This window comes from Melozone crissalis, unplaced genomic scaffold (assembly GCF_028551555.1).
Source record: "Melozone crissalis strain CALT ecotype California unplaced genomic scaffold, PUWL_Pcris_2 ptg000068l_1, whole genome shotgun sequence".
In the NCBI taxonomy this organism is placed as follows: Eukaryota; Metazoa; Chordata; class Aves; order Passeriformes; family Passerellidae; genus Melozone; species Melozone crissalis.
The window spans coordinates 17429603-17496637 of record NW_026535846.1 but is presented as its reverse complement, the minus strand read 5'-3'; the positions used below and the strand labels follow the sequence as shown (position 1 = coordinate 17496637).

General features: G+C 55.1%; 1 protein-coding gene across 2 annotated transcripts; it reads left to right on the top strand.

Annotated features, from left to right (window-relative positions):
* Nucleotides 1–7608: 7608 nt before the first annotated feature.
* EFNB1 (ephrin B1) lies at nucleotides 7609–51638 on the top strand. 2 transcript variants are annotated; one of them, XM_054289410.1, is made up of 5 exons: nucleotides 7609–7737; nucleotides 35922–36199; nucleotides 48364–48456; nucleotides 49402–49530; nucleotides 50440–51638. In XM_054289410.1, exons 1-5 carry the CDS (start codon nucleotides 7622–7624, stop codon nucleotides 50826–50828), a joined length of 1005 nt encoding a protein of 334 aa, XP_054145385.1. In that variant the 5' UTR covers nucleotides 7609–7621; the 3' UTR covers nucleotides 50829–51638. The 2 variants fall into 2 exon arrangements, with proteins under 2 accessions (XP_054145385.1, XP_054145386.1); XM_054289411.1 differs by lacking the exon at nucleotides 7609–7737 and adding an exon at nucleotides 20123–20145.
* Nucleotides 51639–67035: the final 15397 nt, after the last annotated feature.

Sequence of the window (67035 nt, the reverse complement as noted above, 5' to 3'; positions counted from 1 at the left end):
CCCGGCACATCCCCGGGCTCCCGGCGCTGCCCCTGGGGCAGGACACAGCCCCGGGTCACCTCCTGCTCCTCCGCCACCTCCACCGCTTTTCCTTTGGTGTCGGAACCCTGCGGGAGCTTTGTCTGCCGCTGCCACTTCCCCCGGCCGCTGCCGCTCCAAAGAAAACAGATCCGTGTGTTTGAAAATCTCAGCTTACACAGCATTCCTCCAGCTTCTGCTCCTTTTTGGGGCTTCTCCTTCTTTCCCTGCCTCGCTGACCTGAAAATGCACTTTGTGCTTTCCCTGGGAGAGGTGGATGAGGAGAGCTCCGGCATAGCTGCATATTAAACCCCTCGGATTTTCCCGAGGTGCCGCCGCCGCTCTCCCGCTCCAACAACTTTTTAATCACTCGCCCCAGATAGACCCGATTACATTTATTTTTTTTCCCCCCTCCAACAAAACCATGGCGTTTCCTGCGCTCCTTTCTGGCTGTTTAGGCCCCTTTCATGTCTCCCCTGGCTGTGGAAGGACGACCGGGATAGCGGCGGGAATTTCAGCGGGAATTCCAGCGACAAGCTGCTTATCTTCGCTGCCAGGTCATTAACGAGCTGTGGTGCCTTTTGCAGGTCATTAAGAGAGATGTTGAGGAGTGACCTCGGCGGTGTCCCCTTGGATATTCCTGCCCCCTCCAGCAAGCTTTGCATAAATGGATATATTGCTACATCATATATATACATATATATACCTCATATATCCATACATATATATATATATATATGAATATATATGTATATACCTCATATATATATATCTCTCATATATATATGAATATATATGTGTATACCACATATATATATCTCATATATATATATGAATATATATGTATACACCTCATATATATATCTCTCATATATATATATGAATAGATATGTGTATACCTCATATATACATATAAATTTTTATAAACATGCATAAATTTACATATATAATCTATTAAAATGCAAAAATTCCTTTATCATGTATAAATAGATAAAATCTAGCTATACCTACATATAAATATATACTATATATATATATACACACATATAATACATATGTACCCACATAATTGCATATATATATACATCTACAGATATATATTAATGTATATATACATATACATTTATAAAATATATACACACATTAATATATATCTATAGATGTTTCTTTTCCCACCATATTTCTCCTGTAATCTCCCACTGTGCCATTCAGGGCTCCTCCTTCTCCAGCCAATTTGAGGCATTTTCCTGATATTTTCAACAATAATGGTCAAAGAGCTAAAGGCAGCTCCCTGGCACGTCTCACTCCTCACCTTTGTTCTTACAAGAGTGAGTTGATTCATTTCTGGTGGGGTTTTTGGGATGCACTGCTTGATTTTCTGGGGATATCTGGATGCTCAGAACCCCTCTGTTTCCCTCTGTCCATGCTCAGGGTGGCACCAGCTTTCTGCCAGGGATTTTTCTTGTGTTTTCTATTGTTCCTTCCCTCTCCCTTTGTCTTTACCAGGGCACAGCCCAAGCCACGGATTTGCTGGAGATGGGGAATGATGAGTCCTGTCCCAGAGAGCAGCAGGAAGGCAGAGCCAGGAGGCAATTCAGCCTCTCTCACCCATTTCTGTGGCCTCATTCATTGAAGCCAATATTCCTCCCTTCCCAGAGCTCCGGAGGAAAGGGAGCTGCTCCAGTGAGGATGTTTAGGATTAAACCTCTACTCCAGTTCCATTAAAGCTCATGATTAAAATGCTGGACTCCAGACAATGCTTCCCTGACTTCCCAGCTGCTCCCCCAGCTCCCACTTTCCATCTCCAGCCCAACCCCTTTTCAGCCACCTTTGAATTCTCCCCTTTCTTGCAGGGTTTTATTCTTTCCCTTTAATTTTTTTTTTTCAAACCCCAAATCCATGAGTGGCCACTTCTGCAAGCGATAAAAATCTTATTCCCTGCCTTTGGATTTTTTTTTTTTTCCAGGCAATTGTAGCTTGCAACACCTTAATTATCGCGGCTCTGAAAACCGGTTAAAGATTTTAATACTTCCTTCCCCAGCCTATTATGCAGCGACTTCTCAGCCACATAAAATGTTCCTCTGGAGCCCCATGGCCTCGTGCTGCTGCATTTCCCTGCTCCATCCTTTCCCCATGGATTAAACACTCCCAGCTCTCCCCCTGGGGCAGGTGGGAAGCGCCCGCATTTCCAGGTGGAAAATGGGGCTTTTTTTTTTTTTATTTTTAAATTGAAATCCTATGACACAGCCAGCAAAAATGTTGCATCATTTTAATCAGGCAGCACATCTGCAGAAGGTGCAAGATTCCCGGAGCCTGAGCGCGGGAATGATGGGATAAATCACGGGAAAGGCGAATCCTTGACATCACCTTCATTGCTGGTTTTGATGCTGTGATTTCTCAGCTTCCCCCTGGCACCCATCCTGCCTGGCTGGCTGTTATTCCATGGGTGCGAGGCCTTTGGATGTCTCCATGCTTCCCATTAAAAATTTTTTTGGTTTTTGTTTTTTTTTTGTTTTTTTTTTTAAATGGGTGTTTTTGGGTAGTTTTTTTTGGATTTTTGTTCTTTTTTTTTGGGGGGGGGGAGATTTTTAAGTTTTTTGTTCTTTTGTTTTGTTTGTTTTGTTTTGTTCTGTTTTTGCTTTTTGTTTTATAGAAATTTGGGTTAATCACGAATTTTGGTCTCATCTCTGCAGGGCTCCTTGGAAAATCACTTTCCAGGGAGAGGGGCTGTGCCTCTGCCAGGGTGTTTGGGATCCACGTGCCAGCCCGGTGGGATCTCATCCCTTTCATCCCAAAAAACACTTAGGGGGAATATCTCCCTGGTCCCCCGGTGCCTGTGGGATGAGAGAAGTTTATTCCCCACCGATGTTTTATTTAGGTGAGTTTTAAATAACTCCAGCGCTTTCCTGGGGGAACCATCCATCCCCCGGATTTCTGCACTAAGCACTTTTTCCTGGTGTTCAGCCGAATTTCTCTTTTTCTTTTTCTTTCTTTTTTTTTTTTTTTTCCCTCTGTTTTATCCCATTTCTCTTTTTATTTTTTTTTTCTTTCGGCTCAGAAATTTCTCAGGTAATTTAAATGTGAAGTGGATGTGGAATACATTGGGCTGCAGCTCATCACTTGATGAGGGGCTGATTGGGCTCGGAGAGACTCTGCCAGCAGGGAGGGAGGTGGCAGAGCCGGGAATTTTGGGAATGATGCCGGGTGTCAGCGGTCCAGTCCTTTTAGAATGGAGCAGGTAGGAGAAAATCACCCAGATTATACCCAAAAATGTTTTAATGAGGTTTTTAGGTGAAGAGAGAGGAGAGGGAAGCCAAGAGTCCAGAATCCATAGGATGTGGGGAGGGCACAGCAGGGATTGCAGGAAGGGGGCATGGATTGGGGACAAAGCAGCTCCTGGGCCCCAAAAAGGTGAAGGATTTGGGAATTCAACAATGTCCTTTCTCGTCCCTCACCATTTGCAGGTGAGGACCCTGGGGAGCACCAGGTCTGTGGGTGGCTCTTGGATCCCTCATGGAATGGGAGCCTGGAGCAGCACCCCAGGATGGAGCTGTGTGGGAGCTGAGTGCCCCAAAACTTGTGACATCCACATGGGAATGTCCATGGCAGCCCCAGGAAAAGGGAAGGGACATGGAAATCCCGGTAATTCCTTGTGGAAGTGCAGGGATCACCACCCTGCCCGGGATTTTGGGCATGGATGGGGTTTGTGGTGCCCTGGACCTGCTCAAAGCCCCTAGGATATGGATCCCTTTCTTCTCCCAGCTGGAGCCCAGCCCAGATCCCAGTGTCGTGGGTGCACCTGAGGCAGGGAACCGCTTCCCATTTAATTTATTGGGTTTTTTATCCCTGAACCATCCAAGGAATTGCCCTGGTTGGTCACCACCGATTCCTTCCCATGTCTGGGTGGGAAAACCAGGTGCTCTGCTTCCCTGGGCAGGTGTTTCCTGCTGGGACAGCACCAGGAGGGCTGGGAAGGAGCTTTCCCACTCTCCCACCCCTCCAAGGTGTCCCACTGCCCTGGCTGAGCCCTGCTCCCGTTCCACGGGGCCTCTCCCACCTTGAAGTGTTTGGTTTGGTGTCCCTGGCACATTCCAGGCAGGGCAGAGGCCACAATCCGGGTTTTTCCTGGCGTGCCAGGTGTGGCTATGCCAGGTGTGGAGCTCTCCATGCGGAGGTGACCTTTGGAATCTCCTGCCTGCCTCACCTGCTCCCTCCCCCATCCCGAGGATCCACGTCCCCCACGGGGTCTGATCCCAAAGTGTTCCCAAAGGGATCCTGTGCCCTCCTGGCCGGGAGGGGCGGGGTTGGGCATCCTCCTCCTCCTCCTCCTCCTCCTTTCCAAAGGATTCCCGCGCTCCCGAGCCCCACCTGAGCCGGAGCCGGAGAGCGGCATCGCCATGGCAACGGGGCTGATGGCAGCCGGGGATGGAGGGGCAGGAGAGCGGGAACGGGAACGGGAACGGGAATGGGGCAGGGAACGGGCAGGGAGAGCGGGAACGGGCAGGGAATGGGGCAGGGAATGGGCAGGGAGAGCGGGAACGGGAACGGGAACGGGCAGGGAACGGGGAAAGAGCAGGGAACGGGCAGGAGAGCGGGCGGGGAATGGGCAGGGAATGGGCAGGGAGAGCAGGAATGAGCAGGGAATGAGGAGGGAACAGGGAACGGGCAGGGAACAGGCAGGGAATGGGCAGGGAATGGGCAGGGAGAGACGGGAACAGGCAGGAAAAGAGGGAATGGGCAGGGAATGGGCATGGAACAGGAAGGAAGAGAGGGAATGGGCAGGGAATGAGCAGGGAACAGGGAACAGGCAGGGAACGGGCAAGAAGAGCCAGGAACAGGCAGGGAGAGAGGGAATGGGCAGGGAATGTGGAGGCAGAGCCAGAAATGGGCAGGAGGAGAAGGAATGGGCAGGGAGAGAGGGAATGGGGAGGGAATGGGCACGGAACGGGCAGAGAGGGTGGGAACGGGCACGGAACAGGCAGGGAGAGCAGGAATGGGCAGGGAACGGGCAGAGAGAGCAGGAATGGGCAGGGAGAGAAAGAATGGGCAAGGAAAGGGCAGAGAATGGGCAGGAAGAGTGGGAATGGGCAGGGAACGGGCAGGGAATGGGCAGGGAATGGGCAGGAGGAGAAGGAACAGGCAGGAAGAGAAGGAATGGGCAGGGAATGTGCAGGGAGAGCCAGAAATGGGCAGGGAACGGGCGGGGAGAGCAGGAACGGGCAGGGAACAGGGAACGGGCAGAGAACGGGGAACGAGCAGGGAACAGGGAGGGACAGAAGGAACGGGCAGGGAGTGGGCAGGGAGCAGACAGGGATCCAAGGCCCCTCTCCCAGGACAAAACCAGGTGCTCAAATATATATATATAAAAAAAAAATCACATTTTTGGATGTTTTTCTCCTCATTCCTCAGGTGTTCCTCATTCCCTCTCCTTTGGATCAGGATGGCTCCAAGAGCCCAAATCCCTGTGCCCCAAGAGCCCCACACCTCACGTGCCACCCCCAGCTTGGGGTTTTCATGGAAAAGATGTAAAAATCACACTTAAAACCTCCAATTTTAATAAATTTCAATAATATGGAGCCAATTTGACCCTGATTGTATAATTCTTTTATTATTTTCTCAATAGAAACGGAACTGACTCTGCCATTTTTTTGAATTTTTGAGCTTTAATTTGAATTATTTTAATAAAAACCAAAGGGACTTGGGGGGGTTTTGGTTTATTTTTGTACTCCAGAGTGACTTTTTTGTTTGTTTTTCAATTTTCTCAACACAAATGAAAGTGACGCCAAAATTTGTTGGTTTATTTTTGTAACAGAGAGGAACTGACTTGAGGGTTTTTTTAAAAATTTCCTTAATAAAAAGTGAACAGACTCAGGAGGGGGTTTTATTTTATTTTGTTTTTATTTTATTAATAGAAATTAAACCAACTCCAAAGGGGTTTATTATTGTTCTTGTAATAGAAAGTGAAGTGACTCCAAAGATTTTCTTAACAGGAAGGAAATTAATTCTGGATTTTGGCTCCTCCCTCCTCATGGCCCAAATAAAAAAAAAAATCAAAAATTATAAAAACTCCAAAAAGTCCAGAACACATTAAAAAATTGCCACAGAAATAAAAACCCACTTTAAATAAAATTTTATTTAAAAGTTTATTGTAACTTCAAAACCCCTCAAAAATAAAAGAAATTTTTAAAAAGCTAAAAATTTAAGAAAGAAAAGTCCAAACAATTCTGGAAATGAAAAAAAAAAGTAAAAAAAAAAGTTCAGAAGACTTAAAAAATCAAGAAACTTGGAAAAAATTTAAAATCTAAAAAAACCCTCTGAAAACCATCTCAAATCTCCCAAATTAAAAAAAAAAAACAAACTAAAAACTCCAAAGAAAAAAAATCAAGAAGGTTTGACAGGCTTTAAAACTGAAGAAGCCTTCAAAAAATAAAAAACCTTCAAAAATTAAAAATGGCAAAAACTTCAAAATACTTTAAAAAATCAGGAAACTGAAAAAGACATAAAAAAGTTTAAAGAATAAAAAATTGAGAAAAAAATTTAAAACCCTGTAAAAAAGTAAAAAACCTCCAAATCTTTAAAAAAGCTGGTAAAAGGCAAAATATTTTTAAATGCTTGAAAAAGTCCAAAAGTTTCAAAAAAACCTTTAAGCATAGTCAACAAAATCAGAAATGACTTTAAAAACCATCAAAAAAGTAAAAAGAATTTAGAAATTTTTAAAAAAAGAGAAAAAAGTTTTAAAAACTGAAAAATGCTCAAAAAATGTAAAATATTTTTAAAAAAACTTTAGGAAAAAGCCCCAAAATATTGACAGATCTTTTAAAAACCGTTTGAATAAAAGTAAAAATATTTTAAATCTTTCAGAGACCCTCCAAAACATCGAAGAAGTTGAAAATATTTTTGAAAAAAATGGGGAAAAATGAACAAAACCTTTGAAAAACCCTGGAAAAAATTAAAATAAAATAAAATTAGAAGAAGTAATTATTTTTTTTAAATTAAAAATTTAAATATCTTCCAATCCGCTGGAAAAGAAGCCCCAAAGCGTTGGAACGCCTTTACTCCGTCCCAACTCGGAATTTTTGGGAATTTTTCAATCCCGCCGCCGCTCCGGGCGCTGCCGGCGGCGTCCGCTGGGGGGCGCTGCAGGATCGCGGCTGAACAGGAGGGCGAGGCCAAGCGCGGCGCGCAGCGGGGGGGCTGCCTGGCTCGGCGGGGATGGGGCCGGGCCGGTGCTGCGCCCATACCGGCGCTCTGCCAGCTCGTCCCCAACGCTGTCGCCTCTTCACCTCCCCCCGGTAACCCGGTAGCAACGGCGGACAAGCGGGGGGGGGGGCGTTAAAAAAGCAAAAACCCTCCGCGCTCCCCTTAAGAACCCACAATGGGCGTGCCCTCCCGCAAGGCCCCCCCCGCTCCGCTCAGCCATTGGCCTCCCGTCCGGGCTGTCCGCGGCGCTGCCTGCGCGGAGGGGTAGAGCGGCTGCCGCGGCGGGCGGCGCCTCAGTCGGTGCGGGGCGGGCGGAGGCGGCGGGTGGGGAGCGGAGCGGGAGGAGGCGGCGGCGGAGCGTGATGGGCGCCTGACGCCCGGCCCGTCCCGCCGCCGAGGGACGATGGCGCGGCCCCGCGGCGGGCGGTGGCTGCTGGGTGTCCTGCTGGCCCTGTGCCGCCTCGCCGCGCCGCTCGCCAAGAGCCTGGAGCCGGTGTCGTGGAGCTCCGCGAACCCCAAGTACGTGCGGCGAGAGAAGGGGGGGGGTCGGGAGGGACGCGCCTCGCACCCCCCGCGGGGGAAAAGGCACCGAACCCGCGTTCTAAATGCGGATTTAATGGAAACAGCGAGGTTTTCAAGGTAAAATCGCGCCTGGAGGCTGCGGGCGGCGGACGGAGCGACCCCCGGCAGAGGACGGACCCGCGGCGCCGCGCTGCTTTTCGTACCGAAAAAAAAAAATCTCCTTCCCTTTTTTCCCCTCCGTTTTTAACTATGCTTTTACTTCTCGCAGCTTTTCCTCTCTTGAAATCCGTTTTTGTTTTTGAAAACCACGTTTTGTTTCTTGATTTTTAATTTTTTTTTTCGTTTTTCACGCCTCGTTTTTTTTTTCTTTTTTCTTCCCCGGATCGCTGCTTCCCTCCAGCGTTTGGATTTATTACCTTTTTTAAATTATTGTTATTGTTTTTTCTGGGTTTTCTCATCCGAAGTCAGCCGCGGAGGAAAGCGAGGGGATTCGTTCCGCCCCCACCTCGGGCTGGGTCCGAACAAAGCGGGCGGTGGGGCTTCTCCGCCTGTAGAGCCACCTAAATTCTATAAATTTAATAGATTTTTATATAAATCTCTGGATATGGACGCGGCTGCCGTGTAGGAGCAATGGGCGAGGAAGAGGAGGAGTGGGGGGTGTTTGGTCACCCCTACGTCGGGGCTGGTGGTCAGGATGGGTCGGTGGCCCTTGCTCAGCTTTATCTTGTAGATCATAGAATGTTTATTTATCTTACTCCTTTCTCTCTTAAAAAAAATTCCTGCTTTTAGCCTGCTATTTTTTTTTCCCCCCACCACACTTCTCAAGGTAAAAAAATGACCCAAAAATAATCCAAAGAGTTTTTGAGGGTTGGAAAGAACCGAAACAATTTGGACAACCTTCCTGCCTGGACACGTATTCCAACCAAATGTTTATTTCCTTGGTTTCTCGGTGGGGAAAAAGGAACTTTGCAGGCACACTTTGCATGTCCCCAGCTCTGGACGTGCCGGGACGGCGGCTCCGTGGCTTCATTCTCCTCGGTGTGTTTTTCCTTTCCTTTCTTTGGGAGTTGTGTCACTTGGCTGAGAGCAGAGAGAGCCTTTTCCCTCAGGAATTGCCCCGCTGGATTCGTGAGCTTGGTGAGGGGCAGGCAAATTGCTTCCAGAAAATAGAGTTTTTATTTGGGAAAAGGCAGCTGGAGGTGGAGGCGGCTCCGGGTTGGTGCTGGAGGGTGCCATGTCACCCCTCTTCCCTTCCTTTTCCCTGGATTTCCTTAAGCTCCTGAGCACTGGGAAGCTAAGAGGAGGCCGTGGTCATTGGCTGGCACATGGGTGACACTCCAGGACTTCCCACTGAGCCCTGGAATGGTGGCCTTGGAGATGGGGTGCCCAGGGAGAGCTTGAGGGGCTCCTTGGTTTTCCCGAACTGGGAGCTTGGTGGTTTTCTGTTCCCGGTTTTTGGGGCTCAACGGTTTCTGCCTTTGGTTCACGCCTAGTTCTGGGCTCAGAGGTTGTCTGGGTTTGGTTTTCCCCCAGTTTGGCTCTCAGTGGTTGCCCACTCTCAGTTCCCCCTGAATTCAGGGATTGGGGTTGTCCACCCTTGGTTTCCCCAGTTCAGAGATCCGAGTTTGTCTGCTTCCAGTTTTCTCCCAGTTTGGAGCTCGTTGTTGCCCACTCCCTGTTCTCCCCAAATTCAGATCTTGGTGTTTGTCTGCCCTTGGTTCTACTCCAGTTTGGAGCTCGGTGCTTTTCCACCCCCAGTTCTCCCCCAGTTTGGAGCTCGGTGCTTTTCCTCCCCCCAGTTTGGTGCTTGGTGCTTTGCCACCCTCAGTTCCACCCCGCTTTGGAGCTCGGTGCTTGCCCGCTCTCCATTCTCCGGGAATTCGGAGTTTGGGGGTTGTCTGCTCTCGGTTGCCTGTGGATTTGGAGCTCAGAGATTGTCTGCCCTGGACCCAGCTTTCTGGGAATGTGCCATCCGGTGTGAGGCTGCTCCTGTGGGTGCTTCCCCATCTCTGTATCCCCACAGGGACAGGAGAGAGTGAGAAGCGCCCGAACGTCGGCGTTTCCACCCAGAAATGGCTCTGCCGGTACATGCACAGGCAAAACCCATGGAAGTGTTTTGCCTCACTGGGGACTTTCGGGGCCTGGCCGTGATCCCACGCAGATCCCTCCAGTCTGTGCCCCTGTGGAGCAGCCCTGGATCCTCGTGTCCGGGATCCTTCTTTGGGATCCGTCGCTTTCTTTCCCGGCTCCGATCTTTGCCGGCTGCGTGGCATCGGGCAGAGCCTCCTCACGGCCGCTCCCAGCAAACCCAGCTGAGGAAACCAGTCTGGGGTTTGTGCTGGGCAAAGTCCGGCTCCAGCTGGAGGAAAACTCTGGCTCTTGGTTGGATTGGGATTATCTTCCAGGTAGATCCATAAAAACCCCTCGCCACTGTACTTGGGCTTCCAAGCCCCTTCCTGGGGCAGCGCCGGGGCTGTGCCAGCCCTCATCCCATTCTGCTGAGCTTTAACTCTTGTTTTTAGAGTAAAGAGAGCTAAAGCCTTTAAAAATAACACAGCTAAGTGGAATTTTCCAACGAATCCGAGGAGCAAGCGTGGGGCTCTGGGCCCGGCCAGCCTCAGCGCGATTGCTGTAAATAAGGAAAATATTTTCCTGCCCTTTCTGGGCAGCTGGGAGCTGTGGGCTCGCTCTCCACCAGCGAGTCTGGGGCTCCTGGTGTTATCAGAGGGATGCTGATAACACATCTGATAGATGGAATGATTTCCTAATTGAGTTAAGTCAGGCTTAAGCTGTGTGCTGGGTTGGGAAGCCCAGGTCGGCTCCTGGGTGTGTGTCCCAAAGCCAGCGGTGAAATCATCACCCACTTCCCACTGTGAGGATGCTGGGGCTTGAAAGAGAAAAAAATAGGCCCAGGAATGGTTTTGTTGGAAAAAGTGATAATTGTCTCAAACCTGTGCTTGGGATGAGCTCACCCTCTGAGTGAGCTTTCCCTGGGATGCCTGTAGAGTTCTTTGGAAGGGGGCTTGGAGAGGCAATATGGCTTTAATTTATTCCATCGTGTCCAAGGGGGGCTTTGGGGAAAGTGCTTCTGGGATTTACTCGTCCCCTTTGCTGCACAGCCGGGGGGCGGTGGGAGCGTGCTCTCCTTGGACAGCCGGGAATTGCCAGAGGAATTCTGGCTAAATCCTTTCTCAACTCCCTCGGCTGTAATTTGGGAGAAATATTGACCCTGGTGGGCTCCTGTACCGGCCGTTAAAGGGAAACATTCCTAATAAAATATGGTTTGGAAAATTCATTTCAGGCTGGAATTTGCCTCCCCAGAAAGTATTTTAATAAGGAGGTGGGGGAAATGGGACACATCATCCACGCCGCTCCGGAGAACGCCTCCTTTCGCCTCTGCTTTTCCCTCTTCCCCTTCCAGAAAGTTTTGCTCAGTTCCAAACTTGTTAAAAACCAAATAAATGCATTTATTTAAGAAAAAAAAAGGTGAGGGAAAGAGGGAAAAAAAACCCCAGACAAAAGTCTAATCCTTCGTGGTACTTTTATTCTGCCTTTAATGACATGATGGTGTCCCATGGAATTCTGTCAGCACTGGGGTTGAAGCCTGGCAGATCTTTGCCTCTTTTAATGCCTTTTTACGAGGGACAAAGTGCTTGTGGGAAGGCTGTTTCCGAGGGGAAAGGCTGGCCTGGAGCTCTGGAGCAGGGGACTTGCACTTGTCGGAGCAGATGGGATGGAATTACGGGAGCCGTGGGCGCGGGAGGCGCTTCGCGATGTCAGGATTTAGGCAATAGGGAAAACTTGCTGCTTATTTTTAATTAAAAGTAATTTCTGACTTGTAGACACTCCCCCTTCCTGAGGCTGAGAGGTGGAGAACGGGTTTAAACTAAAGAGATGGGAAGTTTAGGTTGGATATTGGGAAGAAATGCTTGGCTGTGAGGGTGGGGAGGCTCTGGCATAGGCTGCCCAGAGAAGCTGTGGCTGCCCCATCCCTGGAAGTGTCTGAGGCCAGGTTGGACAGGGCGTGGAGCAACCTGGGCTAGTGGAAGGTGTCACTGCCCATGGCACAGAGTGGGGCTGAATGGGCTTTAAGATCCCCTCCCAACCTAAACCATTCTAGGATTTATGATTCTGTGTTGCCATCCAGAATCCCATATCCTGTATGTGCACCCTGGCCGTTACAGGGCTTTGCTTCATCTCCGAAGGCTGGCATGGGCAGAGCAAGCCTGGACAGCCTGCTTTCCAGTTGGAGTTTCCCTTTGGAAGGGGGGGGACCTTTGCTGGGTGCCAGGCCTTTGGGAGCCCTCCCAGCTCCTGCTCCCCACAAGGCAGAACCCTCCGTGCCCAGCCCACGTTTCACCGGAGGCGTTCTGTTCTCCCTCTGCCTGTGCCAGGGGGAAAGGAGCACCCACGGCTCCTTGCGGGTCGGTTGGGAATGACTTCATTAACTTAAATTAAAAAAAAAGGGAAGGCAGGGCTGCGGCTCTTGCAGTAGCAGGGTAAATACCGCTGGATTCCATAAAATGGATTTAACTGCTTCCTTTAAAAGAAAAAAAGAGCCGTGATGGGGTGGCTGATTGATTGTAAAAGGAGCCGGAGCTTTCTCCGGAGCAAAACAGCTGCTGCAGCTCCTTGGATCTGCCTGGCAGTGGGGCTGGATGGGGCTTCCGTGCCAGTTCTGACTGGGAAGGGCTGGCAGGGGGCTGGCAGAGGCTGCTTTCCTCCACTGCACCTGAGCTCCTGTATTGCTTTGGGGTCTAAGCTGTTCCCTTGAATCCTCATCCCAAACAGGCTGGATGTGGCAGGGTGGGATGTGCCTGTGCCCTCAGTGGTGTGGCCAGGTGGGCTGGGGGTCCCTCTGAGCAGCTTCATGAGGTGTTAAGGGGCTCCCCCAAACAGTTTCACTGGGGGCCCAGGGGTCCCCCCAAGCCCTGTCCATGTTTTTAGAGATCGTGGGGATCACAAAGAGCCGGAGTGCACGAGTAGTCGCTTGCATGACGTCCTTCAGGAGCTTTTTGGATTGTCCCCTGTAAACCAGAGGCTTAGCAGTGGGGATGATCCCTTGTTTCCCTGTAGGATTTGTATGTCCCAGCTTCCCCCCAGCTTTCCCATAGCTTTGTGCTCGCTGCCCCTGTGGCAGGGCACCCTGTCCTTGGCCAGCAGTGGCCGTGCTGCTGGGTAGCCTGTCTGCCCAAGGAGCGCTGGACTCCAGTGGGAAAACATCTTGGAGCGATCAGTAGCACATGCTACTTGGAGTCTGGCAGCTGGAATAGGGTGGGGAGAAACAAAGCTGATTCCGTTCTGTCTCTAATTAATGATTGCTGGGATCAGGGAGCAGGAGCAGGACTCGTTCGGCGCTATCGCGGCGTCACATCTGGGCAGGAATGCGCGGCTGGGGCTGTGGGGCTTTTGTTGTGCAGGGCTGAGGGAGAGCCCAGCTCCTTGCTGCTGTTTCTCAATGCTTTTCCCCTTCTCATCCCTTGCTCTGGGTCGGGTGGTGTGGCAGAGAATCCTGCTCCGGAGAGCAGGAGGGATGGTGGTGCTGGTCCTCCTGTTGTGGAGAGGGTTGGTGCAGTCCTGGCATCCTTTGGGAGGGGTTTTCTTGCCCCTTGTGGGTTGTCTCCTGCTTGATCACCAGCTCAGAGCTTCGGGATCCCATCTGTTGTTGAACTCTGCTGATCTGCTCAGGGCTGTGCTGGAACCTTGGGATCCTGTCTCTGGTTGGAGCAGTGGTGCTGTGCTCGTGGAGTCTCAGGATCCCATCCCTGGCTGGAGCCCCAGTGCTCTGCTCATGGCTGAGCCTTTGAGTCCTGGCACTCCTGGCTTCCCCAGCCTGTCCAGGCTTGGTCCCAGCGGAGTCGGACAAGCCAGGGCTAAATGTCCTGCTCGGTGAGGCTGGGTTTGTGCACGGTGGGGTTTTCCTGGCCCCTGCCCTTCCGTGGAGCAGGTTCTGCTGGAGCTGGAGCAGAGGCTGCGGGCGGTCCCCGGAGCGCGGTTTGGGGGCCTCCAGTCCCTCCTCCCTGGAGGACGAGGGGACAGGTTTGGGGGGTTCCTTGTGGTGTTGCAGTGAGCAGTGGCTTCTCTGTGAGCTCTCCCTGCCGGAGCCCCCGGGCGGGATCCGAGCCGGCTCAGGTGCCGGCGTGGCAGCGCTGCCCCGGCCGAGCTGAGCTGAGCTGAGCAGCTGCACTTCAAAAATGCCAGCTATTTATAACCCTGGCTCGCCTGCTCGGGAATAACCTTTTCCTACCCGCAGCCGGCCCTTCCCAGGTGGGCTGCTTGCCCTTTCTGAGGCCATGGGACTCAGCTTTTCCAGGGGGGCTTTGTGAGGGCAGAGCCGGGGGTTTGGTTGGTGTCCAGCCATGAGCTCCCCTTGGTGTTTTTCAAAGGCTCCATCCCTCTGTGGTGCTGTGCCTGCACAGAGATCCACATGTGTCATGTCTGCTGGGGCTGGGCTGTGGTGAGAAGCCTGAAGTCACCTGGTTTAACAGGGATTGGCCCTTGCTAGTGCCAGCGTGGATGTGCCAGGCTGGGATACTTGGGAGACACTGCACAAGCTGTCCCAGCTCCTTCTGTCCCAGCACCTTCAGGTCGGAGTTTGGGAAGTTCAAAGCCCTGGAGTGGGTGCCCTCCCTATTTGGGGGTCCTGGCTGGTTTTGGTGGCACCCAGGCTTGTGTCACTGCTGTTGATGGGACAAGAACAATCCCACTTCCCAGCAATCCCTTTCCTTGCCCCTGGCATCCTACCAGGATGAGCCCAGCCCTGTGTACCAGCTGCACTGCCTGGCTTTTGCCATTCCACCTCTTCTGAATAGATACTTTGGGAAAAGCAAAGTGCCTTTTCATGGCTTATGAGCTATAAACCCCCTTACACCATTCCCATTGATCCCAGAATGTGTCCATGTTTTCCTTCTCATTAGGCTGGGCAGCGTCTGCGGTTGCTCGCGCAGGGCTGAGGCTCGGCGCCGTCTCCTCTTTGCCACCGATTTTTCCCTTTTAATGGATTTCTGAAACGTGGGAGCACGGCCTGGTGTGCAGGTTGGCAGGCAGGGCTGGCAGCCTAGGGGATGTGGAGGGATGCAGGGATGTGCTGGTGCTGGGCTCCGCTCTCTTTGTCTGGGCTTGCTGTAGTATCGCAGCCAAACGCGAGAGGGAGGGACGCAGCCCCCTACTCCCGCGGGATTTCGGGGGGCAAATTCCAGTGGGTTTGGAAGGGGAATGGGCACAGAGGCACCCCCGTTAAGGCAGGGTGGGCGGCGTTCCTGTGCGGGGGGCCGGGCGGCTCCCGGTGCCGGCAGGGATGCTGTCGTGCCCTGCCTGTGGCCGGCCGGGAGCATATGGAAAGGATCTGGGTGTAATATCCCGGGCTGCTCCGCGGCTTTGCTGAAGAGGCCACTTCAGCAGGGGACGCGGCGTGGTTAGTCCTCCCAGCTGACACATCCCAGGCCTTCCTCCGACTTGAAAGAGCTTGAGTTCGCCTTTGAATCTGAGGATTTATAGCCCTTTTAGGCCTCTCCAATAAAAGCACTGCTCCCTCCTCAGACAGAGCCCACCGTCTCCCTCCTCCGGGCTCATTATCCCGGGGATTTGTGTTGCTTGCTCTCGCTCTGTTGTTCGCTACTGCCGCTTTTTTCAGATGTGTGGCCGAGAACTTCAGAGCAGAAAAGCCGAGCTGGAGTGGCCGCGGGGCCCGGCCTCGCTCCAGGTTGGAGCAAGTGTGGATCCACATCCAGTGTTCCCAGAGAGAACCCTTATCTGCTGAGGATCCCCTGCACTTCCTCTTTGTTCCCTGTGTTCCTCAAGGATTGTGAGCAAACCAGATGAGCTCCCTCTGCATGGAGAGCTTCAAGCGTCTGTTCCATATGTCCATCCCATCTTCCTCATTCTGGCACATGTAGACGTTGAAGCACCCTCAGCCCCACAGATTTCTGCTTTCTAGAGGCCCCTCAAGCCTCAAACTGTTTAAAGGGAGGCTTAGGAAAGAGGCCAGAGAAACGACATAATAATTATTGTATTACAAATTGTTTCCTTTAATGGGCCCTGTCGGATCGCTCAGTCTGCTAAACACATTGTGCCCTCCCCCAGCCCCTTCCCACTGCTCCAGCCTCCTCCCCTTGAAACCCTGGTTTCAGAAAATTCCTCCTGGTGAGGAGCCGGGGTGGTGGGATGAGGGATGGGGCTGCGTGTGCATCCACCTGCTTCCTCAGTTTTCCACTTGTGACGGGAGATGGGGTGGCTCCACTTCAGAGTGGGGATCCTCTCCTTGCAAGTCCCTGCCTATTCCCCATGCTCCAGAGTTTTGTACTACCCTGAATGTTGCATATTACAATGGCTTTTGTCTGGTGGCACCTTCAGCTGCTTCTCAGGGCTCGTGGACGTGGACTCAAAAACGTCTTGCTGTGCAAGGGCTCCCTCCCTCCTGTTCTTTCCTGGCGTTCCGGTGTGTGCTGGCAGAGGCTCCCAGGCAGCTTTTTGGCAGCTCCCAGCCCCGAGGGCTGTGGGGTGTAAGCAGAGGAGCCACCAGCGGTTCTGTGAATTTTTTCCTTGCCCCCCAAAGAATGAACGTGTTGGAATTGGGCAGCAGGTTACGTTTCTTCAAGGCCAGGCAGCAAATATGTTTTAAATTTGGCAGCCGACAGCAGAGAACGGGTGGGAGAAATTTTCCAGGTATTGCATTACACTTTCCCCTGAAAGGGCTCTGCTTTGGGACTGGGGATTAAAGGGAGGAGAGGAGGGGGACCCCCTCCCTTTCACGTACTCACAGCCCCGCTGTGAGGGTGCTGGGGTGTCCTCCCTGGGTGCTGCCTATCCTGGGTGATGCCCGCCCCGGGTGATGCCCATCCCGGCTGAGTCAGGCCCTGCTCAGGGCAGAGCTGTGCTGCAGGGGATGATCAGGATTAATTTTTGGGCTTCCTCCCTCTGGGTGCGATGGGAAATTTCCAGCGTGCTCTGGGCACCGCCCCGGCCTGCCGGGCTCTGCCTGGCCCCCCTCCTCTCTTCTCCTCTCCTGTCCTCCTGTGATGTCTTTAATAAAGGCTTTATGCAAGAGCAGACCTGGGATCCACTCCCAGCACGGACCTGGGGCTCAGCCAATTAGTCAATTATTTCAAAAGAAGAAATTAAAAAAAAAAAAAAAGATGGTATTTTTGTAAGGGAAGGTCTGGCTCATGGCTCAGCCAGCAGCCCCTCTCCTATGGGAAGAGCTGGGGTGGGGGAAGATGGGGAAGCTCTGCATGGCCCCTCCCTCAGTGACCACAGCCTGCAGTTGCTGAATTCCCTGTGTCCCCCTCGTGTCCCCCCATGTCACCAGGACAGGGAGCTGCCCCTCACACCAAGCAAGGGGAGGGTGTCTTGGCAGCTGCCTGTGCCCCCTGCTCCAGGCTGTCCCTCCCAGCCTGTCCCTTGTCCCTGGGCAGTCAGGTGGGTGGTCCTTGAGTGTCCATCCCTGCCGGAGCTGGCACTGGTGCATCCCATTGTTCCCAGCTTCCTTCGCAGCATGTGAGGAGGAGGAGGAGGAGATGCTTCCCCAGGAGGTGGGAAAGGCCGTCCCAGTGCCATTGGGGATGCACAGCCCCCTTCCCTCTCACTGGGCCAAGGAGGCCTGGCTGGACTGGGGTTTCAGGAAGGTGCTTGGAGGTGTGAAGGGCTGGAGGCAGTGGAATTTCCCCTTCAGCTGTGTTTGGGTTTAAGATTTGTATTATTCTTCTTTCACAGAAATTTTGTGAGGCCGAGATCTGGCTGTGCATCCCAGCTGGTTTGTGTCCCTTTTTCCTGCAACCCCCTTTCCCTGTGCCTCCCTTCTCCTGCCCCCCATTAGCAGTGCCTGTGCTCCACTAATTACTGAAATAATTGAGGCAGCAACATCCTGGCAAAGCAGTGGAGGGAGGGGAATGGGAGAGGAGAGTCCCGTGTGCTTCCTGGACCCCCAGCCCTCTCCCACTGCTCCATCCATTGAGCTTCATGCTTGCTGCTCATTTATTGGCAGTAGAAGAGCTTTTCCCTGTTTTCCTTCTTTTTATTTCATTTCCCTGAGCTACAGGAAGACTTGCTGGATGTAGGGGGTGGAGGAAAGCCTGCTTGTGTTGCCCTGGCTTGGCATTCCCTACCTGCAGTGAGTGGTTCTGGGATGCAGGAATTGGTGGGGGGGTCCTACAGGAGTCCATTCCCAGGAGCAACTCCTGATCCTGGTGAGGTTTAATGCTCAATTCTGCTTTTGATCTCTGCTCTGGCTTGGTGAGCACTGGGTGCTGTTCCCTAATTACCCCCTTCATGTGGGGCTGTGCTGGGTATTTGTGCTCACCCAGTCTCTGCAGAAGAAAAACCCACCCTGCGAGGGTGTGTGTGGGGCGGGGGAGCCACGTGCTTTCCCAGACCACGGAGGAATCCTCCGGGCTCTCCGTATAGCCCTGGGTGCTCCCACCCACGGCAGGCAGTTTCATGCTCCCTGCCTGGTTTCATAACATCCAAGAGAGGCACGAAAGTCTTCGTGAGCCGCCTCCCTCTGCTGTGTGTGGAGTTTGTGGGCTCAGGAAGGTGGGTGGGGGTGCCCCTGTTTGGGGTGCTGGGGATTTTCTGGATGTTCCAGCCAGCTGAAAAAGCCCTGGTGCCCATTGAGCAGCCTTTCTTGGCTGGGTTTTCCTTTTGGGATGCAAGCTACATGTTGTCCCTGAGCATGGTGTGGGATGAGGACCATGCCAGGGAGAGTGCAGTGACTACCTAGCCTGGGGAGGGGGTGTTCAGGGTGGTGGGGAAGAGCTGTGGGATCCTCCTGCCTCCTGCTCTCCTAGACAAGGCCTGTTCCTCCTTGTTTTTCCTCTTTGAGGATGGAGGCACGTGGGTTGAGGATGGAAACACATGGTTTGAGGCTGGAGGCGTGTTGGTTTAGGATGGAGCACATGGTTTGGGGATGGAATTGCACGGGGTGCGTTGGAGGCATGGGGACCATCCCACAGAGCTCCCAGAAGTTCATCCATGCCTGTAAAACAGTTGGAGGTTTTTGGGGCATCAAACTCAGAAATATAGTGTTGAAAGTGCTGCAGCATAATACCAGGCACAGGCAAAGGAGGCAAATTGTTGTATTCCTTATCTGAGTGGGCTTCTTCTTGAACATGCCTACAGGTGCCGGTCCCTGCTGTGCCCAGTTGTCCTGTGACCTGGCAGGAGGAACCTTGGCCTCCCTACTCCCCATCAGGAAAGTCTCTGCTGCCTCATTGGGATGAGGGATAAAATCCCTTTTCTGGTTTATGACAGAGAGATTGCTGATACTGGGCATGGTTCCTTACAAAAGGAGTGGGTGACAGATACAAGAGTGCTGGGATAATTGCTTCCAGATGCTGCCTCCCCTTGTCTCCGGGGCTGTGTGTGTTCCAGCGTCCTGCCAGCTCCAGTGAGCGAAACCAGGGAGTCATCCCAAAAACAGGGCTGGCTGGAGCAGTGTCAGACAGCTCGGAATGCAACAGCTCCTGGTGTCACCCGAGCTTCTGGTGGCCAGAGTGATCCTGTGTGGCTGTGGAAGCAGGTTGGCTCGCAGGGGCTCTCCCAGTTCTGCCAGCCCCTGAGCTGGGGCTTCAGGAGGAGTGCCGAGTGCTGAGGGACTGGGATGTGCCCTGGAATTGGCAGCGCCGACTGCATTGTGCACAGCAGGCGGCTCTCCCGGATCCTGCCTCTCCTTGTGCCATAAACACGGCGTTTTTGGCATCTGGGCTTTCTTGCAGAGAGCCTGCTTGCTGCAGCAGCATTAATGATTATTTATTGGCTCTTAATGCCAAATAATGTCAACATCTGGCTGACGCAGCACACGCATCCCTCATTCCGTGAGGCATCTCCGAGTGCTCGGCGTTGGGTTGGCGTTGCATTGGCGTTGGGCTTGTGCGCTTTAGGAATTAGAAGGTAGCAAATGGTGGGGTTGTTTGGATATTCCCCTGAAGGGACAGATTCTTGAAGGGCTTCGCTGCTGACCTTCTCCTTAATTGCTGCTCTGCGGCGCCGGCAAGACCAGCTCAAAGGGAGCAATGAAGCGTCGGCACCGGCGCTCGGCCCAGGGCCCCGCGAGGGGAATGCTGCTCCCTCCCTTCTGCCAGGATGGAGCCTCTCTCCGTGAGATTCCCTGTGCCTGGCAGCTCAGAGCTCCACTCATAACACCTGTGCTAAGGTTAACATTCTAACCTTTATATACACCAGCAGTTGATGCAGGATTTTTCCCAAGGTAAATCCTGCTGATTATAAAGGTACCAGGGAGGAAAAGGGAGGGAAACGGCATTGCCGCGTGTTCTCACTGATGGACACAGGCTTTACCTCCCTGCAGCTTTCCCTGCTTTCAGCCCCAGACAAAGCTTGGAGGGAAAGAGAAAGGAAAATGTGAATGGAGGAAAATTTACTTCTCCTCTGATTCCTGTGTGGCTTCTGAAGGTGAGAGTTGAGTCACTTTGCCTGGAACCAGCTCAGCAATTCCACCTCGTCCCCAGAGAGTGTCTGAAGTCACGCAGGGAGAAATAATGCTGGGGGTTAAAAATAGACGCTGACAATAGGACGGGAGGACTGGAAAAGCTCTGTGTCAGGCAAGGTGGACAGAGCCTGGTAAATGGCATTGGGATTGTGCACTGTTAGTGCTGGGCTTTACTGGGTTAAACTGCACTTAAACCTCATTTGCACTTGGAACCTGGAGCAGATTTCAGTCTTGGGCTTGCGTGTCCATCCGGCAGGCTGGGGAAAGCACTTCTGCTTTTAAGGGTCTTGGAGAAGTGAGGGAAGGATGTGGCACTGCTGGGGCCAGGGTTGGGGAAGGAAACAGCTCAGTAAATCCAAATTGCTGGAGGAGGGCAGGTGGGACAGGGCTGGGGCAGAGCAGAGTCTGGCACTGGCACCTGTGGAAGTGTTCCAGCTCCCCTGGCATTTTAAAGACCCATCTGCAGAGTGAAGCATTTATGCTCGATCCACTTCATTGCCAGCTGGGATGTGCAGTCATGACCAAGCCCAGAGCTCTGTGTTGGGGTTTCCCAGTGGCACCAGTGTCCTTGGTGCTGGGAGCAGGGTGTGCAGTGCTGCTCGGCTGGGGATGGTGGCTCCTGCAGCCCTTGCTCCGGGCTTTTGTTGAAACTCACTGAAACCGTCTGTGGCCACCGGAGCCTGAGCAGAGCCCCGGGTGACAGCGGAGGCCGGGGCAGCGAGTCCCCGTCCCCGCGGAGGGGACACGGCCAGCGCCGTCCCCCGGGGCGGCCGCCAAGCAGCAGGCGGGAGGAGATGGGGTCACAGCTCCCGCTGGAGCGGGACCAGCAGCGATTCCGGCTTCTCTCTTAGTTTCCAGCTCTTTTCTTTCTCTCCTGTTCCCTTCCCGCTGGCAGCGCGCTCGGCCCGCTCCTGGTGCTTCGAGGACAATGGGGCTGCGAGGTGGGGCGGGAGGGGGACGGAGATGAAAGGGGAAAAGTAAAATCGAAGCATGTCTGGAAGGGCATTTTGATGTAAATGGGACTTTTTGATAGACTTTGAGAGACACCGGCAGAAAGGGCACCGGCCCCCTTCGGCGCGCTGAGCTCCGGGCTCAGCTCTTTCATTTCCTCAGGAAAAGGGCATTTTTTCACCTCCTGTTGAGTGCAGCCACGGTCCCTCCTGGTGCTCTCTGTCCCCATCACTGCCCGTGTCCTGGTGCGGAGCCCTGTGTGCGTGCCTTAACTGAACTCCAACAACCGGAGCTCTTGTTCAGATGGTGAGAGCAGCGGCTGAAACTCAGGAAAGGGAGATGGCTGCTTGCAGTCCATGGGCGGCCGGGAGGGCCCGGCTCCATCCCACCTTCCTCCCCCCGGGCAGCTCCCTGAAACCTTCCCCCTCCCCGGGGAGGGCGCGTGTTTGATCCTCTCCCGTGCTTTTGATCCCAGCCTTTGTCCTTGGCACCGTCTCGCAGCTCTCGCGTGTCGGTGGAGATGTGGCCTCACCGTGAGTCATCCCCCTTCCTTTCTGCTGCTGTTTTATTTTTCCCTTTTCCTTCTCCTAAGAGAGCACTTAGTAAAAGGAAGCAGCGCATTCATCCAGGAAACGGGAGCACAACAAACGCCTGCCGTTTATCCTTTCAAAGGCGTCTCCCTTGAGCTGTTGCTGCTGCTGAGACAGGCTGAGGAGAGAGGCAGCTGCTGGTGGGGGCCCGGGGATGCTCCCCAGTGCATCATCCCCGGGGCCCCTGGTCCTGCCTGGCTACGGGGAACCCTCGGGGGGTCCCCTTCCCCTGTGCTGGCAGTGGGGAGCCCTCAGGGTGTCACCTTGCCATGTGCTGGCAGCTCCTGACCCCGCCAAGGTGGGAGGAGGAGAAACGAGGACAGAGCTGCTCCCTGGAGAGAAGTCTGACAGGTTGGGGGGCTGGGAGGGGGGGCCAGGAAGGTCGGTCGGAGCTGGCATCCGTGTTCCATGCTGGCACTGGGGAGCCCAGGAGGAGCTCTGTCACTTCTCATCTCGGCCTTGTCGCCTGAGCCCGGGGCTGGGCTCGTGTCCTCCCCGCACCTCCCTGCTGCTGCCTTCACTTGTCTCACACACCGGGCTGTCAGCAGCCCAAAATTTACTGCTGGCATAAACCCATCAAAAAGCCAAACTGTTGGTCGGTAAAAATGGCAAAGCAATTGCAGGGGAACTTGTTTCTTCCTCTGACAACTTCTGAGTCAGTCCTTTAATCTCTAATCTAGGTTTATGGTCATTTTATTGAAATGCTGGGCTCTGTGGAAAACTGACATGTATGACCATCATAAACCAGGAGTTATGGGAGCCCAGAATTGCCTTGATGGTCTAAGTGTCTGCAGGAAGCATTTTTAAAATCCGTAATTGGGATTTATTGGCCATTGTGGCTCAAACTGTCAGGAGAAAATAAAATAATCAGCCTGGGATTTTTTTTCCTCTTTGGCTTTTGAGTCTTTCCACATATTCTTAAATCTTTCAGTGCTTTGTTTCCGTGCTTAATTCCCTTGTAATGGGGGGATGTGGGTGAGAGGAGGGAGCCCAGCCCTGTGGGTGCCATGGCTCCCATCCTGGCTATGCAGGCTACCCGTGTCCTCCTGCCTCTGTGTCCTGTCCCATGGGGTGGCTGGGATCTCATCAGTGTCCCACGGGATGTGGTGGTCATGGACACATGGGGGATGTGGATGTGGGGATGTGGAGCAACAGGTGAGCCTGGAGGAAGCCTCTTGGCTGGTTCCTCATCTGGGGTGGCTGGTTCAATGGATGAGGAGATTTGTGGGTTGGTGAGGTGTTGCTGGAGATGGAAGTGTGTGGTGGGCTGGCACAGGGAGAAGAGACAACCCTGTGCCCTGCCAGAACCTGTGTCAATCAAAGCACCCATTGCCATGGAGTTAAACATGCCATCACCAGAGATTGAGGCCAGGGGCACATTTTGTACCAGCAGCTCATCTAAGGCAGTGCCTTGGAGGGGGGCTGGGCCATGCTGGAATGGGCCAAGCCCCACTTGGTGTTTGGCAAACCTCAGGAAGGACCTTGGTGTTCCATCTCGTGTTCTTTCTTTTTTGGATATGTGAACTGACTCATCTTTCAGGGTTTTTTTCCCCAGTCTGAGTGACTCCTGTGCTTTGCATTGTGCCTTTCTGTGTCCAGTGGGGCATGGACTCATCCAGGCTATGGATGGCTCTCCTCAGTGCTGCCATTCCCTGGCTTGCTGGTGCAGGATGCGCCCGTCAGAACTCCTGCCCCTTCCCCGTTATCTGCCATTCCCAGTTTTCTCTCCATTAACTTGAGACCGCAAGCAACATCCAGCAGTGCCAGGTCCAGAGTTACCCTGGAATAATCTGCTGGGCTTGATAAATATCTCTGCTTCTGTTTTGTTTAACAAATATCTCCTTTAATGGCACAGCTTTTTGTTAAGCTTCCTCGCATTATCATCCCGCTTAATCATGCAGGGTGACTTCTAAAAGTACTTTTTTAAAAAATGCCACTTTTTATCCAGGTTTTAAAATTGAAACTCATTTTTTATCCAGAGGCAGGATATAAATGAGTCTACTAAAATTAGATTAATCCTAATAAGAATGTCAGTTATCATTTCTGAATACATTAATTTTTTTTTTTTTAATTTTACATGCCTCTTTAGCTATAATTGCTGGTGTAATTTCTTACACAGACATGGTGTGTCCTCATGGTTGACAGAAATACTTAATGCAATGTCGACACCGCACTAAGTTCCAAATTAGTGCGTCGCAGACACTGCCAACGGTTTGAACTTTCTCCTTAATAAGTTAAAAAAAGAGAAAGGCAAAGAAAAAAACACCTTACATGCAAAGAAAGACTTAAATGGATTGAGGGAGTTGGAGTGAAGCGGGATAGTTGGAAGCTAGAGCCCCATGAAGGGGTTTTCTGGGAGAGGGAAGCAGGAGAGGGATGGAGGAGCTGGAGGTCAGGGAGGAGATTTGGGATCCAGCAAGGGGTTTGTGGGTTGAATCCTGCCAGGGACAGAATGGAGGAGCTGAGGGTCAGGGGGGAGATTGGAGTCTGGTGAGGGATTTGTGTGGATGAGTCCTGCCTGGGGCTGCAGGGCAGGACGGGGAGGACCCACAGCAGCACTGGTGCTGCTCACTTGGGGTTTTCCCAAGCCAGGTTAAAGGACCCCCTCTTCTAGGGGGGACCCCAAAACCATCGCTCCAAGGTGGAGGTTGCTCTCTGCTCTCACAGCTCCGTGGGTGTGAGGATTGCTCTGTGATGGGAACTGGGAACTGGGCTGTGCAGGACAGACAGACACCAGCCTTGGAATGAACTCTGGTTGCATTGGTGGCATCAGCCCTCTCGGGCTCCCAGCGTGGTGGCATGGCTGGGATGTGGCCCCAGCCTGGTGGCACACACTGAGTGGGGCGAGGAGCGCTGCTGGGAACGCTGGAGCTAGCGGGATCTTGGGACAGGGCTCTGGGGGGGGATCACATCTGGCAGCAGAGCAGGGGGGCAGGATGTGGCTGGGGGAGACTTTGGTCTCTCCTGCGGCTCTCGCCAGTTTTCTTCCATGAGTGTGGGTGGCAAGGCGGAGGATTTCGTCTCGGGGGGAGGATTGGGAACACTCCCTGTCCGCAGGCAATTGGAAACTGCTGGCGCTGGAGCGGGACAGGCTGGGTGCTCTGCCCTCCTCCTCCTCCTCCCCAGGTCCAAGGGCTGAGTTATTTTTAGGTTTAAACATGAGCTTTGCTTAGTGCCTTGTGAAAGCTCCCTCTGGGACTGGGAGCTGTGTGTCCCGACGGAGTCTGGTGACATCCTTGGAGATGGAAAGGAGCACCAGTCTGAGATCTCTGGCTGGGTTCTGGTTCCTCTCCTCTCCCATTCCCAGCTGAAAGTTGTACATTGGATTGAAATTCAGCTGTACATGTAAATCTGGCCTAAAAATAAAAGCAAGTACAAGCCAGATCTCTTTGTACTGGAGGAGGGATTAAAACCTGACACTCCTGTGCTGTGCTGGCCTCTCTGCTGGCCCCTCCCTCAGCTGCTGCTCTTCCCTTCAGCCTTCCGCTGGATGAACTGGGGGCAGTGGAAGGGCTGCTGAGAGGGAGCACAAGAGTGTCCCAACTCTCCTTCCAGTGGTGAAATCTTTAGGAAGGTCTTTTTGGTGTAAATATGGTGAAAATTTAGGCTGTAGTTCCAGAACAGGACCTCACAGTAAAGAGGGGTGTGGGCAGCGCTGGCAACAGGTTCTGGGGAGAAAGGGGCAGTTTCTGCCCTGCTGAGAGACTGAATCCAGCTTCCCTGCAGAGCTGGCTCTCCAGGCTTTGGTGATGGCTCAGTTATGTGCAGGAGGACAAGAGAGAGAGAACAAATGAACTTTTGAGGTCCTGTGACTCATCTTCAGCTTTTTCTCCCAGACCTAACCCAGTCCCATCCACCCCCGTGGAGCAGGGCCAAAGGTCTGGAGCAGCTGAGTGCAGCCAGCCAGTGGTGGGATTGGTGTGGGAGTGAGGAGCATGGGGTCACCTGGTTCAGCCTGGAGAAGGGAAGGATCCAGGGAAACCTTGGATCCCCTTCCAGTGCTTAAAGGGCCTGTAGGACAGCTGGAGAGGGACTTTGGATGAGAGATAGGACAAGGGAGAATGGCTTCCCACTTGCCATAGGGCAGGATTAGATGGAATTTTGGGAAGAAATTCTTCCCTGTGAGGGTGGAGAGGTGCTGGCACAGGTTGCCCAGAGAAGCTGTGGCTGCCCCTGGGTCCCTGAAAGTGTCCCAGGCCAGGTTGGACAGGGCTTGGAGCAGCCTGGGCTAGTGGAAGGTGTCCCTGCCCATGGCAGGGTTGGAACTGGGTGGTCATCAGGGTCCCTTCTAGCTGGGCAGCTGTGGGCAGATGTGCACATGGCCTGTGTTGGGATGGGGGTTGGGAAGCTCTTAATAACCCCCGGTGCCGGTGGCAGCCGAACAAGTTCCCAGTAATGACGCTGGGGCTGAGGGCTGGTGATTTGCAGCTGCCTGGGAAGATGGCGCTTCCAGACGGAGCCAGGGCTGGAATGCCAGAACTCGTTTGGCCACTCCAGGAGCCGGGGGATCAAAGGGGCCCGGAGTGAGTCAGGGCGGCGCGGTGGGGGTGACGCTGCTCCCCTGGGACCAGGGGCTGGCAGGGCTGGCGAAACCCGGGAGACCTGTCAGGGCAGGGCAGGGCATCCCACAGCTGGGATGGGGAACCCTCTGCAGGGTTTGCTCCTCCCTGCCCGGTTCCTAACATTGGGATTAATCCTTGAAACCGCAGCATTGCATCCCTGGGCTGAGCCAGAGCCCCAGGGACCTGGGTGGGTGCTCTGGAGCTGCTTCCCAGCCCTCAGTGGGATCACCAGGGATGGAAACCCCAGCCCTGGGACATAGTGAGGGGCTTCTGGGAGCAGGGGAAATCCAGGAGACCTTGTGGTTTCTACTGCTCCCCAGGACATGTGTGGGCTTTATTTTTCTGGTATTTCTCAGAAAAATGGGGAGGCTGGTGGCTCCTCTCCCTTGCTTCGGAGGTGGCCAGCGAAATGGGAAGCTGAGGTTTGGGGAACCCTCTTGTACCCCTTGGAATACAGCAGCAGGAGTGCTCAGTTACTGTCCCATGGGATGTTTTGAGTCTCCTGGCTGCAAACTGTGTTTGTGGGGTGCCAGGGTTATGTGGGGTGTCAGGTCCTGGGGTTCAGGAAGGAAGGGGCTCCCTTCTCTCCTAAGGCCCAACTACCAGTTGTAACTTTGCCTCTTGGCTCTTAGCTTTCTGTTCTTTTTTTTCCAACTGAGCTTGAAAAATGAGAGGTGGGAAGAGGGGGGATCTTGGAGAACACTGGGGTTTCTGTCAGGTCTGATGTGCTGAACCCCCCACCCGCCCTTCCCTGTGCCCCCAGCCCTGCTCTGGGGAGGGGGGGCTGCAATTTGCCTCTGTTCTGTCCCGACTGGGGTTGATCTGCATGAGAATGAGCGGGGCTTGGCGGGGAGGGCTTGTCTTGGGTTCCTTGGGCATATTCCTGCTGCTTTCCCTTCCAAGTGGGCGCCCGGCCGCCGCCGCAGCCCCTGCCAAAGTAATTCTTTGCTTTGGACCGGGAGACGAAATCTCCTCCGTTTTATTTCGGAGGGGTCAGGGAAGGAGTGGGAACCCCGCTGATCCAACCGTGTTCCCTTTTAACCTGCCTCTCCCTCTCTCCCCCTCCCGGCCCCCCGTCCTCCGGATGAGCGGGGCTGTAGCCAGGGCACGAGTGGCCAAACCGAAGCCGGAAAACACACGGAGCCGAGTGGGAACATGAGCTGTTTCCGATGGATCATTTAATATCTGCAGCATCCCGGGGCTGGGACTGTGCTGCTCTTGGTGCCGTCAGGGTTTTGTGATGCCTGACGTGTGCTGGGCTCTGTCCTTCTGCCTCCGTGTTCTCCCCGTGGGTTTTAGGTGGTGTTTTTTGGCATGGGGGTCACGGTCACGGTGCCGCCTCCAGCTGCCAACCTCTGTTGGGGTAGGGATTGGGGTGCGGGTAGGAGAAGGTGAGTGCCCACTGCCGCCGCCCAGCCTCATTGTCTCACTTCTCTCTCCATTCCTACGCCAATTAAAGTGCCGTGTTGCCATTCATGGCCCTTATGGTTTTGTTCAGTTGTCTGTCAGCTCTTGTCAAGCCCTGTCCCCTTCCCCTCCCCCGTTTCCAAAAACAAAACCCCTGACAAACCCCCCTTTGAATCCCCTCTTACCTCACTCCCAGCGTGGGGCCCCATTGCCGGGGGATGCCGGCGGCGGCGGCGGGGAGACCGCTCCCCACGCCGCCTTTGTGGGCCGCCGCCGCCCCCCAGCCCTCGGCCTCCCGCTTCTGCCAGCATTAATTAGATAACTCGGCCCCTCTTGATTCCTCCGAGGGGAGAACGGGACGATCTGACTCTAGGGAGAAAATATGACTTTTCTTCCTTTTTAATTTTTGGCCGAGCCCTTGGTTCCGTCGCTGCTGGAGGTGCTTATTGTGCTGGGAAATAACGGGTTTGGGGGGTGGGTGTGTGACGGGGGTGAGCCTGCGGGACTCCCGGTGTTCCTCATTCCCTGTCTGGACCCCAGGCGGGCGTGGGCGGGAGCCCGGGGTCCCCCGAGCCCACGCCAGCGGCTGCGGAGAGTGCTGCAGGTGGCAGCAGCAGCCTGCGCCAGTGCTCTGGCCCTAATTAAATCGACTCCAAAATCCCTCAATTAGCAGCAGGTTTTGTTTTCCCCCCCTCGCTAGGTTTGCACTGAGATATTTCGGGTGCAGCGTCTGAATGCATGGAGTGTGCGCGGACTTGGGAGGATGGAGCAGCACATGGCTGCTCCTGGCAGGCCCGGCTGCTGTGAGGGCTGGGAGCCTTCCCTCTCTTCCTCCTTCTCTTCTTCTTCCTCCTTGGGGCATGAGGGTGGTCAGCAGCTGTTCCTGGAAGCGATGGACTGGCATCAGGATACATCCTGGCCAAGCCCACAATGGGACAAAGGAGAACATTCTTCTTTTGTGGGTGCTGCCTTTGGTGGTGGTGATCTGTCATCCTTCTTGGGGCTGTGGGGGAGTTTGGCGCTTGGATACTCTCCCTGGCCATGCTGTAATTATGGGGATAGCTCAGGGAGAAAGCCCTTCCTGCAGCCCTGCTGTGACACAGGAGGGCTGAGTCACTGGGGCCAGGGATGTCACCAGCTGTGGTGGCAGCTGCTGGCTCTGGGTGCTGAGGTGTGGCTGGCATCTCACAGCATCCATGCCAGCTTTCCTGAAGCCTACTCACCTGTTCTCCCAGCATCCTGATGGCTGGAACCCTCCTCTGCTCTTGGCTGGTGGTAGAACTGGACTGCAGGAGGGGAATGCAGACCTGTCCACAAGCTGCAGTTTTGCAGTTGAAAACAGGATCCTGCTCCTGACTTCCTGCTTGAGAAACCCAGCAGTGGTGGGTATTTTCCTGAAGAAGTGGGCTCTCTGGTGTGTTCTCCAGGTGTTGGACAATGGCTTGGTCTTCAGAGCTATGGCAGTGACTGCAACATGTGAGCAAAGCTTAGGGAGCTGCAGTGAGACATTCCCTGCATCCCCCATTCCCTGAATCTCACCTTCCCTGCTTCCACAACTGCTCAGGGTAAGCAAGGTGCTCTCTCAGCCTTCAGTGTTTGAGGCTGCTTGGGGAGAGTTATGGTCCAGTGTTGAACATGAGGCTCCTGTTTGGCACACCTCTGTGTAAAGCACTGGAGTGGCCTCTTGGCCATTGCCAAAGCCATGGAAATCACCAGAGTCACCAGTTTCCCTGTGGAGAGGTGCTGGGAGCCACGCTGTGACTGGGGCTGGTGTTTGAGCATGGACAGACCACGCTGCCTTGGGCACTAACCCCCTTTCTGGGCAGAGAGGGGCAGTTTGGATTTGTTTTCCCCTGCACTTGGTGTTTCCATCCCTTCCTCTCCATCCCAACCCTGCCTTGACCATGACCCTGAGTCGGTCACAGTGCGGAGCTTTCCGGGGTGTCTGTGCCAGGGGACACTGGCTCGGGCATCTTGTAACATCACCTCAAAAAATGTCACCCCTGGCACCCGGACGTGTGGGGTGGGGGGTTACCAGCTTGCGAGGAGCCTCCCAGCTGGCAGAGAAGCAACAAAAGGGTTTTGGGGAGCAGCAGAGTTGTAAAATGGCATCCCAGAGCTGGGGGGGGGTCGGTGAGCGTTGCCATGGAGACCCGTTTATGCCTCACTGATGCGTCGTGTAAATCCGTTTGGAAACGAGAAGGGCCTTTTGTCTTTGGGAGGGTTGAATGGGCCTCATTAAACCCGAGATGAGGAAAAAAAAGGGCCTTAGAGTGTATCTGGGAGGGGGACTGGATGGGACGGCCCCGGGGGGCTCAGCAGAGGCTGTTCCCTCTCCCAGGGATGGTGAGGAGCTGGGGGGACTGGAAGGTGAAAAATATCTCCTTGAACAGCAGAGACCAAAGGAGTGGAGGAGATATGAGCTGCTTTCAGATACCTGGGATTGCTGGCTCTGTGTGGCCACCTTGGCTCCAAAAGGATAGAGCAGAAATAGAAGAGGGCTGCTGAAGGGCAAGGAAAATAATTATCCATAGATTAGCAGGGGGAAAAAAGATGGCAGGCTCTTCTAAAGGAGACTAATAATAGAGGAGCACATGAAAGAAGTGGGATCTGAGAGCGTGGGGGTTCGTGTGCTCCTATTTACCCTCTTGTGGTGATGAGCGGTGCGATGGACGAGCGAGAAGGCGACAGATACAGAGGGAGGAACCTTTTCATTTCACTTGTAATTAACTTCCTTCCACGGAGTATCTTTGTTCCCAGGAGCTGAATGGGAGTCAAACAGGAGAAAGGGGCTGTGCCTTTGTGTACTGGCACCACTTTGGGGAAGGGCTGTGGATGTTGGTGGTATGCTGGGATCAGGTGGGCCTTTGGGATTAGGTGTAATTCCTCTGGTTTGATTGTCCTCTGCTCTGGAGAGGTGAAGTGAAATGGGTGGGAGCTGCTCTGTCTCACTGATGTCAGGAGGAACACCTGTCCCTATGACAGGGGGTGGCTGATGTTCCCAGCTCAAGCTCCCTGAGTACCATGTGGTTTTCCCTGTCTGGTAATGCTGTTTGACCTGTGACATCCCACGTCACCCAAGTTAGATTCCAGTTTTTACTACTGACCTCTCAATTCTCTTTTTTTGTGAAAATACAGATTTAGACAAAGGCAGAGGTGGCTGGGTGTCACCAAGGGAGCTTTGGATGAGCAGTGCAGGGACTCTCCAATGGCAGGAGTGTGATGTGGCTCTGTGACATTGGGGTCTGGAAAATGGCTCTGGGGACAGGACTGATTCTTCTGGCCGGTGGCAGAGAGTCCCCAGTGCCTGCACATGGCTGCTGTGTCCCAGGGAGGTTTGGACAAATGAGGCAGAGAGGGCAGGACTGGATCTGTGTGTGGCTGGGCACTAGCAAATTGCAGGGTTCAGGAATGTTTTTTCAGGATCCCTCTCCCAGTTTGAATGTGGAACTTTGGCTTCTTTACTGGATCTGGCCCTTTCCCATCCCTTCCTTGAGGAGATTCCCGGTGGGTGGGAGCTGTGATCTGTCTGGAAGGACTCACATGCTCTGTTGGTGTGGAGAGCTGGGCCCATGGGGCTTCAGCTGCCCAGACACCAGGAAACCTCCCAGCTGCTGCAGGTCTCGCTCTGCCGGGCACTGTCAGCCTTCCCTGCCAGACATACACGTCCTCCATGTAAGATCCAGTTATTTTTGGATTTCTTTGAAGCAAACAGCATTTAGCATATGTCATCTTATATGTATGTCAGCATCAGCGTTAGAACATCTTCTCCAAGGAGAAGGTTCTTGGGAAATGTTGTTCTGTTTCTGCCAAGCCTGAAATCAGGTGAGGGGCATTGTATGCTGTGGACATGAGGAAAGGTGATGCTGCCCCAGAGATTTTGTGGTTGATGTGGTGCAAGGAATGCCTGGATCCAGGGGGAGAGCAGTTGGAAAACATGTCAACCTATTATTTAAAAAAATTGTTTTTTTAAGCCATTTTTTGGTCTTCCCTAACAAAGAGGTGAGGGACTGTTGGATTTTAAGGTTCCAGATGCAGGACACTTGTGTCTGTGGAATTGCTGAGAATGTTGGCTCATCCATATGTTCCCACATGGAGGAGAGGTGCATGCATGGGAGGGGGATGTGGAGGACTGGGGTATCATTCCCAGTATAACTCCTGATCTTGCTCTGGCCAGCTTGCTTGGTTTTCCTCCTTAGCTTGTTCTTCCTCCTGTCCCAGCAAACCCTCTCTGGGATGCCTGCAGCACTGGGCCCTGGCTGAGTCCATGGCTCTTCCAGCAGGTCCCACCTGTAACCCCTGGTCACTCAATCAGATCCTGTATTTTGGAACCCCCAAGGAGAAGTGAGGGAGGCTCTGCAAGGGACTGGGGGCCCCACCAGCAGCCCCCCAACTCAGGGCATAGGAGAGGCTGCACTTTAATCCCATCTCCCTGCTCTGGCATCCCGGCATCCTGCTGCCAACAGAGCTCCCGTTGTTTACCCAACTCAGAGGAATCGGTTTACAAGGCTCACAAATCCCCTTTTCACCTTTCCCATCAGAAAACACCTCCCGAAACAATGAGGAAATTGGACGCTGCCACCTGATCGCTCCCAAGGAACCTGCGGGGCTGGGAGCTGGGGGCCTGCAGGCGCTGGGGATGGGGACGCCTGGCTGGGATGGTCCCCTGGCTCTGCAGGTGGCCAGCCACTGATGCCACCCAAAAATCACCTCAGGGACTCTAAGGGATGAAGCTGCCAGCCCTCTCCACCTGCTCAGCTGGCAAAAAAATACTTGTTTTAAGCTTTAGTGGCTGTAGTTAATCATTCCCACCCCCTGGACACCAGGAAAAATGATGCTGGGATGTTAGCTGTGAACTGGGGATGGTGGCAATCACAGGATGCCAGAATGGTTTGGGTTGGAAGGGACCTTAAAGCTCATCCAGTTCCACCCACTGCCATGAGCAGGGACACCTTCCACTATGCCAGGTTGCTCCAAGCCCTATCCAACTTGGCCTCGGACACTTCAGGAATGGGGCAGGAATAAAGCTGGAGCCATTATCCTCCTCCTCCTGCATGGTGAGCAAGGTAGAGGAGAGTGATTCTTAATGCTGAGAGTTGTTCCAGCCTTAAGGTTGAGCTAAGTTTTAGTTTTTCTGTTTTTTTAACCCGTCCCACCTTAAAACAGGGAAATCAAGCTGTGTTTTCCAGAGGAACAGCAGATTCCCCCTTCCCTCCCTGAAATTACAGTGGGTGCTCTGAGGGCACGATGAATTTCCCTGGTAATTTAAGAGTTGCTCTGTTCACTCCTCCGGGTTAAGATAAATCTGAAGACATGTCCTTGTGAAGACAAGTCAAGAGTGTAATTCCTTTTTGTCTTCAACCATCCCTTGGAACTAAAATACCTCGTCTCCAGTACTGGCTGAAATCCTGTGTTCAGGCAGCATGTGACAATTTTTGGACATTTTTTTCCTCTCCTTTTCTTGTGATAAATGTTGCTTTTCACTGTGTATTTTAAAGGAGAATTTCCCAGAGAACCAGCCTCTGGCATAGTGGGAGCTATTGTTGGTCTTCCCTAGGACGATCATCACAAGCTGTTCTTGTGACAAAGCAGAATTTTTGGGGGAAATAAAGGTCTCTGTGTGTGGTGAAAAGCTGGAAGAGCTGCGTGAGGGGTTTGAGATACATGCCTCAGGTTTATCTCTTCTCCTGTGCTGCCCAGGCTGTCATCTGGAAACGGCCCTGCTGTTAGAGAAGAGGGGAAATGGAGGAGAAAAAAATCAGGAAAATTGGAGGACACAGGGAAAACGATCTGTGTGCAGGTGGGGAACAGCAGTTGGAGGGAGCAGCGCAAAAGCTCCATGCACAGAGAAGTGGCTCTGTCTTGCTCCATGTTTGTGTGGATCTGGAAGATGTTGAGCTAATTCCCAGAAAGCAGCTGTGTGCTTCTGGAGCTGAGACTGAGTGTTTGTGGAAAGGATTTGCCTCCTTGTTTTATCCTTGCATAAACCTAAGGTAGGCCTTGGTCCTGAAGTTCCTGAGATGAAGAGGTGCCAGCAGGATGTGGTACTGGGAGGTTCTCAGCTCCCTCAGCTGCTTCGTGGCCCCTCCCCTGCTTACAAATCCATTTGGCCTGATCCCAACAGGCTGGTGGCCCAGGGACTGGTTGGTTTGCAGGTGTTGGCCAAGGTTTTGGCCACAGAGGTGTGATAGGTCCTCCTGGTATGGAGATGAGGGTGGATAGGAGCCTTCTCCTCCTGCTCCGGCGGTGCAAGACATCTGCTTGACTTGTTTGTGGCTTCCTGTTTGGCATCTTCTGGGCAGGAGGGAGCTGGCAGGAGCTGGAGGAGGGAGCTTGAGTCACTCCAGAATCCTGTGCCAGGAAGCCTCTGACTCAGCCCAACCGTGGAGAAAGGAGTGTGGGATCCAGCTGCCTCTCGGGGTGGGAACCCGTGCAAGTGTTCACTTGCGCTGCGTGTCTGCGGCCGGGCGGGGAGGGAGGGACAGGGGCTGCTCCCGCCTCCTGCTCCTGCTCCGGCCTTGCATCAGGGCTCTGGCCGTGGGTGGGGAAGCCTTTATCGCTCCCAAGCCTTTGGAAGTGCCTGCTGGCCACTGGCCAGGTGACCTACTTGGTGGTGTGAAGCAAAGCATGGCTCACCTGAAGGCAGTGCCTGGATGGAGGCGGGCTCTGCATCCCACCTGCATCCCTAAAGACCCTCCAGGGGCCAAGTTTCCCACTGTCTCCTGGTCACCATCTGCCTGAATCATGGCTTGTACAAAATTCCCTGCAACCTCACATGGCCAAGGTGCTGCTGTGCCACTGGTACTGGGGTTGGGATGATCCTAGCTGCCCCATTGTGCTGCTTTGGGTACTACTGGAGCTGATGTGGAGCTGCAGCCAGGCAGGGAGGATGGACCCGTAACCCCTCTAAATCCAGCTCTGTGATGGAGCTGTGCCCGCCATCCCTGTGCCGTGCTCTGGCTGCCTGGGATGCTCCTCTGACCTGGCAAGCTGCAGGCGAGGTGCAGATGATGTCTGCATGTCTGCCCTGCTACTACAGCTGGCATTGAGCTCCAGAGCTTGTGCCAAGGGCACTTGGGGGTGCGTGGGCTTCGGCTCCGCCTGCCTGCTCCAGCCCAGCCTGTGGATCTGCTATGCTCCTGCAGCCAAGGGCCTGGTGCTGGTTCCAGCTCTGTGGCTTCTTGCTAAGACTTGCACGGAGCCACAGAGCAGGTTGGTCTTGTGTGTTTGATCTTCCTTCCATGGAGCCTGCAGCTCCAGCTGGAGCAGCTGGCTGGGGGAGGAGGTATCCCAGCCCCATCCAGTCTCCAGGGTGGGCTGGCACAGGGATGGGCTGTGTCCAACAGCAGAAGGGGAAGCGTGGCCGTGCGGCCTTGGCAAAGTGCTCACTTTGCGTTTGCCATGCCCAGATTACGTGAGGGAGTTGCAGCAGAGATAACTCTGCAGGAAAATCCATTCCCACCTTATCTCCCATCAGGAACGCATTTAGTTGCCTACATCAAAGTAGATGATCTGCTGCTTCCCTCCTTGCTGCCCTAATCCTCTCCTTCACGCTGAAAAAACCCAATCAGTGCCTTGCCCCACCATAACGAGATCCGAATGTTAATTATCAGCATCTTGCCTTCCTACCCTTCCCAATGCCCTGCCTTCCAGCCCCGAATAGCTTTCCTCCCTCCTTGCTCCTCTCCATCCGGTCCTCCCACGCTCCTGGGCACGCTGTTGAGCCTGGCTCAGTAGAAGTTGTCCTGCAGGATGCTTCCTTCCCTTCCATTTAAGGACAAGAATTCCTCAGGGAGCTGGGGCGTGGACGGGATCCCTCCCTTCACCCCATTGTCAAGACTTCTCCCTATGCCTAATTATTGCCTGTCCCTGCAGGAAGCTCCTTGCCTGGCCGTCGGGCAGAGCCGTGGCGTCTCCCAGCCCTTTGTGGGAAGACTCATTCCCAGTTGGATGCCAGGCTTGGGGCCAGGAAAGGTGCCCACCCTTATCATGGCTGGCGAGCGGGACTGACCCAAGCCAGCCCTGATTTTGTCAGCAGGAGCCTGTGCTGGCTCCATGAACAGGCTGAGTTGGTGAGGGAAGAGGAGAACTTGTTTTCAGTGTCAAAACCTGTCTTACAGAGGGGGAGCAGCAGAGCTGAAGCACAAAAATGGTGTCAGAGTGGAGTGGGCTGGGCTGGTGTGGCCTCTGCTCCAGCACGTGGTAACCTCTTACCCTCCTCTCTTCCAGGTTCATGACTGGGAAGGGGCTGGTCATCTACCCAGAGATTGGGGATAAACTGGACATTATCTGCCCCAAGGCGGAGCCGTCCAAGCCTTACGAGTACTACAAGCTGTACCTGGTGAGGAAGGAGCAGGCGGATGCCTGCAGCACCGTCATGGACCCCAACGTGCTGGTGACGTGCAACCGGCCCGAGCAGGAGATCCGCTTCACCATCAAGTTCCAGGAGTTCAGCCCCAACTACATGGGCCTGGAATTCAAGCGGCAGCAGGATTACTTCATCACATGTGAGTCGCCCTCCTCTTCCTCGCTGCCAGCCCTGGCTCGGGAGGGCCCGGGTGCCTGGAGAGTGTCACCAGGCGCTTGTGTGTGACTTGGCTGGTGCAGAGAGCTGACACGGATGGAAAATATGTCCCGCTGGATGGGAGCAGGGGGAGGAATGTGTCACTGGCCGAGTGGGTCACCAGTCCCTATCTGGCTGCTGTGCTGTGTCCCCTGCCCTGCTCACGGCTGGGAGCAGGAGCACATCCCCATCTGGGGTCGGCCCTGGAGTGCTGCCCTATTTTTTGCTGCCATCTTTGCTGGAAGTGTTGCAGGGTTTTGCTTTGGGACTGGGGAGAAAGAGGAATGGTGATACTTTCCTTATTCCTGAGTGTTGCCTCCAAGAGCAGCCCCAGCACCGGGAAGTGCTGGTGGTGTCCAGTGTGTGATATGATCGAAATGGCTGAAAATTTCTGTGCACTGGCTTGTTCTGTTTGTGTCTTGGTGCACCATGGCATTTTATGGAGGGGAGAGAGAAGAGGCTGGAATTTTCTTGGAGCCTGTGGTGTGTGCGTGCAAGGGATTGCTGCTCAGAAATCTGTCCCCCTGTGCCTGCTCTGCTGTGGATGGAAGGGGAGCTCAGCCGTGTCTGCGCAGTGCTGCCAGCTCTCTCTTTGTCCCCTCCCCTCCCCGCCTGGCTGGGTGCACTGCAAAGGGCACGGTGGCCACGGCTCAGCTCCCTTTGCTGTGTGCTGTGGGCTTTGCGGCGAGCGGCTGGCACAGGGGTCACTGCCCGTGTGGGAGCGAGCTCCCAGCCCTGGAAGCCGTGTGCTCCCGGCTGGAAACATGGTATTTTTAGCCTGGAATCTTTGGGAGGGGGCAGCAAGGCCATGGCAGGCAGTGGAGACGGGGGTGCTGTGCTGTAACGTGGTGCTGTGGTGAGGCTGCTGGTCTGGATGTCCCCAGCGAGCCTGGCTGGGGCTGTTGGAATCCTGCTGCAGAATAATTTGGAATAAACCTGATGGAGAGGAAGCAGCCGCGCCTGGCTCTGGCAGGTCAGCCTTGAGCCCTCATCACTTCTGTCAGGACAAATTTGGCTGGGTGGTGACAGGGACTAGCAGGGGACTCTGTTACCTGTGTGGCTGTGGAGATGCCAAAGTGGCTTCTGCATGGTCAGCCAGGGAAGTTTCCCTAACAGGAGGGGTGACAGCAGGGACGACCTGGCACTACAACCTGCAGAGCCAGCTTGGCTCGGTGCTGGCAGCAACCATGGGCTCTGCAGGGCTGAGTCACTGTGGCAGGGCCAGGCTCTTCCAGAACAATGGTCACTGTCACTGTCCAGACATGGGGATGTCTGTCCTGTGTCATTTGACAGGCACCAGCTTTGAAGCCATTGTGGGCAGGACACTGGTTCCAGTCCAGATGCCCCAGATGGGCTGGGGATGCCAAAACCCCTGGCACAACTCCCATGTAGGCTCCCATCTCCCTTAGCACAGCTGCATCAGCCTGGTGGCTCTGGGATGGCAAAGTTCAGCCCTTCTGCCATCCTTCAGCTGATGGAAAGTTTGATTGAATATAAGCTTTGCCTGCAGTGGGCAAAAATTTGGAAGAGAAGCCAAAGTGCCAGACTTGGGTCAGCCAAGTATCTTGAAGCACTTGGTCGGTGGCTCCTCTGTGTTCAAGGGTCAAGTTCAAGCACTGACATGGTCATCAAGATAATGAGGGCTGAAATTGGGGTCCTCTGAGCTACAGCCCGTGGGACTCTCAGGCTGCAAAGAGCCCTCAAAGACAAATAGGCTCCCCAAAACAAGCTCAGGAGGTGAACAAAGTGCTGAGAAGAAGAAATATGGGATCCCTCTTATGGTAACCAAGTCCATCAGGAAGGTGGAGGCAGAAGGATTTACAGCCTCTGAATTACCCAAATTTTAAGGAGCTGTTTTGCATTTCACACAAAAACTGAAGTGAAAATCAACCTCCCGGAGCTTTGGGAGGTGCTTTCAGAGGCGGCCGCCGGTGCATTGCCGACTCCAAACGCGGCTCCCGCGGGGCCCCCGCAGCTTTGAGCCGGTGCCAGCTCCCCTGCACGGCTGCCAGCACACCTGGGTCACTGCAGGTGACCGGCTCCGGCTCGCTGCGGATCCGACGGCACACGCAGCGACGGCACACGCAGCCGGGATTTTGCAAAGACGGCGTAGCCCAGGTTGGGAAATCCCGGCTGTGCGTCCCGTTGGATGTTGGGCTGAGCCTTTTAAACTCATTTTTCAATGTAAAATCCTGTTTATCCTCTTGTTCCCAGTTTCAGGCTGTATAGGGATGCAGCGAGCGGGGTGTTTGGAGAATCCCTGTGGGATGCCCCCCCTCTCCTCAGGGGGCCGGCAGTGCCCTCTGCCCCTGCCTTGGACCGTTTCTGACTTTAATTTCTCTTGACTCCTCCAAGCTTTGATGCGAAACCCCTCGGAGCTGGGAGCTGCCAGCTGAACTTTGGCCCCTGGGTGGGCTGAGGATGCTCCTGTGATCTGGCCATACCCTCTGCTGAGCAGCCCCAGGAGTTCTTTCTGCCAAGAAATAAAATAGCCAAAAAAACAAAGTCAAAAGTCTCCTGAGCAGACCACCCACATGTTGTCTTTTCCCCCCCGCCCCAATTTTTCTCCCCTCCCTTTCCCCAAGCTTTGCCTGGACACACAAAAGGGTTTTTTTCTCCCTTTTCATTTCTAAGCCGGGGAAGCAGCGCTGGAGCCGAGGGGAGCAGGGCGTGTGCCACTCATCCCCCACCTTCCTCCGTGGCTGGAAAACCTCCTCACCGGAGCTGGAGGGCTTCCCAGGGTCCCTCTATTCAGGACTGCTCCTTGCCATCGCTTTGGATATGCCAAGCCTTGTTTAGGGATACTTTTATCACGGAGGGACACGGCCCCAGCCCTCGGCTTAGCAATGAAAAGGCTTTTGAAAGCTGCTGTTCCCTGTCCCCATCCTCTCTGGAGCCTCACACTGACCCCCTCCACACCAGCTCCAGGCTTTCCTTAAAAGCATCTTTGCTCCTGGGGATGGATAAAGGAAAGGTGATGCTTATTTCTAAAGCATTGCATAATGAACAAGATGCAGCAGCATCTGCCTGCAGGTCTACACTGGAGACAGAGGCTGGGGGGGGCACGAGGGACTCCAGCAGGACGTGGGCACCATCCCCAGGATGAAGTGCTTAGAGGGTGAAGGAGATGGGAATTTGGAAATTGTGTGTTTTATATCATGATGTGCTGTGGTTACTTCCATCCCTGGGTCTCCTGGGTGTTTCCCTGCTTGCCTTTGGTGTCTTGGCGTGATTCCCTTTCCCCAGTGTCCTGTGACCTCCCTTCAGAATACTTCCCACTGGAACAGCCTCCCCCCTGCCTGGTGCCTGCACTCCCGGGATGTCGTGGGCAGCTCCAGCCCCACCATGGCTTATCCAGCCCTGCAGGTTCAGCTCCCTCCACCTCCCCTCCTAACTCACTCCAGCTCCTAATTGCGTTTGCTGCTCCTCTTTGAACTTGCTCCAGTTTTACTATCTCTGGTAATGAGGTGCCTGGATAGAGATCCATTAATCCCCGTGTCCTGGCAGCAGGGTGACGTGAGGAGGAGCTCCTGGAGTGGCTCCCTGCTATTCGAGAGCTCTGGATCAGACAATCAAAGAATAGTTTGGGTTAGAAGGAACTGTTAAATGTCACCTAGTCCATACTTGGAAGTGTTCAAGGCCAGGTTGGATGGGGCTTGGAACAACCTGGTGTAGTGGAAGGTGTCCCTGCTTATGGCGGGGGATGAACTGGATAGACTCTAATAGTTCCCAGTTCCTTCTCTGGTTTTTGGGGCTGATGGTGGTCCTGGCAGCCCCTTCTGTATTCAGTGGGTTGTGGAGACCCCAGGCAAACCTCTCTCAGCCTCGGGGTGCACTCCAGGCAGCTGTTTGCAGATGTGGTGGTGGTGGTGCTGAGGTGTTCCTCCAGGTGTTCTTCCTCAGTGTCCAACCTGTCCCATGAGCCTCTTTAAAGCACAGAGCCCTTGTTTGATGACAATGCTGAAGGAAAAGCAAGGTCCTAGTAGATGTTTCCTCATAAATCCGACACATTTGCTGTTTATTGTGAGTCCTTAAGCCCTTCAATCCATTTTTGATGTAATAACGTCCGTAATCCAATCCAACGCTTTTTGGCAGCGGGATGCAGTGAGAGCGGATCTATTACCCTGAGTGTTGTGTTAAAGCCCTTGTCTTGCATTTCTGTTTTTAGATGCAATTAGTCTTAACCTGGCAAGAGTTATTTGTTGTAAACCATCACTGCTGCTGCGATGTGGCTTCGTCCCCGGGCCACGCTCCGTCAGCGTTTTCCTGCAGCTCAGTGTGAGGAAGGGGGTCACCTATACCCTGCCAGCTGCCAGGATCATCCTTCCTCCTCAGGAGCTTTTTTGGGACACGTTGCCATACTCGCTTTTCTGGCTGTGCTCCTCCAGCTTCCGTTGGTTTGGGAAGCCTTCAGCCCGTGCCAGTGCATGTGTGCAGAGTTGCATGTGCTCCTTCCTGCATTCCTTGGGATTTGATAATTCCCTCCCTGGTTCCTTGGGCTGGGGGCTGTGCCAGGGGGGGCTTTGTCAGCCTGCCAGCTCTTTGCTGATGCCATTTGAATGTGGCCACTTTCATGTGCTCCTCATGCTCCTTCCCACAACTTGTTTGGTGGAGGGGAGTTGAAAGCCCAAGGGCCGTTTGATGCCATGATGGGAGCTGTGAACTTCAGCTGATAAAACTCCAATTAAACGGCTTCCTCATTCTTCACCCAAAGAGGCCCGGCTTGTGACACACCCGGGCCAAGCAGAGCCGGCCTGGTGGCATCCATCTGGTTTTGGGGCTTTGCTCCTCCATCCCCGTTCCCATCCCTCTGGGAGCCGCTGGCAGGGGATGGTGATGCCGCGTGGGAGCCGCTGGCTGGACACAAATGGCTCTAACGGTGTCCTGCTCCCGACTTCAAAGCCCGGGCCCTGGCCATGTCAAACCCAAATAATGGCCCTTAGACAACACGCGGTTCCTTGTCTTGCAGGCTTGTCTGAAGAGCGTGACCACAGTAAATGTGATTTTGTTGAGCCCTGTCCCTTAAGCCTCTGCCTCTTTTCTCTTCTCCTCCTCCCTCCTGACCTTTTCGGCTCAGCGCTGTCCCCGGACAGCCCCTGGCAGCTGATCTCATGGCTCAGCCTTTCATGGCCCTAATAGGGATGAAAAGCCCCCTCAGAAAGGGCCGATGTCCCGGGCCCGGCCGGGAGGTAAATACCCCGTGCTTTGATCTGCTCTGGGGCCAGGGGGGCCCTGCCTGCCACAAACCCCCGCCCAGGGGTCCCTGCCTGCCATAACCACCCACCCAGGGGTCCCCATGCCCGCTCATTTCCCTGGCTGCTGGGCAGCCCAGCTCTGCCTACAGCCCTGGCACAGCAAAGGGCTCTGGAGCTGGGCACTGGGTGTTGTCTGCCTGGGGAATTGGGCTGACTGCATCCCAGGATGCTCTTCCCCAGGAGAAATGATTGGCAAGAGCATCTCTATCATTGTCACGACCCCTTTAACATTGTCACGACCCATTAGGAGAAAACAAAACATGTTTAACTCCTCAGTGCTCCTGAGCACTGAGGTGACAGTAGAGATGGCAGAGGTGATGGCAGTGAAGAGGTGACATCTCCCCCTGTATCACCTGCCTGATTGTACTCTGCTGTGGTGGGAGGCTCACGCCAAAGCAGATTTTTGGTGCATCCCTTCTTCCTTTTCCTCACCCTGCCTCTTCCAGCCCCTGCTCCTCCTGCCATGTCTGCAACAAATCCCAGGGCGTCTCCTGGAGCTGCAGCTGCATGGATTGTGGTGGACCTGGCTCTTCAGTGGTGGTCACCTCCGAGGACTTCCTCTGGGACACTAGAAGTGATTAAACCTGGCTTCTTTTGGATTAAATATTGAGTAGGAGACTCTTAAGACAGAAAGAGTCTTCAGCTTGATGAGGAATTGAAACAAATCCTGGCATACTGGTGTGGTTGGGAAGCTGTGTGTGGATAAGTGCAGGCAGCTACTTCCTTGGCATATTTTTTTAAATAACCATAACATTGAGACTCTCTCCCTGGGCTTTTCTCCTGGGATCCCTATTGCAATCCACTGCTCCTGCAGTGCTGGGAAGAGGCTTGTTGGCATCACTGCAGCTCCAGACTGGTGTGGAAGGATCTGTAATGGTGGGTGCTGGGATGTGATGGTAGGTGCTGGGATGTGGTGGTGGATGCTGGTGATGGTGGGTGCTGTCTGTCAGACCAAGAGCTCACTGGGAGCCCCAGGAAGCACCATCACACTGTTGCTCTGTCAGATCCTCTATCCCTGATCACCTGAAGTTTTCTTTGAGCCCCTGGGAGTGTGGATGGAGCCTGAGCTCAGGTGGGCAGCTGGGGGATGGCACTGTCTGTCTCCATCCCCTTCCCAAAGGATTTCTCAGTCATCTCCCAGAGGTTTTGCTACCTTACAGGAGAGATTTACACCCTGTTAAAAGGCAGTAAGTGCTTTCCTCCCCTCTGGCTCCCAGCAGGGCCCACAAATGACTCTGGCAGAGCATCAGGTGGGGAATTATGTGGCACTTTCATCCTGACCTGTCTCCAGTTGCTTGGGGTGACCACAGAGACTGCAAAAGTCACCTTCCTCTCCCAGTGATGTGCTCTTTCTTTGGAAGGGATGGATAGACCTGAAGACAAAGGGTTTATTTAGGGCTGTGGTTCTCCTGAGCTGAGCAGGAAGCAGGATGGACACCGGGAGTTTCCACAGCTCATCCATACAGACAGTGTTGATGATAAAGGGCTTGAGTGAGTCACCAAGCTGTGGTCCTGCAGCCAAGATGTGCTTTCCAGCCTGGATGAGGTTCCCTGCAATCCAGCAGTGACTCTTAATTATGATACTAATTAGAGCTGGTTATAATTTTCCACCAGAAAGCTGTTTTAATGGGAAATTAGCTTTTCACTTAAGCATTACTTGGGTTAAAGTGTCTTTTTCCAGTGGATACTTCAGTGTTTGCCTGTTCTCCCTTTGCCCCAGGAAACAGTGGGAGAGAGTGGAACTGTAGGTGGTGAGGATGAGTGTGGTGGGTGGTGGCCTCCCTTCTTCCAGCTCTAACTGTGTGTGTCCTCTGCTCTCTATAAGGAATGGGGCTAATTTAACCCTTTAATTTGATTTTGGGGGTGCTGACTCTGGCCAAGGAAAGCCAAACCCCATCCCAGCCAAACCCCACCTGATGGTTTTCATTCCTATTTCCAGCAGTGCATTTGAACTGGGGATTTTCTCACCGTGTTTGCTGAAGCGGGGAGTGTGGGGTGGGATGGCCAGATTCCCATTGCTGCAGCGACAGGCTCCTCACCTGCCCTGCACATCTGTGGGGAGGGACACAGCAATCCCCATGGCTTCATGGCATGGCAGTGCCCTGATGGCAGGGAGGAGAGCAGAGGGGCTCCTCTCCCCATGCCAGACCGTGTGGCTGGGGCAGCTCTGGAGCAGCTCTGGAGCTGCCAGGAGTGGCTGTGAAACCCAAGCCTTGCAGGGACGGGACAGGGCCGGGCTGGCTCACACAGGCATTTCAGGGGCTGCAGGGCCCCTTCCCGGCGCAGCTGCCTCGGGAAGGCTGGGAGAGGGCTGGAAGGAGGCTGGAAGGAGGCTGGAAGGCGGCTGCCGACCCCTCTGGCAGTGTGACAGCGTGGGGTGGGCTCCCTCTGCACAGCCCCTGCCCCGGCACTGGCAGCAGCCCCAGCCAGTGTGCTGGAGCTCGGGAGAGGGGCTGGGGGATGTGTGCAGGGTGGGGGGCTCGTGTCCCCACAATAGAGGTGGCTAGGAAGTGACACTGATATTAATATTAACAGTACCAATAAGGGGATACCCTGAGCCGGTGCTGCGTGGCCCTGGTGCCTGGGAGGAGCAGCAGGAGGAGGAGGAGGAGGAGGAGGAGCAGGGGCTGTAACCAAGCCGTGCTCCCCGGAGGCCCCAGGGAGTTGGTGTGCAGTGGAGCAGGCGGGTCCCTCTGCTCCGTGACCTGGAAGTGGCTCCGTGTCCCCTGGGGTGCCAGCCCTGGTTGGGATGGGGGGAAGGAGCTCAGTGCCCGTGGTGGGTTGGGCAGTGCAGCACCTCTGTGTCGGTACTGAGGGGGTGGGAAACAGCTTGAAAGATCCGGAGAGGGGAGGTGGCAGGAGCTGGGATTTTATTTGAAGTGCAGTCTGCTTGTGGATTCCTGCAGTGTCCGAGCACATCAGAAATGTGGGAGCCACATCTCCAGGGTGACCTGTAGGGGCTTCACCTGTGCCAGGAGGGGCTTTCAGCCCAGGGGTGTCCAGGCTGGGCTCAGGCTGCTCTGCAAGCTGCCCCTTGCCCTGTGGTCCTGGCAGGATCAGGGTCAGGCTGTGAGGCATTGGTGGGATGCTGCTGCCTCTCCTGAAGTGATGGAAACATGAACCTCGTGCAGGTCTGGGGACGAGGGGGTGCTGGAGATGGCGGCCGGGCTGTGGCCACGCCGTGCCTGGCTGGGGCTGGGGCTGGAGCAGGGCTGAGCTGCACAGATGGAAGAGTGATTAAGAGCAATAAAAGGAAAGAGACTTGGATTCGCTACAGTCTCAGCACATTAATTGTGCTTTGGGGCCCAAATCATAACGCAGTCCTGCTAGAGGGAATCCAGCAGAGAAACCAAACATCTCGCTCTGGCCAAGGCTGACCATTTAAGAGACCCTTGCCTTCATCTCTTGCCAGGTATTACTTCCAGCATCTCCCATCTGCCAAAACCCGAGTTCTCCTTTGAAATATTTTTAGGGGAGGGAGAAAAGCTCTGGTGACACCGAGTGCTGGCGCTGGGGAGGCAGCAGGGACAGGACATGGCATTGCTGGCTTGGAGACAGGACAGTGGGGTTGTTGGGGATCTCAGCCATCTGTCCCAGCTCCATGCTGTGTGTCACTGGGCTGGATGGGCGTGTGGGATTCCAGGAGTGGAGGTCCTGCCTGGCTTCCATGGTGGCTGAGCATCTCCTCTGAATTGACAAGCAATTACATGGTTAATGGTATCACTGTTAAATCCTCATCACTCAGCAGCCCGGGGCTTAATGCTCCATTAGGGCAGAGGCATCTGATGGCTCTCTGGGCTGGGAGCAGCCTTTGGAAGTCACTGGCCAGAGGTTATTTTTGCTCTCCCAGTCCTACAGCCAACCTGCAAATCCATCCAAAATGGAGTAAGGCAGGAAAATGCTCCTGTGTGCTCAGTGTTGCTGGGTCTGCCTGGACTGAGCCTTGCTGGTGTGGCATGGGGAGGTGACAGTGTTGTTTGAGACCTGCCATTTCCTATTCCATGGCTATTCCCAGCTCCCTGCCTGCCTTCCTTCCTTGTGTCACAGCTCTGCCTCCTGCTGCTGCCCTGCAGCTGCCTCTCTGCAGCTCGGGGCTCTCCCAGCTCTCCTGCAGCCGTGCCTGTGGATTTAACATTTTCCTCTGTGGGTTGCTGACTCTGGATTCCATCGGCAGCTGAGGATTGCTGGTGTCACCACAGCTCGCCCTAACCGTGGCAGTGAGTGGCACAGGTACCTGAGGAATCCATCAAGTGCCACCCAGATCCCAGTCTGGATCCTCTGGAGCTGGGCTGAGCTGAGCCTGGAGCCTTCTGATGGAGCTTCTTCCACTGGGAAAGCAGGAAACAGGGCGGGAGGAGCAGCTCTTCATCGCTGAGCTTCACAGGGAATTGCACTGGAGGAGCCTTTCCCGATGGATCAGGGACCTGCTGCTCTCACATCACCCTGCCCTGCATGTTCACATCAAACTCACTGGACTCTGCACCATTTGGATGGATTTGGGGATTTTGGATTTTGACTTTTGGAAGCCCAACCAGCTGTGTGGAGCATCCAGCTTCTCTCTGGCCCATTGTGGATTTACACAGAATGTGGAAGCTCATGTCCTTGTTTCCAGAGGCTATTCCAAGACCATCGCTGTGGGTTTTACAAATGCTTTTCCCTTTTTTTGTTCCCTCAAGCAACTGCTTCATTTTTCCACATGGTTCCCTCTCAAAGCTACTTTCTCCCTCATCATTTCCATGGCTAGAACAAGAAGAAACTTTGTGTCCAAGTGTGGGGTGGGAAGAAGGATGCTCAGCTGTGTCCCTTCATCCATCCCTGTGGCTCCAGCTGCCATCCCTGTGGCTCCAGCTGCTCCCTCTGTCCCCTTTGGACCTTTAATATTTTTTGTTGTCTGTGGATGGAATGTCTTTGGAGAAACTGCTGCCTTTGTGGAGTCTTCTGGTTTCCCCCACTTGAACCACACTTGCTTGTTACACATTTTGTTATAATTAGTTAATTATTTATAAATCCTTGTGAGGCCTCACAGGGACTGGTTTTTACAGACTGCTGCCTTCTCCCTCGATGGATGAGTGTCTTTGAGGTGCAGCAACCCATGGCATGGAGCTGGGAAGCTGGGAAACAATTCAAGGAGCTGCTTCAGGGCTGTGAGCTGGAATGTACCTGCTGATTCCACCCCCAAACCGGCGCCTCCAGCCTGGGAGAACTGGGCTGCCGAGCCTTCTGCTGGAGTTCACTCCTGATGTGTTTTTATGGGGAGTCTGAGCTCAGGTCCATCCTGTTTGGATTCCAGAGAACTCGTGCAGGCTGTCAGGGGCGTTTCTCCACATTCCCAGGCATTTGCGTGGGGCTTGGTGCTGACAGTGCTGCTGTTGGAAGGGCTGCCAGCAGATCCCAGCTGGAGGCACCATCCCAGCTGGAGGCACCATCCCAGCTGGAGGCACGGCTCCATCCCATCCCGGGAGCTGCTGGCAGGGGGGACCCTGCTGTGGGAGAGGTGTTAACTCAGCAAATGGCCCAGGGACTTTCTGATTAGGAAAACATTTGCTGGGGTTTCAGGCAGGAGCCTTGATTGCACAGAGGTGTTTGGAAGGAGCTGATGGACTCGGAGCCTGCTTCCTGGAGGGATCTGGGTGTGCTTTCCAGTTTATCCCAGCGTGGAGGCTCTTGGAGGCACCCAGCCTCCTGCTGGGTGCCTCATTGCTCTGTACTCCAGCCTCTTCCTGTCCCCTCAGCAACACCCAGCAGGGTCCAGTGGATTCATCCCAAATTTCTGTCAGTCACCTGCCCTCCCAGACCTGCTTTTTTGCAGGATGGAGGCAGGAATTGGGCTGCACAGGGAACCTGAAACCCTGGGGCTGAGCTTTGACTTGAGGCTCTGGGAAGTGTTGGCTGTGCTGTGCTGGCCAAGTCCTGCCTTGTGTCTGGAAAATTATCCCTGGACTCCATGATTCTCCATCACATTGCCTTCCCCAAGCTGTTGCTGAGCTCCTCTCAGGTTTCCCTGCTTCCCTGGGTGAATTGATCCCTGTGGTTAGATTTGGTGGAGTGCTGGGATGCTTTGTGTTTGCATGGAGGTGGGATGGGTTGGGAACCATCCCGGTCCCTAGGCCAGGCACAGTGGCCACATCCAGGGCCCTGGTGGGGTCAGAAACCTGTTTTTTGAGTCTGTTTAGCAGAATCTGCCATTTAGGTGCTTAATCCTGAAATCCTTGTGTTTGGGTTTGTTCTCTCTTGTGTCCCCCCTGCCCTGAGCCCTGCAGAGAGCTGGAGGATGGGGGAGGATGGGGGAATCTTCCCTGTGCTCCCATGGGATCCAAGGGCTGAAAACTCCGTGCCGGCTCCAGCGAAAAGTTAATGTGAATTTAAGTGACTTCTGCCCTGCAATTAGAGCCCCCGGAGTCCACTGGGGCTCTGAGTTTACATTCTTCACCGAGGCACAGGGTGTAATTAGAGATGTATAATTTAAACTGTGCATATGCAAGTGTTCCCATTCTGCACCAGGAGCAAAGGAAATTATCCAGGAATTAAAGGGGGAGGAGGGTGCAGGCTGGAGAATGGAGAATGGCTCACTTGTGTGGATGTGGCAGTGAGAGGAAGCTGCAGGGATCATGTCCTCACTGCTGCAGGCAGATTTGGAAGGGGCAGGATCTGGAAATTTGGAGGGTTCTGGATTGGGATGTGAAGATGTGGCTGTAATTGGGGGTCAGGAGTGAATTCCTGCCAGGGGATAGCTGGGACCTGCGTGGCAGTGCCAGGGGACAGTAAGGACCTGCATAGTAATGCCATGGAACAGCAGAGAGCTGCCCTTCCAGCTCCTAGGAACCTGTCTAACATTCCCTCTCTTTTCTTGCAGCCACTTCCAATGGCACTCTGGATGGCCTGGAGAACCGGGAGGGAGGGGTCTGCCAGACACGCTCCATGAAGATTGTCATGAAAGTGGGGCAGGGTGAGTCCTCCCATTCCCTGGGGTCTCCTGCTGCCCCCTGAACCAGGGTCCCTGCTCCTCTGGGGAATGTGGGAGTTCAGGATTGCAGGGAAACTGAGGCCAGGCCAGCTGCTCCTGGGAGCACTCTTGGGTTAGTTCAACAGAATTTCATTTTTAGGATCTTTCTTCCTGCCTTTTTTGTCCTGCCAACAGGGCGCATGTGCGGAGCACTGGGGTTGAAAGGGAGCGATTGTTCCCGGTTACCTCGTGGGCCATATCCCAGCGGGAAGTGAGCTCAGCACAGGACCCATGAGCCCTGCAACTGTCTCAGGGGGACTGGCACAGGCAGTGCCCCTGTCACTTTCTGGGCCTCCTAGGGAGGCTTGTAGCTGGCCAGGCATCAGGGATTTGGCTCGGTGGCTCTCATCTCTGGAGGCCACCAGGCTGTGGGGACTCTGGTGGCAGTGGGATCCCAGGGGTGTCATCAACGGGCTCTTCTCCTGGAGTTCCTGCTCCTCACCACCTCCATCCCAAGCTGCTTCCCAGCCCCATTGATGCCTCGGCCTCATTTCAGCCCCGACTCGGATGCGCAGCTCCTGATTCTGCTTCTCATTATTGTGTTTGCACGTTGGGGCCAATATTTATAATAAACAGGCAAAGCTGTGCTGCAGCCTTGGCCTCCTGCCTGCCCTTCCCTTCCTTTCCTCCTGCTGCCCGAGCAAGAAACCTGTCCCAGCCCACGCACGGGAGCTCTGCAAACAGCAAACCAGGGAATTAGGGTGGGGACCTGCTTCCCACAAGCCCTGGAGCAGCTCAGCCTTGCTCTGTTGCTCTCGGCATCTCCCAGTGCTCCTGTGCCCCATGGGAGTGGCTGACAAGTGGGGGCACTTCTTTAGGGGGGAACAAGGTGCTGCCTTCCAGGTTGGGCCAAGGCTTCTCATGCATCCCTCCTCTCCCCTTTCCCAGATCCCAACGCGGTGATCCCAGAGCAGCTGACGACGAGTCGGCCGAGCAAGGAGTCGGATGACACCGTGAAGGTCGTCACGCAGAGCCCGCGCAGCAAGGTCCCAGCAGTGGAGGAGCCTGGCAAGCCAGGTGGGTATTCAGGGATCCCCAGGAGAGGGATGGGCATCCTCTGCCTGCCATGGGGCCAGTGAAGCACCTCCAAGTTTAGCTTGTTGCATGGATCCCAGGGATACCAGACTCTCCGGATCCGGGAGCTGGATGGGTCTGCTTTAAGTGTTGTGCTCATGTCTGCTGTCCCAAGCCCAGGCTGCAGAGCAGCTTGGGTTTGTTTCCTCAGCTCCTGGCAGAGCTTGGCAGAGAAGTGCTGTTTCAGCACTCTTCCTCCTCCTCCCATGTGTTCCTCACAGCACATCTGAGAGGGCTTGGAGGAGGTGAGGTCCTTGGGTGTGAGAGCCCTTTGAAGGTGGTTTCCTGAGTTCCTGACCCCTCTGAGAGCAAAATGGAATCAGATGAAGCTGGGAAATTTTTCTTTTCTTCCTGCCTGGATCAGCCTCTGAGCACTGCCCCTGTAGGGGCTGCAGCTGCTCCGGCCCAGGGGTCAGTAATTGGAGACTGGGGGGCCCTGGGTGTCAGAGTCCACATTCACCAGGGCACCCTGGTCTGGAATGGTGTCACCTGGACACAATCAACACTCTGCTCCATAGGCTGGGAGATGGGAAGGGGAGCAGTGGTGCAGGATGGAGAACAGGGCATGTGGTGCCTCCTCTGTGGATGCCTGGGGCTCCTGCCTGCCCTGCCCTGTCCTTCCCAGGGATGTGTGGGTCTGACTGGGGTGGGAAGGTGGGGACCAAGTGCCGTCCCCTTGGAGATGAGGGACTCCCCTCCTTGGGAGCACGGCAGGAGAATATTGTGCTGAGTTTGGGGGGCAGAGAGGAGCTCCAATGAGCAACTCATCCCCCTGCTCCACAGGTGTGATCCATGCATGGACAGAGCACAGATCTGCTGCCTCTCTGACCCCCATCTCCCCTTGCCTTGCAGGCTCTGTCAACCAGGACGGCCAGGAGACCCAAGGTCCCAGCGATGGCTTCCTGAGCTCCAAGGTGGCCGTGTTCGCGGCCATCGGCGCCGGCTGCGTCATCTTCATCCTCATCATCATCTTCCTCGTCGTGCTCCTGATCAAGATCCGCAAGCGGCACCGGAAGCACACGCAGCAGCGAGCCGCAGCCTTGTCCCTCAGCACCTTGGCCAGCCCCAAATGCAGCGGGAACGCGGGCTCAGAGCCCAGCGACATCATCATCCCCTTACGGACTACAGAGAACAACTACTGCCCGCACTACGAGAAGGTGAGCGGGGACTACGGGCACCCCGTCTACATCGTGCAGGAGATGCCCCCGCAGAGCCCAGCCAACATTTACTACAAGGTGTGAGGAGCAGCCTGGGAACGGCCGATGCAGCAGCGCGGGAGCGCCGGGCGCGGGGCTGGCGCCGCAGGGAGGAAGCGAAACGTTCCCCCCGCCCTGGCACGGCGCGGGCAGCGCCGGGAGCGGCGCCGGGGAGCGGAGGGCTCAACGCTCACGTGCTGATTCTCCCCTTTGTATTTAGTTTTGTAGTTCTCAGCTTTTGTAATCCCGAGACTCTGAGGGTGAGCCTTCAGCCTCCTCCTCTTCTTCTTCAGACTGTGGCCGGCCGTGGGGGGCGGGCGCCGTGCCTTTCTGTGCTCGGGACACCGCTGGCAAACCCGGAGACTCCACCTCCCCTTTGCGGTTTGGGATTTCCCCGCGTCACCCCTCCGGGCCTGTGGGAAGTGCCCGCCAGCGCCGCAGGGTCCCGGAGCCTGGAGCGATGCCGGGGCCTCGGTCCCAGGAGCAGCGAGCGCACAGGGGGATGAGGAGGAGGAGGAGGATGCTTTGCCATGGTGCCAAGATGCAGACAACTGTGCAGGGAGGAAGCTGGCAAACCCAATTTACTACTACTACTATTATTATTATTATAATAATTATTTTAATTTTTTTGTAACATTTTTATTTTTGTGAATTCCGGGCGGGACTCCGGCCCGCCACCTCTGGGCACACGCTATCACCTCCTTCCAGCACGTCATCCTGCCGGCCACGGGGCAGATCCCGCTCCCCCCACTGCCCCTGGAAACTTTTGTGTTTGTAGCTGTTGACTCTTGTTTTAGTCTCTTTATAAAAAGAAAGAAAGAAAAAAAAATTTCTATCTCCACCCTGTCTCAAGCGTTCAGTGCACGAAGGGCTGGACGCTGCTCCTGCCCCACACTGAGCAGCCGTGGCCTGGCAGCTCTTCCCAGCCCTTCTGGAGCATCCCACTGTGGAAAAAAGCCTTTGGCTTTCCATCAGGCTGGGGCTGAGCCTGCTGGAAGCAAAGCAGGGGGAAGCTGCAGCCCCCTCCCAAGCTGGGCATACTGCAGGTGGTTGTCCTTGGAAAGGAAAACTGGAAAACAAAGGTTCCCAACTTGCAGCTTGTGCCAGGAGTGTCAGAAGGAGGCTGGTGCTCGAGATTGGAGGCACCCAAGAGGCTGGAGCACCAAGCTTGGCTTGGTTGGGAGCTGAGCCAAAGGCTCTTCCACCCTGGTTTACCTGAAGAATCCAGTGCCCCTCGGTGGGACGTGCTTAGGGGACCAGCCCCACTGTGCCTGTTCCCTGCCCTGCTCCTGGTGCAGGAGCATTCCCTGTCCTGCCACCTCCCAGGGGTCCCCAGCCTGGGCTCCCCTGCCCTTGCCTTGCCCATCTCCCACCCAAAACTGGAAGGGGTTGAGCCTGTCTGGTGGGATCATTCCCAGCTTCCTCCTCCCGGGAGGAGCCGCCAGCATCGCGGCTGATGCCAGTGAGCCCAGCAGGGCTGGCAGTGCCCTGTCACTGCCTGTCCTCGGGCTGTCCCCCTTCCTCAGTTTCTTTTCCTTCCAGCAGTAGCTGCTTTTGCTCAGGGAGCAGGAGTGGGGCCGGCAGGGCTGTTCCTGCCTGGGCTGTTCCCGCCTGTCCCCAGGGCCCCAATCCCGCGTTAGGAAGTGCCCAAAGAGCGAGGGAGCTGCTCTGCTAAAGTGCCTTGACAAGGAGCGGGCGGGACGGGGGCAGAGCAGGGACAGGGGCCGTGGCCTGGGAGGATCTGGTGACCTGGGGGGACCCGGTGGCCCCGGGGGGATCTGGTGGCCCGGCTGCTGTGCAGGGGTTTGGCCCTGAGCGGGATGGGAGCATCCTGTGGTGTCACGTTGTTGGGTTTAGGGCAGGAATTTGGGCTGGAGCGGAGCGGGATGTCCCAGCTCCCCTCCTGCCCTTGGCATCCTGAGGTGGTTCTGCTTCCAGGGCCCCAAACCGGCTGCTTCCCTCGGGAGAGATGCACCCCAGTGGGTGCTCCCCCTATTCCCCATCCCAGCACTGCTTCCCCCGTGTAGCACCTTCCATCCCTCTCTCCCCTGTGGGATCCACTGCCCATCCTGGCCTGGGAGCCGCCCCCACCAGGACCCCCATTCCCCAGCGGGGAAATCCCAGAGAATTGTGTCTTAAAAAAATCCCCTTTCCCTCTTCCCTTTGCCAAACCTTAGCCTGTGTTTCCCCAAGTGGGAGGAGCCCTGGCTGGATGGTGGTGGCAGTGGTGATGGTGACAGTGACAGTGGAATCCATTAGGAATAGTGACCGGAGTGGAGGGGGAAGTGAGGGGACAATGTCGTTTTGGTTTGGTTTTGGTGGAGAAGGGACAGAGTCTGGCCACAGGTTGTACCAAAAGTGATCTGACACTGCTGATGGCTTCTCATGGTGGTTGTCCCCAGCTGAGGTCTCCATCAGTCCCACTCCTGCTGCTGGGAACAGCTGCAAAATCTTGTAAATATGTGAAGAAAGGGTGAAATCAGAACTCTTGGTTTTTGCTGAGCACCTCGGGCTGCTGGGTCCTGGATCAGCGTGTGTCGGTCGGGTTCTTTTCTTGGAAAGCATTGAAATTTGGTTGATTTTCCTTTTTTAATTTTTTTTTTTTTTATTTTTTTGTTTCCCCCCCCCCTCCTTTTGTTTGTGTAAATACTAGTCTTTTTTGGAAGAATACTGTAAAGATGTTTTGTATAAACTCCGAATTATTTTCTGGTTGCTTTTTCTTAGAAAAACAAATGAGAACTTAAAAAAAAAAGATGAAAAAAAAAGAAATTTTAACCACAAGAACGGGTGTAAAACATTGTCATAGAGCTCAGCCTGGAGCCTGTGGGCTGTGCTGGAGTGTGGGAACTGCCGGGATCAGGACTGGGGACCTGCCCTCAGTATAATGCAGGATCAGATGGGCTCCAAGCAGAGAGTGAGACAGGAATATGTGATTCTGTTCCATCCCAGAATCTGTGGCTCATTCCCAGAGCTCTGAGCCCTGTCCTGGCCACAGGCAGAGACTTGGGGACCACATGGTGATCTAAAGGTGATCTAAAGGTGATCTAAAATTTATCTGCTTTCGTACTTTAACCAAAAAATCCCTGACTTGGGGATGCAGAACTCAATGCAACATCCTGAGATCCTGCTCTGCTTTTCTGGGCCTGTGGAGCTGCTCCTGGTGCAGATCCCTTTCCCAACTATCCCATTTTGTGTTTGCCTATTTCGCTTGCCAACTGCCAGCTCACCATGGCCCCATCTCTTCTTGGTGCCAGGGCTGGGATGGCTTCTCCTTAGCCGTGCCCAGTGCAGGGTCCCTGCCCAGGGGTGGTGGCCGTGCCTGGAGCCATCTGTGGTGTCACATGGCCCTTGTTGTGGGCAGCTGGAAGGCATCAGGGAGCCCCCAGTTGCCCCAGTTGCTCCCAGGAGCTGGGCTCTGAACCTGCATTATATTGACAGAGGTTTCTGGGAGGTTCCAGAGGTGCTGGAGCAGGGATGGACAATCCCTCTCTCCATCCCGGCAGCGCCGCGCCCCCGCACGTCCCTCCCGCGCTCCCACATTTCAGAGCTGTACCACCTCCACATCCCACAGCGTCACATCCGCACCGTCCCTGTCCTGAGGGGCCTGGCCCTGCCATCAACCAGCTGGGACTGCCACGGCCCCACGCCTGTGCCACCACCGGAGCAGCCGGGCTGACAGATTTTCCCTGTCCACCCTGCGCTGCCCTTAGCCCAGGGGTGGATACGGAGCCCGGCCGTGCTCCTGGTGCAGGGCGCGCGGGATGGGGCTGGGGCCGAGCGGGAATGGTTGGGAACGGGCACAGGGGGAGCCAGCCCCTCTGTGCTGGCACCTCCTCGGCTCCAGCCTTGGCATCCCCATGCTGGTTGATCCTCCTCGGCTCCCGGTGGGGCTCCGGCGGTGCCGGGATCCCCTCGGCCGCGCTCCCGGCGCCGCAGATTTTCTTTCTTCGTGTCATGATCCTGGTTTTGATTCCTTTCGCCTTCTCCCAGCTCTCCCGCCCAGTAGCATATCATCGGCATCGGTAACAGCTCTGTGGCAGCCGAACTCCATGGAGCCGTGATGGAACCTGATATATTGTTAAATAAAAGGGTTTTTTTCCTATGGAATCCTGGCTGTCTCCTGTGTGCTTTATTCCTGCCCTAGGTTTGAAACTGCAACTGAGCTGAAGAGATCTGGAAAGAGTTGGCTGGGACAGATCCTCACCAGCAGGTCCTGGAAGGACCTGGTGGATTTGGTTTAGTCAGGAAAAATTGGGAGATTTTTGTTCAGTATTTACAGCATGGAACTGTCAGGATTGCATGAACTCAGGGTTGGATATGGTTGGACACTCCATAGATATGGTTGGACCTGATGATCTTAAAGGTCTTTTCCAATCCAAACGATTTTGTGTTTCCATGGCTCTGTCCCTGCAGCTGCAGGCTCCTGGGAGCCACTGGATTCCCCTCAGGTGTGAGGGGCTGCTCCTGTGCTCTGGAGCAGGCAGAGCCTGGGAGCTGCTGGTGGCACAGGACAGGGATGTCCCATTCCTGGCAGGAATGAGCTGCTCCAGACAGGCACAGGGAAATGCAGGAAGGGAGTGAGGCTGGCTCCTCCTCACGCTGGAGTTGCTTTAGGAGAGGATGGAGTCATGGAAGTTCTGCCTGGTGCAAACCACACCTGCTCCAGTCCAGGTTGTCCTGTCAGGAATTGTGGGTGCTGGATTCTGGGGTGACCACAGGGGTATGGGAGGGAATGGGTCTGGTTTATGGGATCTTGAAGTGGGGCTGAGGCACCAACCTCACCAAGAGAGGCTGGAGAAAACTCATCCAACCTGGAGGCCTGAGGTGGGACTTGGAGATGGACCACAGTGGGATGGTTCAGAGCTGCTTGGGCTCAAGCAGAACCTCTGGGACCATGCCAAGAGCCTGCTGGAGTGAGCGGGGAATGCCGGCATGGGGGTCAGGATGGGGGGCCCTGGGGTGCACCAGCTGGGCTCAAATGTGGTTTGCTGGTTTGAAAACCCTCCCTCTCTGCGTGCTTTGATCCCAGTGGGAATGAAATAAGGCTTTTAATTCTAAACAGCTTCGCCGGGCCCTGATGCCTGCAGGGAGAACTGGAAGTGCCAAACGTGCTGGGACCTGCCAGCAGAGGGAAAAGTGCTTTAACAGGCTCCTGGAACCCACCCCCGGCTCTGGGGCTGCTGTGGGTGGGACCAGCACGGACTGGGGGGTGCAGAGCCTGTGAGCCCCACGGGTCACTCCTGGTGCTCCATGTGTGCCCTAAGGTGGCTGCAGAGGGGTTCCGTGGACAGGGATGTGCTGGAGCTGCTTCTCCTCCTGATCCCTCCGCAGTGTGAGATCCTGCAGAAGTCCCCGTGCTGGGAAAGGTTTGGTTGGGAGCACCATTGTCCCTGTTTGTGGTGGGAGGGGACATCAAACCCTGCTGCCAGTCAGTGCCCACGGGGACATGGGAGCCAAGGCCGTGTGGTGGCTCTGCTCTGCTCCCAGGGGCCAGCTGGCAGTGAGGGATCAGCAGGATCCTACCCAGGAACCTCTGGATCTGGAAAGTTCATTAAAGCTGCAGAGCTGCTGATGGTTTTGGATGTCCATCAGGACTGGAGGAGTTATTTTAATTATTTCACATAAAGGAGGTTTTTGTCGAGTTTATTAACTCGCCCTTGGCTGGATCCCACTCGGGAGTGGGGCGGCTGCCAGGCCGGCAGAGCTGGAGCGTTTGGGGGGATTGGGATGCTGGGGGTGACCATGTCCCTGGTGCAGGAGTGTTTGGGGGGATTGGGACTTCTGGGGGTGACCATGTCCTTGGTGCAGGAGTGTTTGTGGGATCAGGATACTCGGAGGCGCCATGTCCCTGGTGCAGGAGTGTTTGGGGGGATTGGGATGCTGGGGTAACCATGTCCCTGGTACAGGAGCATTTGGGGGATAAGGATGCCCAGCTCAGCCCAGGTGCAGGAGTGGTGCCACCGTGCCATGACCAGAGTGGAGCCCCCATGGAAGGGGAGCCCACATGGGAAGCACCTGTATGATCTGGGTAAGGGATGGGAAGCTCAAAGCCCCTTGGAAGAAGCTGAGCAGGGAATGATGGATCTGCAGCAATTCCAGCTCCAGTTTGAGACCAGGCTCAGCTGGATATGGGACACTGGGGCTGCTGTGTGGCTCAGGATGGGCTCTGGAGGGGAGGAGCACAGGGCAGGGACACCCCAGGATTCCCAGGACATCGGCTCCATGTGCTGGGGCTGTGCTGGTGGCCCTGGTGCTGACAGGGTGCTCTCCCTGTTCCACCCATCCTCTCCCTCCTAATCCCAGCACGGCCAAGGCATTGCCATCCCTGGGGCTTCCCTCTCCCCTCAAGGCCCTCAGTGGCAGTTGCTGCTGCCCATCCATGGATGGGCTGGCCCTAGGAGGCAGCAGGGATGGATCTGGAGCATCAGAGCCTCCAGCTCTGCTCTTCCCATCCTTGGCTGTATTCCCTGGATCTCAGCAGGGCTGAGGGTGAACAGGACAACATATCCCAGGTTTCCTTTCCAATATCACACACCATTGCTGCAGCCCATTCCTGGCCTCATCCACCCTTCCCAGCACACTCAGCCTCCTCCTCTGGCATTTCCACTCCAAGGGGAGCATCTGACCCCCCCCCCCCCAGCCTGGAAGGGGTTGGATAGCAGCAATTCCTGCTCATAAACCTTGGCTGGACCAGCTGCGGCCGCCAGGATTGGGAAGTTTATCCTTGTTTTCCCTACAGTGTATCCAAAATAACTAACAGGTTTTCCTGGTTGAGGCAGTGGGCTTTTCCCACAGCCAGGCCTTCTGCTGCATCCACTGGCTCGCCTGCACCTGGTTTCCAGGGAGAGGAGCCTGGAAGATCCATTAGGCTGTCGTGGAATGCAACGAGTCCCGTGGGCTCCGTAATAAGAGCAATAACGGGAATGCACTGGGGGGCTGTTTGTCACTGGGATGGGATGGGGTGGGATGGGATGGGATCAGATGGGACAGGGATGGGGACACGCAGGGGATGGGAAGGAGGTGGGAATATGGGCAGTGATCTCTGTGTCAGACGCTGAATGGGATGGGAGGAGGAGAAGGGTGAGGCAGAGGAGGAAAAGAGCACAGCTGGTGCTGGCAAGGCAGCGGGTCGGGCTCCAGCTCTCTCCCTGTGTTCCTGTGCCACTGCCAGCCCCATCCCTGTGCCAGGGCAGCCATCTGTGCCCGAGGTGGAGCAGATCCGGGTGGAGCGGGCCCGGCGCCGCTCGCACAAAGGCGCCACAGTTGGACCCAGCGGAGCTCAAGTGCTCGGAGAAAAGCGTCACACGCTGCCAAGGTTTTCCCTCTGCAGGCAGGCCCGGAGCCAGCAGCGATGGTTGCAGCCTTTTTCCCCTGGCAGCGCTTCCAGCATCCTGAAAAGGCTCTTCCCTGGTCATATCCCAGCCAGCCAGGATGTGCAGGGGCTCCTGTGGGTGACTTCCCTGGCTTTGCCAGCAACTCACTGGGATAACCATGAGGAAGGGCTGGGCTGGAGGGGTCACAGGGCTGGAAAAGGCAAAGGAGAGGGCTAGGAAACCATGGGGGGATGAGGAGGAAGGTTTGTCCCAGTGAAACAGGGAGCTTCAGGATAAATCCAGTAGGTTTTGGTTCGTTAAGAAGGAATGAACACGGCTCTACAGCAAACATCAGTTAATTATGTGCAAGGTTTTAATGTTCCTGAAACACAACCCTTGGAGAGGGTCCCCCAGCTGCTGGAAGGGGGTCTGAAGGAAACACAGAGCTTTTCCTTTTGTTTTGGATGGAGGACGAGAGAAAAATGGGAAATATCAGTGCTGTGGCCACCCTGAGAGCTGCTGCTGAGCCAGGCCAGGATCCCACTAGTGTTGGGGTGTTCTGCCTCTCTGCAATCCCGGGAGTCTGACAGGGGCTTGTCCTGCTTTTCAGCAATCCTGGGATCCTGATGGGGCTTGTTCTGCCTCTCACTAATTCTGGGACCCTGTGAGGGGTTCTCTCTCCTCTGAGCCAGCCCGGGATCTGGCTGGGAGGTTGCCGCATTTCAATGGTCACTCTGTGCTTCTCCCCTGTTCCCCAGGGCTCAGGGAACAAGGACACCATGACTGGATGTGTCCAGGGGGAGATGTGATCCAGGCTCCCATGGCTTCACCCTGCCCCATGCAGGGATGTGGCTGAGCCTTTCTCAGCTCCCACATCCCAGGGCTCAGGGATGGGATTTGGGCAGAGCCAGGACAAGCTGGGCTGCTGTTCCCATCCTGCAGCTCCTGTTCCCATCCCAGGATCGCCTCCAGCCTTGGACCTGCCCTGGCTGGGAAGGGCTGAGCGAGGCTTCGATTTCAGCCCAGCTCCCCCCTAATTCCTGCAGCCTGGTGTAATCCTCCCCAGCGAGCCCAGCGCCAGGTTCCTGCTGGAAATTGGCTCTGCCTGTGGCTCTGGGGTCTTTGTAGGGAAGCTGAGCCAGAAGGAAAAGCGAGCTGGAGACTCCAAAGGGCTGGGGGGGGGCTCTGCTCTCCTCCACCTGGGGGAGCTCAGGTGGGGATGTGGCCCGGCTGGAGTCTGGAGTGGGGTGGAAAAAGCCCTGAATGCTGCTGAGAGCTGGGGTGGGATCATCCCTGCGGCAGGGGATGGGGTGCTGTGGGATGCCAGCCCTGCCCAGCAGCAGGCAAAGGGCTTCCCAGGGTGCCCCAGATGGAGATGGGCCTCTCCTGGTGCGGATGGAGGTGGGGAGGGATACAGGGAATGTCTGGGGAGATGAACCAGTGGGTGAACCTGCAGCTGCCTGTGGGTTATTTCCCTTTGCATCAACAAAGGAGCTTTCCTGCTGCCCCAGCCCCAGCAGGTAAAGCTGCCCTTGGAGAAATGGGGTGGAGAGCTCCCATGGCTGCTGCCCCATGGGAACCCCCTGGTGCCCCCCAAACTGTCCTGTGCCACTGCCCAGCTTGCTCCAGTGCCAGGGCTGCAGGAACCTGGAAGGATGGCAGCTCCCATCCTGCATCCATCACTTTGTCCTGGCTGGAAACAAGAGAGCAGCTCGTGAGGATGAACTGTGGCTTCCCACTGCTTGATGCAAAATGGAATTGGCCATTAATTATGGACTTTACAGGGCCAGGCTGGGGGCACCTGCAGAGGCTGGATCGCAGCGAGGGTTAAGGGGACCTTGTGACTGGGAAAAGGTTTCCCAGGGATGGATGGGAAGGGCTGAGCTTCATCCCAGCGGGAGAAGGCAGCTCTGAGCAGGCAGAGGTGGGTCCTGCTGGGGCGTGCGTCCCTGTGCCAGAGCCTGACACCTCTCCTCGCCCTCCCTGGGCTTCCAACAATAATCCCGGTGCCGGCCGGGCTCTGCTGCTCTTGGACGCGGGAGTGGGGCCGGGGCGCTGGGCTCGTAAGGCGATATCCCGATATCCCGGCGGCAGCGGGAGCAGCCGAACAAAGGCGCAGTGTTTGCGCCCCCCGGGGCACCCGGAAACCCGCCCCAGCCGGGGGGGAAAGGGTTAAGGAAGGCTGAGCCTCCAAACATCCCACGATCCTTCTCAAAGCCAACAGAGCGGCAATTAGCTCCTGATAAAGGGGAAGATGAGCCTGGGTGTCCTTGGGGGTGCAGAGGGCTGGGGGGCCGAGGGGGCTCATCCCGAATCCCAGGAAATCCCAGCTAGGAACAGCTCTCTCACAGCACAGCCTGGGGGTGGGGATTTTATTCCATGTCTTATCATAGGATCACAGAATCATGAAGGTGGGAAAATCCCGCTGAGATCGTGGAGTCCAGCTGTTCTCCCAGCACTGCTGCGTCCCCAGGTGACACTTCCACGTGTTTTTTGAACGCTTCCAGGGATGGTGATTCCATCACTTCCCTGGGCAACCTGTTCAGGGCCTGACCACACTTTCAGTGAAGAAAATCCTGCAGCGTTTCTCAGAATCAGTTTTGCACCTTCCTGGTGATTCCAGCTGCTGGAGAAGGATTTCCAGGCACAGAACCCCTGTGCATGTGAGGGGAGTGCAGGAATTCCCACCAGGAATGCCATTTGGATGTTGGAACCCCCTCATTCAGCTGGGGATGGGCAGGGACTTGGAAGGAGCCAAAAAAAGAGCAGCAGTGGGTCTTGGGCATGGCCTGCCTGGAGATGCTCCATGGGATGATCCATGGGATGATTTGTGGGATGCTCCATGGGATGATCCATGGGATGATCCATGAGATATGCCATGAGATGATCCATGGGATGCTCCATGGGATGATCCATGGGATGCTCCATGATATGATCCATGGGATGCTCCATGGGATGCTCCATGGGATGATCCATGGGATGATCCACGAGATACGCCATGGGATGCTCCATGGGATGCTCCATGGGATGCTCCATGGGATGATCCATGGGATGCTCCACGGGATGCTCTGGCCCCGCCGCATCCCGCTCTCCCTCCTCGCTCCCCCTCAGCACCGCTGGCTGCGGGAGAGCGGCGGGGAGGGCCGGGCGGGCGAATCCTGCCCTGAATGTGAGAGAAAGGCTCTTTCAGGGAGTGCAGCCAAGCACGGAGCGCGGAGCAGCCGGAGGAGGCCCCGCGGCCCCGGCAGGACGGGATGGGCAGGGATGACGGAGCTGGATGGAGCACGGCGGGATCTGCCGAGCCCCTCTGGATCCTCCTGACCCGGCACCGGGCTGCTCCTGCTGCAGGGGGATTTCCAGCTGGGATGGGAGCCTTGGGATGTGGATCCCCTCCCATCTCCAGCATCAGGGGAGGCTGGCACAGCAAAGGCTCCTCTGCCGTGTGGGATTTACCCCGCCAGGAGCAGGAGCAGGGAGCTGGGAATCCTCCCAGCCCACCCCAGAGCTGGAGATGCTGGGGGAGCAGTGGAGGGGCCTGGGGGAGCTTGGCTCTCACCCTCCATCTGCAAAATGGGGAAACCATTCCTTCCCCTCCAGCAGGTTTTTAAAGGAATGGTTTTGCCCTATAAGTCCCATAATTAACATTTCCCACTTCGCAGTGTCCTCTGAACTGGCCACTCCTGCCCAGTGTCCCATGCTCTGCTCCCCAAAACCTTCCAGCACCAAACCTGGAACTGGCTCAGCCGTTGTGGCTTTGTTTCTACCAGAGTGGGGTGAAATGTGTCCGATTAATGCTGTGCTCAACAAAAATATGCAGTTTTGGACAGGCCTGGACTATTCATTCATTCTGGGTTCGTGGCCAAAAGAATGGATTTTTAAAAATATAAAAATGTCTCACTTCAACATTTTTTAAATCAAATATTTTGGCTTTGCCTTTGGAGTCTGAACGGGGAGATCAGGTGAAGCCATAGGGAGCACTTCTCAAAACATTTTTTCCAGCCTAACTCTGCCTTCCCAAACAAACTTGGCCTTTTCTCTGGCTGTATTTAACGTGGGATTGTTTGTTTATCCTCGTGCAGACCACGGCGTTTGCTTTTGTGGTGTTCCCTGTTTGTTCTGGGATCCTTGAAATGATTTGGGTTTTGTTATTATTTGCTGGCTGAAGGAAACCCCAAATCCGTTATTTTCACACCTCTTGTTGCAGCAGGGTTTTCTCCAGAACTTTCCCATTACCCACCAGCAGGAAGAGGGATTTGGGGCATTACTTCCCATGGATGGACCCTTGTGGGGTGGTTGGTGTTTTTTGGGGTGTGTACTTTAGGGTTTTTTGGGTTTTTTAGGTTGTGTGCGCTCAGGAGGATTTTGTAGCAACAAAACCAAGGCGATGCCATGGGAAGGTGATCCCTAGGGATGTGTCCAGCTCCATCACCTTCCTCACCCTCTCCTCAGGGTGCTCTGGAAGATCTCCGAGGTCTTTTCCAAACTAAGAAATTCCAGGATTCTGTGTGGATACCGGGCTGGGCAGCAGGTGATGCTCCATGGGGAACAAACAGGGGGTGTACCCATGTGAGCTGAGGCTCATGCCTGGCTCCCCTTCCCCCAGCTTGGGCACCTGCAGGTCCCCCTGATGGGTCCTCAGCAGCGCGGCCACGACGGTGACGAGATGTGTCCTGATGACCCGGCCATGTTACACAATGGGCTAAACCAAACCATAACCCTAAAGCTAGGCGTAACCCTAACCCTAACCCTAAATCTAGGCAGGTAAATCAGCCTAAGGTTAGGGATGGTCCCAAGGAAAAAGCTGTGGAGGCAGCCATGTTGTGGCAATTTGTGCTCCCCTTGGGATGCCTTTCTCACCTGCAGTGTGCCTGGAGCTCAGGGCTTTCTGCTTTAAAAACCCTAACCCAAACCCTAACCCTAGGCAGGTAAATCACCCTCCCATGGACACCCCCGTGCCTCCTCCTGCCCACTCCTCTCTGTGGGGTTTTCCATGGGGATGCTGTGCCGGTCACTGCGGATGCTGTGCCGGTCACCGCCCTTATGGGCTGGGAGCAGTGAGCCGTGGCTGAGGGAGAGGATGGTGGGGGAGGAAGCTTTGCTCATCCAAGGCTTCCTTTTCCCTGCTTCTCAGCGTTTCCCAGATCCTGGCCCTGCTGGAGCGGCAGCTCCCCGGCATCCCTGCGCCAGCTGCATCCCCCGGGACCGGCTGGGCTGGTGCGACAGGCGTGAACGGAGCGGTGGTGACACAGCTACGTGTCCTCATTCTTCACTGTGGCCTCTGTGTGCAACTTTTAATTGCTTTTGTGCCGTGGGTGGCGAGTCCGGCGGCCCAGGATCGGCGGCGCCAGCAGAGCCGGCTCTCCCTCCTATTGTCAGTGCTCCTGGAATGTTGGAGCCCTGGCACAGCTCCGGGCTGAGAGACCCCCGAGCCAGGCAGGGAGCACCCCCCAGACTGGGATAGAGACACCCCCAGGCCATTCCAGGCCCAGGGAAGCGTTTGCAGCCATTTCCATCCTCCCTGTGCCCACATCCTCCTGCCCCAGGCTGACAGGGGCAGGGAGCTGGAATGGTGAGGGGGGTGCCCATGGCCAGCTGAAGATCCTCAATGCCTGCTTGCACTTGGCATGAAGGATGCGTTGGAGGCAGCCCCATCCCGCTGGCCACGGGACAAGCCATCAGCTGGCAGGGACAGGAAGGGGCTGTGTCCCCCACGGTGGGGACAGGGGGATGGCACCAGGCAGGGAGAGCCCCCGCTGCCCTGCTCCTGCACGGGCTCCAAATGCTCCGGCCTGGTGGGAGGCTGCGGGTTCCTTCCGGGAGGAGCAGAAGGGTCCTGCAGATCTCAGCAGCCTCCTTGGCTGGGGGCTCGGCCACCTGGAAGAGGCTGGGAACCAGCCTGGTTTGGAGCAGAGTGGTTTGGAGCAGAGTGGTTTGGAGCAGCCTGGTTTGGAGCAGGCTGGATCCTGCCTGCCCACCTGGGATGTCTTGCACGTGCACAGGGGTTGGGGGAGGGAGCTGGGTCCTGTTGGTACTGGAAAGGGGAATTTGGGGAGCAATCACGTCCCAGGAAAGGGTCACCCAGCTCTGCTGACATCCCTGGGTAAGGTGAGGAGCAGGATGCTCCCATGTGGAACCTTCGCGCCGCGCTCCCCATCTGTGCCATGGGGTCTCATCCATCTGTCAGGGTCCAGCTCCCAGCTGGAGCATCAAGGACCTGTGGGTTCCTGAGCCCTGGAAAGGTCCAGCCAGGAGCTTTCATGGCAAATCTCAGAGCTCACCAGGGCTGCAGTGTGAGGTGAGGAGGGTGAGAGATCTGGAGCAGCCCTGGGAAATGTGGCAGCTCCTGCACCTCCCACAGCCCTGTGCTGACTGTACTCAGTGCCACTGGGAATCTCAGCCTCTCCTCTGATCCCTGCAGCTCCACAGAGCAAATCTGGGAGCCACAGCTGATGGCATCCAACAGGCACTTCCTTCTGTGGCTGAGGCAAAGAGTTTACTATTATTATTATTATTATTATTATTATTATTATTATTATTAATCTGGGACTGAGCCCCCCCCCGCCACTGTCCTCTCCCTCCCCTGACTCTCCTCTCTCTTTGGGGCTCCCTGGATTTCTGCTCATCCTGGGAGAAGAGGAGCTGTGACATTCCTGGTGTGTGGCCATCGAACCCCAACAGTCCCCTGTGGGGGAAGGTGCCAATCCCATCCCAGGGACCACAGGGAACACATTCCCTCTCAGCTTTTGCAAGTGCAAAGGTGTCACAGTCCTTCCTGGGGCACAAAAATTCGGGTGGCAATACTGGACATGGGAGAGACACGTGCTGCTCTGCTGTCACCCTCTGAGCCTGCCCTCCTGCTCCTGCTGGGGCCCTGCTCCCAGGATGGATGGTTCTGGAGCAGGATTCCAGCATGGATCCCCCCTGGTACCCTCAGGGCAGGATGGACACAGGGAAAGCCCAGGAGGGGCTGCACAGAGCAGGGAGAGAGGGGCGGTGTGGCTGTGGCAAAGGCAGCCATGGTGTCTCAGTGATTTTGGGGCAGGAAAAGGGGTTCTGACCCAGACTCTCTGGGCTTTGGGTGCTGCTGGCCCTGGGTGATGGCAGCACCAAACCTGGAGCTCGTTTGAGCTGGAAATCATTACAGTGCCAGGCATCCTGGGAGGAGGGACCAGCATTCCCCATCCCACCTGCAATTCTGGGCAGCAGCTTTTGCCCGGGGCACTGGGCAATGCCAGGGCATAGAACTGTAGAATCCTAGAACAGTTTGGATTGGGAGGGACCTTAAACCTCCATTCCACCCCCTGCCAGGGCAGGGACCCCTCCCACTATCCCAGGTTGCTCCAACCCCATCCAGGTGAGCAGGAGGTGGGAAGCCAGCAGTGTTCCAGCTCTCTCTGGAGCCCCAGCACCAGCTCAGTGCTCAAAACCAGGCCCCAGCATCCCTGTCCTGCTTCCATGGCTCAGTCCCAGCTGATCCCTGCACTGATCCTCTCAGGCCATGGATGCCCCCAGGTTGCCATGGCTGTACCCTCTCCCAGGGCTGGGGATGCAGCGGTGCCTCTCACATCCAGCTGGATTTGGGCTCCTCTCCAGGCACAGCAGCCTCGGTGGGGCTGTGATTTACCACCATCATCTCAGTGCCACGGGCAGGGCTGCCCTCAGCCCTTCCCACAGCTGCTTCGATGACCGACTTTTAATCCAGGGCCTGCCATGAGTTAGGGGCAGCAAAGCCTGGGCCAGGTTTTGTTTGGCTTTTCTGGGGTGGGATTTTTTCCCTGTTTGGGCAGTGCAAGCTGGAGCCCCCTTCACTCCCAGGGACTCTTTCAACTCAGCTCCTTGAAAGACTCCCCCAGAACTGCTTCTCTCTTTAGTGCTGTGATTAAGCTCCTCTCCCCACCCCTGTATCAAATCCAGCTGCAGAGCTGAAGAGATTCTTGGCAGGAGACTCAAGACAGAAACAATACTTCAAGTGGAGAAGGGGGGCCGGGGGCCAGAGCTCTTCCCAAAGCCCTGGAGAGCTCTGGGGCTTCATTAAGGGGATTTTTGCAGCCTGTGGTCAGAAAATCCTTCAACTTTGTAGCTATAAAAAGTAAATTTCCATCATCTGTTTTGCCCAAGCAAATGAAGGTGAGCATTCCGTGCTGGCGCCTTGGCTGGATCCAGCTGGGGGTCACCTGAGGGAAAAGCTCCCTGAGATCCTCAAATCCAACCATTCCCAGTGCTGCCGGGGCCACCACTGATTGTGTCCCCAAGTGTCACACCCCCAGGCCTCTTACACCCCCATTGCCCTGTGGCAGGCCTTGACAACACTTTCCATGACAGAATTTTCCCAATATCCAGCTAAACCTCCCGTGGCACAGCTTGAGGCTGTTTCCCTTCATCCCATGGCTTGATCCTTGGGAAGCAGTGGCTTGGGTGGGCCCAGGTGCCCATGGATGGGTGAAAATCTCTGCACATCCCAGCATGGAAAAACCTTGGGAAGATGGTGCCCACAGGAGCCTTTGGGAAGTCAATAATAATTGGGTGGGGGGCAGGAAGGAGTTATTCAATGTTGTTTGCAGACTTGGCAAGGAGGGAATGGGGTTGACCCACGCCAGAGGCTGCCCATCACAGAATCCCAGAATGGTTTGGGCTTGAAGGGACCTTAAAACTTATCGTATTCCACTTCCTGCCATGGGACAGCTTCTGCTGGACCAAGCCCTGTCCAGCCTGGCCTTGATCCCATTGGAGATGGGAGGATCGAGGTCTCCATGGAGCTCAGCAGGATGTGCCACCCCAAAGGGCCAGGAATCAAAAGGCAGCTGGACATTGTCCTGCAGGAAAAAAGTCAGGGAGGTTTAAAACTCCACTGACAGGAATATTGGCCTGCTTAGGGGGCACATCCCTCTCCAGGGGTTCCTGCCCTCATGCCAAGCCTCTCCCTGCCTCTGGAAGGGCTT

Excerpts from the sequence above, each read along its gene's own strand:
- EFNB1 (XM_054289410.1), top strand. The coding sequence starts at position 7,622 with ATGGCGCGGCCCCGCGGCGGGCGGTGGCTGCTGGGTGTCCTGCTGGCC. Across the intron at positions 7,738-35,921 it reads TGGAGCTCCGCGAACCCCAA|GTTCATGACTGGGAAGGGGC; the intron begins GTACGTGCGGCG and ends CCTCTCTTCCAG. Across the intron at positions 48,457-49,401 it reads TGTCATGAAAGTGGGGCAGG|ATCCCAACGCGGTGATCCCA; the intron begins GTGAGTCCTCCC and ends CCCCTTTCCCAG.